The sequence below is a fragment of the Mauremys reevesii genome, linkage group 13, assembly GCF_016161935.1.
Source record: "Mauremys reevesii isolate NIE-2019 linkage group 13, ASM1616193v1, whole genome shotgun sequence".
In the NCBI taxonomy this organism is placed as follows: Eukaryota; Metazoa; Chordata; order Testudines; family Geoemydidae; genus Mauremys; species Mauremys reevesii.
In genome coordinates, this window is record NC_052635.1 from 30,089,587 (window position 1) to 30,160,306 (window position 70,720).

Here is a 70,720-nt window from a genome sequence, read left to right on the forward strand (position 1 = left end):
TAAGTAGCTATCTTTAAAAATGGGAACAAATTGGACCTGGGGAATTACAGACCAGTCAGCCTAGCTTCCAAACCTGGAACAAATTATTAAGTGATCAATTTGTAAGCACCTAGATGATAATAGGATTTTAAGGACTAGTCAGCATGGATTTGTCAAGAACAAATTATATCAAACCAACTTAACTTCCTTCTTTGACAGGGTCACTGGCCGTGTGTGTGTGTGTGTGCGTGCGCGTGTGTAGAGAGAGAATGAAAGCAGCAGATGTTGGTATATATTGATTTTAGTAAGGCTTTTGACACAATCCAACATGACATTCTCATAAGCAAACTAGGGAAATATGGTCTAGATGAAATGACTACAGGGTGGGTACATAACAAGTTGAAAGACCGTATTCAAAGAGTAGTTTTCAATGATTAATCAAACTGGTAGGAAGTATTTAGTGGGGTCCTGCAGGGATCAATCTGGGGTCCAATACTATTCAATATTTTCGTTAATGACTTGGATAATGGAGTGGAGAGTATGTTTGTTTATAAATGTTGCAGATGACACCAAGCCGGGAGCGGTTGGTAGCACTTTGGAGGACAGGATTGAAATTCATACCAACCCTGACAAATTAGAGAATTGGTCTGAAATCAACAAGATGAAATTCAGTAACGACAAGTGCAAAGTACTACAGTTGGGAAAGAAAAATCAAATGCACAACTAAAAAATGGGGAATAACTGGCTACACGGTGCTACTGATGAAAAGGATCTGGGGGTTAGAGTGGATCACAAATTGAATGAGTCAACAATGTGACGCAGTTGCGAAAAAGGCTAATATCAATCTGGGATGTGTTAACAGGAGTGTCATATGTAAGACACGGGAGGTAATTGTCAGGCTCTACTTGGCCCTGATGAGGCCTCAGCTGGAGCACTGTGTCCAACTCTGGGCACCACATTTTAGGTAAGATGTGGACAAACTGGACAGAGGGTTCAGAGGAGAGCAACAAAAATTATAACAGGTTTAGAAAACCTGACCTATGAGGAAAGGTTGAAAAAAACTGGGCATGTTTACTCTTGAGAAAAGAAGACCGAGGGTACGTCCAGACTACCCACCAGATCGGCGGGTAGTGATCGATTTATCGGGGATTGATATATCGCGTCTCATCTAGACGCGATATATCGATCCCCGAACGTGCTCCCTGTCGACTCCGGAACTCCACCAGCGCGAGTGGCAGTATCGGAGTCGATGGGGGAGCCGCAGCAGGTAAGTCGAAATAAGATATGTCGACTTCAACTACGGTATTCCCGTAGCTGAAGTTTCGTATCTTACATGAACCCCCTTCCCCCAGTGTAGACCAGGCCTAAGGGGATGGGAACCTGACAAAAGTCTTCAAATATGTTAAGAGCTGTTATAAAGAGGATGGTGATCAATTGTTCTCCACGTCCACAGAAGATAGGACAAGAAGTAAGGGGCTTAATCTGAAGCACAGGAGATTTAGGTTAGATATTAGGAAAACCTTTCTAACTATAAGTGTAGTTAAGCTCTGGAATAGGCTTGCAAAGGAAGTTGTGGAATCCCCGTCACTGGGGGTTTTTAAGAACAGGGTGGACCAACACCTGTCAGGGATCTTCTAGGTTTACTTGGTCCTTCCTCAGTGCAGGGGGCTGGACTTGCCCCCTGAAGGTCCCTCCCAGCCCTACATTACTACAATTCCATGACTCACTCCATTTTAACAGTGGAGGCCCAGAGAGGTTGCAACTTGTCCATGCAGTGAGCTGTGAATAGAACCCAGCTAGCCCTGCCTCTCAACCCTTGCTCTGATCTCCAGGCAACACTAGTACTGAAGTCCCTCAGGGACAGTTTTTTAAAGGAATTTAGGCACCTAAAGACGCAGGTAGGCACCTAGTAGGATTTTCAAGAGCACTGAAGAACCTAACTCCAATTGATTTCAATGGGACTCCCACTAGGTGCCTACCTGCCTCTTTAGGCACCTAAATGGATTTAAAAAGCTGGCCCTAATTGATTCTTGCTGCTGCTGACCCAACCTCTCCCCTGCTTGTTGTCTCATCAGAGCCATTTCTAGGCATAGGTGAATGAGATGTACTGGTGATAGTGATGGAGATGGGACAAAGAGTGTCCTTCCTCCCTCTTCCCCAGCAGGCTAGTTTGAGCCAGTTCCAGCAGAGGGGTGCAGAGCAGCTGGATCTGGGGTTCTATCAACCCATGGCACACTGCCTGGATGCCACGATCACAGATTTGCCCAGAGGTGGGGCAAAAACAATGCCAGGCCAAGCAAGTCTTTCAGTGATTATGACTATAGCGTATATCAACAGGGCAAAGGTCTCCAGTGTGTTTGCTGCATGGTGTCGGGATGAGCTCTGCTGCACGAGGCGAGGATGGGCTACAGAACCAAAGCATGGAGCAGGGGCTCCTGTGGAGTTAGCAGGGGTTGTGCAGGTCTGGACAAGAGCAGGATTTGGTCCAGCATCTTGGAGAAAAAAAAAAAAGAGCTGCCCTTAGACAGGCCTGGAACTTGGACCTTGAGAAACATGAAAATCCATCTCCCAAACCACTGGAAATAAAGTAACCTGTGTAGCATAATCCAAAACACGCCAGCCACAAGACTGCACGTGCCCGCAAAACACAGGCGTAAACGGGAGGATCCTCCAGCAGCAGCGCCGCAATTAGACGAGCAAAAGAAAGAGCCATCTGTTGCAAAGCCCGCCCAGGATTCTGTAGCTCACGAGACAGCAGCATGCTTCTTCCAGGCCTCCTGGTAAACCTTCCAGAGTTCAGTGTAGGTTAAAAGCCAGTGAGGCTTTGGCAATTAAGTCACTTCTAAATCAGCCTCAACTGCCAAAACAGCGTGTTTCAAAATATACCATAGGCCTTTTGATGCCGTGGTGATCTGAAGACTCTAAATAGAGCTTCAAAGCCCACTTGTGTGTAGCACTGAGCTCCAGTTCTGTGAAACATGGATTCTCCTTAAGGCAACTTTAACTCAGCAACTTGCTACTGAGGCATAGATTGAAGTGTGCATGAGATGACAGGGCTAGTAAGGGCACCTCAGACTGTGCTACTTTTAAAGAAATAACCCCAGTAGGGGCTGCAAATAAAAGCACGTTTGGGCTCAGCTTCTCAGCTGCCATAAATCAATATCGCTCCACTGAAATCAATGGCCTCAGTGCAGGAATTACTGGGTGCAAAGCTCTTGGAGGTCAGACTAGGTGATCACAATAGACCTTCCTGGCCTTAAGATCTATGAAGCCATGAAATCAATGGCACCACTTTACACCAGCTAAAGAGCCAAACCGTGACATCTGCAAAATGTCTAGTAAAAAGATCATTTGAACCAGTTAAACACTCCTTGAGGCATGGATGTATTGTTCATTTTGTTAGTAAATTTCACAGGGTGATGCTTCCTTCTGAAACAATTCTCAACAAATCTAAAAAGAATAGACGGGGTATTTTATGCACAGTAGAGCACTTGGGAGGGGGCTAACCCCAGATCCTACAGACCACAGGGATGTTTGTACCCATCTCTCAGTGTTAATGTCAGTTTCAGGGATGCTGACAGACCTTGTTCCAAGCCCTGTTTCTATGAAGATCCTCCACCATTCCAGGCTTGCTAGCTCTGCATGAAGAGGTGAAAATTGGTCCTAGTGAATTCCTGATGGATGCTGTTGAGTAAGGTATCGGAGTCCTGTGTCAGCTCTGGAAGGACCTGCAGGGCAGGGAGGAAGCTCTGCTCTGGGGTATACGTAAATGTGAACGAGCTGGAGTAGATCAGCCCATCGTTCCTTATGAGTGAGAGTGGGACGGTGATGGGGTATCTCAGCCATCGCCAGTCGCTGCCAAATGCCGAGACGTCAGGGACAACACACACTAAGGACTTGGGGGTCCTGGGAACAGTGCACAAAAAAAAAAAAGAAAGAAAGAAAAGAAACCATATATATTACTGTAGCCTTTCCAGAGAGGAGACTCCGCCCTGTCCTACTCACAACCCTAATGCAGCCTGTCTCCCACAGTGCCTTTGAATAAAGTATATTCTATTTTGCTACCTGGTGGCAGTCATTTAGTCTTGGGATTAATGGCGGCTCCTGATCTGTCCAGTCTCCTTCCTTCTCTCTTTTGTCTCTTTCTCCCTTTCCCCTCTGTTTTGGTGGGGTTCCCGTTCCAAGGTGTGGTCCTTTGGGCCCAGACTCTCACTCTGTTTTATTTTTGCCTCATGCCCATGCTGCAGATGGAGCTGCCACGTCCCTCCTGAAGTGGCCTCACGGAGGACCCATTCTCCCAGCCTGAGACCCCTTGCTGTAAATGCTGGCGTACTAGTCAATGTCCCTCAAGCGCAATCCTGAGCTGGTGCGGGCATGAATCAGATGTCCCAGGAAGCCTTTTGCATCTCTAATTACAAAGTTTGTGTACGTGAGAGTTATTTCCAGACTCGTCCTGCTTTGTCTTGTGGGATACCCTGCACAAAACTCCCACCTAAAGCAAAGCTCCCAGTCCTTGGGACCACAATAATGACCAAAAAGGCCTGCCAGATGTAGCCTTTAGGGTCGGTGCCATTTATGCCACCCACCACCACCTCCATCTCCACCTGTGTCTAAACACCAGCTCATCAGACTGGTTCGCTGCTTTACCTGTACATAGTCTCAGCTTCCACATCTCCAAACCAGACTTTCAGATCTGCATGGAAATACTCGCCCTGCACCTCCAGCATCGCCACGTCCCCTCCGCCAGTCAGCTGTCACAACCAGAGCACACAGGAGGGGGTTATACACCTTGCACCATGACGTGCTGCTGCCCCAACATGGTCCTGCGGGCAGCGACGTTCCCAGCTGGAGGGCTTGCTGTCCTCCCTGCAGAAGAGTGGGCAGTCCACAGTGCCCTACCCCAGGGGAGGAGAGCAGGGCCCTGAGCTGGGGGTGGGCACAAGGAGAGGGAATTGAGGAGACATTAGGACCATTATTGAGCAGAGGGGAAAAGAGCAAAACTTACTGATTCCTCAAATCATCTGTGAAAAATCTGCCCTGTCATGTACACAGAGGGCAGCGTGTGGCAAGAGGCCGGGGGTTGGGGAGGGCGGAAGGTGATTCAGAGGCACATGCAGAGCTAGGAGAAGGGATTTGCAGCCTCTTGTGCTTCAATAAGCTAGGTCGGGGTGGCCAACCTGAGCCTGAGAAGGAGCCAGAATGTACCAATGTACATTGCCAAAGAGCCACAGTAATATGTCTGCAGCCTCGCCGATCAGCACCTCCCCCTGCCTCCCTGCACCTCCTGATCAGCAGTTTCGTGGCGTGCAGAAAGCTCTGGGGGGGAAGGGGAGGAGTGAGGGCATGGCAGGCTCAGGAAGGGGTGGGAAGGAGTGGAGTGGGGGCAGGGCCTGTGGCAGAGCCAGGGGTTGAGCAGGGAGCACCCCCTGGCCCATTGGAAAGTTGGCACCTGTAGCTCCAGCCCCAGAGTCGGTGCCTATACAAGGAGCAGCATATTAACTTCTGAAGAGCCGCATGTGGCTCCAGAGCACAGCTTGGCCACCCCTGAGCTAGGTTAACAAAAGCCGCGCACAGAACAACAAGATGGAAAGCCCTCCGTACCTCCAGCATGGTTATAAGTGGGACTGGGCTCACGGGATCCTGAATACAGGCCAGGCTGTCACTGAACGTGTACTCCACAGTCTCCGTTCCAATTATCGTCCAGCAGGAGCCATCGTTCAGCAGCTCACGGTTTGCTTCCTTTGGGCACGGAGTCGCCTGCATGGAATTTTAGTGTCATGGAGGCCACATGCCATAGTGGTGCAAGCCGGGGACTGATAGCCAGGACTCCTGGGTTCTATTCCTGACTCTGCCATGGTCTGCTTGGCTTTTGGCAAGTCACTCCAGCTCTCTGAGCCGCTGTCTCACCGTCAGAGGGGGATAATAATATCTCTCGACCTTTGTAAAAGGATCTGAGAGCCCTGAATGGAAGGTGATGGACCAGCACATTGCTATAATTATTAGCCAGCTGCTGCAGCTCCATGTTCAGGGACAGGGATATGTCTATGCTGGCCTGAAGGAGCGGTCAGGATCAGTGACTTCATCCTCAAATGAATCTGGCTTAACAAAATCACATGGGAGCTTGGCTATATGATGCTGTGGGAGGCGGCCAGAGGGGCAGGGCCAAGTGGGGAGCGAGAGAGAGGTCTGTGTTGCTGTGGGGTGACAGGAAAAATTAGAGCAAGGCCCAGCATGGGTAGGTGAGGTTGGCGTGGGGATGTGTGTCTCCATGCACGGGTTCTCTCCCTATTCCCACATCACAGAAAGGACTGAATTTCATTTGGGGATTGTGGGGGGCTTGAAGGTAAAGACCACTCAAGTGATGGACTCAGCAGCAAGTAACAGGAGGGAGGAGCTGGAGGGAGTTTGCTCTCGCTAGCATCTGGACAGCTTCCCAGTTCGTGCTGCGCTACCTGGAACTGGATCACTTTCTCGGTCGAGAGACACAGGTACATCCCGTCACTGCCCTGGAACTGGAAAGCGCACTTGTGGAGCTGGGAGATGGGCTCATCCACATCCAGCATGGCGTACTGCTTGGTGACTTTCCGAATGATCTGTGGGGAAGGACACACAGGCGGGCTGACCGGCTGTGGAGGGGAGCAGCTCAGTGGCTGGAGGGAACTGTCAGCTCCAGAAAGTTCAGCATTTTTATCCTTCAAAGATTCTCAGCCCAAAACCTCCTCTGGAACTGGTTGTGGGAATTCCCTGCACCCTCCCCTATTGTCTGACATGGAACAAAATCAGCCCACATCATTCTAGCCTGTCTCCTGCCACTGCCCTCCCATTCGCTACACCCGCACGGCTTGCAGAGCTGGATCATTTCCCAGCAGCCAGTGCTCCATCCTCCTGACCTGAGTCACCAGGTCACATTGCAAGCTGGGATCTGTTGTCTCTACAGGCCACACTTCGTTAATAAAGGTCAGGATGGCTGCAACCTGCTCCATGTTATGCCACTGCTGCCAGCTGCTGGCTGAGCAAAGTTGGGGCATGGAGCTAGGGCTGCCAAGTTGCTAACTGCAGAAAACCAAACACCCTTGCCCCGCCCCTTCTCTGAGGCCCCGCCCCCTGTTCACTTCATCCCCTCTCCCTCTGTCGCTTGCTCTCCCTCACCCTCGCTCACTTGCTCATTTTCACCGGGGCAGGAGAGTGGGGTGCGGGAGGAGGTGTGGGCTCCAGCTGGGGGTGCAGGCTCTGGGGTGGGGCCAGGGATAAGGGGTTTGGGGTGCAGGAGGGGGCTCAGGACTGGGGAAGGGGGTTGGGGTATGGGAGGGGCTGTGGGGTATGGACTCCGGGAGGAAGTTTGCGTGCGGGAGGGGGTTCTGAGCTGGAACAGAGGGTTGGGGCACAGGCTTCAGGCGGTACTGACCTCAGGTGGCTCCCGGGAAGCAGCGACATGTCCCTTCAGCTCCTAGGTGGGGGGAAGGGGGCAGCCAGAGGGCTCTGTGTGCTTCAGGCACTGCCTCCAGGCACCGCCCCTGCAGCTCCCATTGGCTCCAATAGGAGCTGTGGAGCCAGCCTAGGAGCCGGAGGGACATACTGGCTGCTTCCCGGGAGCTGCGTGGAGCCAGGCATGGAGCCTGCCTGCCCTGCGGCCAACTGGACTTTTAGTGGCTGGGTCAGCTGTGCTGACCAGAGCTGCCAGGGTCCCTGTTCGACTAAGTGAAAACCAGACGGCTGGCAACCCTACATGGAGCTGAAGCTGGAAGCATTCCCCATCCTATCCGGTGTCTGAGTTTCCCGGGAGCCTTACCAGGGGCGGCAGGGTAACGCCGGTGGCTGTGCAGATGAGCTGGACTACGGAGCCGTAGCGAATGTACCCTTCCCGCAGTGGGAACTCACCCCGGGTGCAGTGCTCATCCGCTTCCCATGGAGAGGAAAAGAGATGGAGAGTTACCAACCTGGAGTATGAAGGAGGGAACAGCTCCCTCTGGCTCTAGCTGAAGGACCAGGGTAGAGGAGAACTCTCTCTCATCATGGAGCCTGGCAGCACGGTAGATAAGGGGCTCCCTGGACACTCTCCGGGCAACTGGTCCCTTTCTTAGGCTGAAGCTCGCTCCAATTTGTGCATCTTCAAGATGCAGGGTAAATGCAGCCTGCAGAGGGCAGTGCTCCCCGCAGGCAGTTCTCCACTGCGATTGGAGCAGGCAGGCCGGCACCCGGGGATCTGTAAGCTCTTCAGGTGACACCTCCAGATTCACAATGGGGAGGGAGGCAGCTGAGATCTCTTACATTTCATACAAAGCGCGCCTGGCCACCAGGCCAGGCATGCTAACGTGGCCCTGGGACTGGCACAGCCTGAGCCGCCCTTGCTCAAGACCAGCAGGCTTTTAGGGCCTGATCCAAAACCTACTGCAGTCAATGGACGTCTTTCCACTGATTTCAAAGGGCACTGGATCAGGCTCTCAGTGAGGAAAGGGTGTTGGGAATCAGGGATGAATTTAGACTGCTCCCAGCCCTTTCCCCTGCTGTCTCCTTCCCGGAGAACGACACCAGCGCAGGAGAAGGGAATCGGATTGTTACTGAGTCTGGGCAACAGCCTGGGACTCCAGGAGGCAAACGTGGTGGCAAAGGGAAGTTAAGGTAGGTAGGAGACCAAAGGACTCCGGAGAGCAAAGGGGGTGAGGCGGAGTGGGGGGAGGACGGGAGGATAATTTCACACTGCCTGGGGGTGCTGGGAGCAGGTATCAAAGAAAGCAGTGTGGTCAAAATAGGTACCATCTCCTATCTATTCCTGCGACCTATATGGCCCCATCCTTGTAGTATCAGAACGCCTGCTGGTCTTTAATGTAGTTATTCTCACAACACCCCTGGGAGGCAGGGCAGGGCAAGTACTGATCGGGGCTGAGGCCCAGATCCTCAATGTACGTAGGCTTCTAACTTCCATTGACATCTGAGCATCTGGGCCTAAGTGACTTACTGAAGGTCACGTAGGAAGCCAGCACTGGAGTAGAGAATTGAATCCAGGTATCTGAAATCCCAGATTAGCTGCCTAATCAATGGACCATCCTTCCTCCCGCCTCAGAGCTCTGTCTGCAGGCAGGGAGGAGCAGTGTGCTGCAAAGAGACACAGGCCTCCTGCTGGAAGCTGGCCTCAGGGGTTCCTGACATTTTTTAGAAAGATACTTCTGTTGACCTGTGATTATGACTCGTTAAAATCAGTAAGCACCATTGTTCAGATTGGATTTGACCGCCCTGTTTGTCTTTCACTATTGGTATGCTTGGGTGGCCAAACCTACCCCTGCCGTTAATGGGCACAGCTCCACTGACTTCCCCAGAGGGGTACCAGCGGTGAATTTGGCCCTGTGTGGACTGCTGGAGTTTGCTGAACATGTAAGGTCCTCACCCAGGTGCAATGTGAATGCTGCCCATTGCCTTGCGCTAGCGATGAAGGTGCCACCCTCTACGGACAGATAACGGGTGCTGACCGTCTGGGAGCGGAGGCGGTTAAAGAGGGAAACCTTGGACCCAGATGAGATGCACACTGCAAAAGACAAACAGATGCCGGCATTAGCACTGATGGAAACTCACTGTTATCAGTATCAGCTTGCCTGAATACCGGAGCATGGCTGAGTGATTTGATAGCCGCAGAGGCCAGTTATTGCTTTGCATAGAGTTAGGATAAAGAATGCAGTGAGCCATCATGTTACAAAATCTTGTTCTTCTGAGTCTTTATAATGATCTATAGGGAGATATGCCTATCTCCTAGAACTGGAAGGGACCTTGAAAGGTCATTAAGTCAAGTCCAGTCCAGTCCCCTGCCTTTACTAGCAAGACCAAGTTGCTGACATTGTTTGTTTATTTTTGTCCCAGTTCCCTAAATGGTCCCCTCAAGGATTGAGCTCACAATGCTGGGTTTAGCAGGCCAATGCTCAAACCACTGAGCTATCCCTCCCCCCAGCTTGGAGCCCCTGGGTAGTGTGCATACACTCACAGGTGTGTGAGTGGGCTCCAAGCAGACAAAACCCCTCAAAGAACCTCTGACTGTGAGGTGAGTAACGATTCTTCTGCGCTGCCAACACTTCATAATATTTTCAAAATCTGTGACTGAAAAGACCTATTAAGTCGTATCTTGTGCAGTCCGGGGTTGCTTTCCACTGCTTTGCAGGTCATTAGCTAATGCTCCATGTGTTCTCGTTTCCATATCAGCGTGTGGTTTGAAAGCACTGCTCTGCCCTTCTCAGGCTCCCCAGGGCGAGGCTGGTGTAATGAACAGCAGAATGAACACTAGCCCTCTCTGGCTGGCTTTCCCTTTAGCGGAGTACCAGCTGAGATGGCCTTTTATGAAGGGTGGGTGCTGCCTTTGTCTGTATGTGGAAATCTTTGAACAGAAATCCTGACAAAGGCTCTGCATTAGATCTTAACACAGCTTGGTAGGATACATTTTCGAGAAAGTGGACATAAATATGCCCTGATCCATTCTTCCTTCGGGCTTTGGATCAGGCAGCCTATAGCGCATAAACCTGTCATGTCTAAGGACTTGGCAGATATTCAATCTGTCATCTGTGATAGTTTCTTGTTTGCTTTATATCAGTGCTCCATTCTGATAAAACATCTGAGTAACCTATTCAGGTATTAGCTACTCAGACAGCTGAAATGGTGCATGCTACTGAAGCAACAGAGAACAGAGTATCGCAGAGATTGCTGTTAAAAACCCTGCAGCGCTCGGCTCCCATTGACGAGGCTGGCTCCCCTGCTACTTACAGTCTGTGTTCTTCAGGGACTGCTTCTTCTGTGAGGGTTTGGAAATCACTTTGATCAGCTTGCTGTAGAAAGTGCCGATCTCCTGCCCATTGCTGAAGAAGAGCTTCAGAACCAGCCGAAAATGCTTCCTCTTCTCCGTGTCTGAGATGTAGAGTGCTTTGGCACAGCTGAACTCCTGTAAGTAACAAGGGGCTATTGTCATAGGCTGGAGATTGTGTCTGGAGTCTTTGGGTGCATCTTCACTGAAGATACTCCAGTGAGGGGGGACACAGATATCTGCCTACCTAGATACGTAGAGAGATACCTGCTCACTTCTTCATTTCCTTTGCAGCTGGGGGGCTTTATCTGCTGTGAGAGTGAGAGGCTGGCCAGCAGCATTGGTTAATGATCGCTGAGTGCAGGCAAGGTCCCCTGATAAACTCACCTCTGCTCATACTCTGTTGTCCCTAGGCAGGAGACTTGACTGAGCAGAGAGTGATAAGCATAGCAGGGTTTGGTTAAAGGGACAAATGGCCATGGAGAGTGGGGAACTCCTAACTATCACAATGATGGGGCACTACTGTTGCCAGTGTTTATTATTTGTATTGTGGGAGGACCTAGGAGCCCCAATCAGGGACCAGGACCCCCTTGTGCACCAACTCTGTACAAAGACAGACCAAAAAGACAGCCCCTGCCCCCAGATGCTTACAGTCGGTGTAAAGATGCTCATGGTGCTTTCCAGACACCAAACAAAAGACACAGGTCAAAGGAGCTTGCCTTTTAGTTTAGATTGCATGAAAGAGTAAATAACAGGAAGCCAGGAGCCCTTAGAGGCTGGGACCATGGCCCCACCAGCCCTTCTACCATATCAAGTTTTGCCTAATTAGTTGGTCAGGTATTTTAGGCAAAAGAACTTTTAAACTAGTGTATGTGTGAAAAAGGGGGGAAATCACTGCTGAATTTTGGATGAAAATTTTCACTCTTTTGTTACAAACTAATTTTGTTTCCTGGAATTTTTTGCTTTTCCTTGAAATGTTGATGATGTGACATTTTGGGTCCACAAAATGTCATAGGAAAACCTGGAAATCAACGTCCTCGTGAAACTTCCACTGAAGCGGGAGTGCTGGAAAGTGGAAGTGGCTATTTTTGAAACTCTTCCTGCGTGGGAAGAGAGAGACTGAGAGCTGACAGACACTTTTCCATGCGTGTCTGTTTCTATCTACCCACCTATTGGAGATGGTTAGCATAGGCCTTGATCCTGAAAACGCTTACTCACATGCTGAACTCTACACACGATTGGTCCCGCTTGACTCAGTGTAAATGAGCATGGCCAGGTTAGTAGGATGGGACCTTAGACTGGAAGCTCTTTGGGCCAAGAACTATATCTTCATATGTGTTTGCAACGTACCCAGTCCAAGGAGGCCCTGATCCTGGCTGAACCCTCAGAGTACTATCATAAGGAGTCCTGCAGAAAGGGATCTGGGGGTCATAGTGAACCACAAGCTAAATATGAGTCAACAGGGTAACACTGTTGCAAAAAAGCGAACATCATTCTGGGAAGTATTAGCAGGAGTGTTGTAAGCAAGACAGGAGAAGTCATTCTTCCGCATTACTCTGCGCTGATTAGGTCTCAGCTGCAGTATTGTGTCCAATTCTGGATGCCACATGTCAGGAAAGATGTGGGCAAATTGGAAAATGTCCAGAGAAAAGCAACAAAAATGATTAAAGGACTAGAAAACATGACCTAAGAGGGAAGATTGAAAAAACTGGGTTTGTTTAGTCTGGAGAAGGAAGACTGAGAGGGGACATAACAGTTTTCAAGTACATAAAAGGTTGTTACAAGGAGGAGGGAGAAAAATTGTTCTTCTTAACCTCTGAGGACAGGACAAGAAGCAATGGCTTTAAATTGCAGCAAGGGAGGTTTAGGTTGGACATTGGGAAAAACTTTCTAGCTGTCAGGGTGGTTAAGCACTGGAATAAATTGCCTAGGGAGGCTGTGGAATCTCCATCATTGGGGATTTTTAAGAGCAGGTTAGACAAACACCTGTCAGGGATGGTCTAGATCCCTGGGTGCAGGGGACTGGACTAGATGACCTCGCAAGGCCCCTTCCAGTTCTATGATTCCATGATAAACAGTAATACAGAGAGGGAGAGAGCAACAACAAGGCTCCCTTTCACTTGTGAAACTAGGCAAGGGTGTAAGACAATCAATTAACCCAGCAACTCAACCTGTGCTGGATTCCTGCCCAACCTGAGCACGATGACATGTGCAGAAGTGAATCACTGCACCATCAGTGCACAGCATGGTGCTACCAACTGGCTCCTGTTAGTCATATGGCTGAACATACAGCTCTCCAAACCACGATGCCGGGGCCTCCCCTAGAAGGGGTATCTTCAACAATCTTCACTCTAAATAGTTTCAGTGTCCACCTTATAACAACAAAGACTTCAGTGAAAAGATGCCCTTCATGCTGGTGTGGGGATGGGAGACCTGCAAGGGGGCTGCAGGAGCCAGATGGCTGTTCTCTGTCCTTCCTTATGTGCTTTGGGTTTTCAGAAGGGAAACTGCCCACCTTGCACTGTGCTGTGTGGATTAATGATGATTCTTAAGCACCACCCCGTGAAGGGCCCAGAAGACAAGACCCACTCCCCCTTCACCAGAGCCACCATCACTTCGCTCAGTACACCCAAGAAAATGCACTGCAGGACAAAGCAGCTCCCACTAGGACACGGTGGGGTCCATTCAGAGGAGCTATAGGTTCATTTAAAGGGGGAAATGATTAGAGATGTTATTTCAGGTGGAGTGAGGAGCTGAGGAATGGCAGAGGCTTTATTTACACTGGGGCTAGAGAATTCCAAATGGAAATTAATGTTCACATGTGATTTACCCAACATAACACAAGAAATCTCCCTAGTTTACAGTTTCCCAGTCACCTTGGCACTTCAGCCGCACTGATATGCTGTAAGGGAAGCACTGCAGACACAAAGGTCCTTTTTGTTATATTTCTGGCCAACCCCAGACCCCACATTCTTCAGAGCCCCAAGATAATACTTGATAGATTTCTTTCCCTATAGGAAGATGCCAAGTTATAGCTCCAGCCCACAACCTTTGTGACAGGTCGGTGTTTTTGCTAGCAGTTTATCTGTAAATGAAAGACTGCACTCTCATTTTGTGATGAGTGGCATTGCCATTTGTCAGGAGAATACGATGCGTTGGGGAAACTGTGTAATCCCTGGCCATCCTCCAGCCACAAGGGCCAGGAAGTTGAAAAGATGGTGACAAAGAAAGCTCGGTTTCCTGGCAAACTGTGAGTGAGGAGCACTAGGAATGCTGCAGGGAGATGCCTGGCCATATGTGACTAGGGGGCAGGAGAGCCTAGAGAGGTGTTGTGTGAGTGCGTGTCAGGGGAATCATTTTACTCAGCTTACCTTGGAGTCCGGCTGCTCCTCAAAGTTGAGTTTCTGGGTCTCCATGTGGCTGCTGCCCATGCTATCCAGCCCCATGTACCCGCACACCCTGAAACCAGCCTCTCCCAGATCCCTCGCTGGAAAAGAGAAGGAGAAACATTTCCCAGACACAGAAACCTGGACACCAGCTGAAATCAATGGAGCTGGGATCATGGAGCCTGAAGTGAGAGCTGCCCAGACTGCTGGTGGCAATGGAGAGAGAGGAGGGGCTGAGCTATTGTCACCCCTCAAGCCTTCACTAGAGAGAGGAAGAGGGGACTGGGTAGCTACTGCCCCCGCCCCCCGAGAGGGCACAGGCAGGTGAACCTCCCAGTAGCATCTTTGGGACACTTGGAAACTTCTGGTCTCCAGCCGCACTGATGTGAGATGCTGCTTTCCTGCATCTCACCCTCTCTATCCTGCACCCGTAGACACCTTCGACAACAGGCTCGGCAGCTTCTCCCGACTGCCCTGCTTCACCAGCCCCTCTCCCCCGATCCCTGTCTCCATCCCCCTTCTGTTCCTCCTGGCTCAGATTTTCCTGCTTCCTTTCTCCCACATCCCTGTCTCTCCACCCCTCCAACCTTTTACCTTCCCGAATCCTCCCCTACCTGGGCTGCATGCTCCCCTCCCCAGTGCTGTGAAGCCACCATTATATGAGCATACCCATTGCTAACAGGTATATCTACACTGCAAATAAAAACCTGCAGCAGCGAGTCTCGTTCAGCTCAGTTGAGCTCAGTTCAATTGACTTGGGCTCAGGCAGTGGGGCTAAAAGTAGCAGTGTAGACATTCCCATTCAGGTGAGTGGAAATGTCTACACTGCTATTTTTAGCTCCTCATCCGGAGCCCAATTCAGTTGACCTGGGCTCTGAGACGTGGGTTTTTCATTGCAGTGTAGACATACCCTAAATGGTCTCATGGTCAAGACTTTTCCTCCAAAAGCTAGTCTCACTCTCTCTTTTCTATCTTCAGTCCTTGCTCCTGGTTGGAGCTGGTCAGGAAATGGTTCCCCTCCCCCCATCCACACACAAATTTTTTTCATGTGACTGAACATTTTTCATTTTCATCAAAAGTTTTCCTTTGAATTTTTCAAGTTTTTGCTGAAAACTGAAAAATGTCAAGTTTTTGGTTGTGGAAAACAAAATAAATAATTTGTTTAAAATGCAGTTTTTGAACTTTTTGTTATTGTGGCTGAAAACCTGTACATTTTGAGGAAAATGGAATTTTTTTCATGAAAATTTCCATTTTATAGAAAAGCCGTTTTTCACTGATTTTCATGAAAAATTTTAGACCAGCTCATGGTCCCAATCCTCTTTGCCTCCCTGCATAATCCCCTCCCCTCAGGTCCTGATCCCCAGGTCTTGTCCCCATTTTCCTCAGCAGATCACATGTGGTGCCTTCAGACTCTCCTTAGAGGAAGTCCCCTCTGAGCTTTGGCATTTTTAATGGCCTCTTTTTAGATTCTATCCAATGTATCAGTCCTGCAGATGGAACATGCGCTGCTTCTTCTCGTCAGCTCAAGCCTAGTTCCATTGCCTCCTTCGTTGCTTTTCATCACCCCCACTCTGCCCTTTCCTGTGAACTTGCTAATAGAGCTGAACAAATATATAATTGGATTAATTTAACCTTGCAATCTGTTTGAGTACATGAACTATGCATTCATTTGTCATGGGTATTCGCTCTGTTAAAGCTCAAGAACTCGAACACTAACAGGTCAAATATACACTCAAACCGAAAGTCACTTTCATGTCTGAATGAATACTTGCAGACAGCTTTTCCCATTGTGCTCAGTTCTGCTTATCAGGAGTGGCTGAGTAGCAGGACTTCTGCTCTCCAGGCATACGTGGCTTTCTTCTGCTCTTACCTTTTATCTGTTCCTGCTTCAGTTTCCAACCTGGTCCAGTCAGATAAACACAAGGTGGGGGGCAGAAAAACCTAACAAAGCAAAACAGCATCTTTGTTAAGTGAACACTAGGGTAAGGGACTTCACCAAGAAGGGTTGTTTCTTTGTAAGATTGTGAATCCAGAGTCTTCTTCGTTGCTTAACCAAGTGAGAGATGCTTAGACATGACCTGCTTTGGGGTCACTAATGCCAGCATACACTTGGCTTGCCACCCCAGACATGCACTTGGAGCGCTGGTGCCTGGAGCCGCCACTGGTTTTCACAGGAGATGCACCCACAAAACTGTGGATGCCTGCACCACACCCGTATTTGCATGTGCCGAGTGCACAGTCATGCCATCTGCATGACCAATGGTGGGTCTTTGCAGGCACAGAATCATAAAAATGTAGGGCTGGAAGGTGCCTCAAGAGGTCCCCTGTCCATTTCCCAGCACCAAAGCAGGATGACATATACCTAGACCATCCTGGACAAGTGTTGAGGCCACGATGGGAGGGAGCTCAGTGCACTCGTTGTTCCCGTCTCTCTTTGGCCTAAACAGTCTGCTATGTTGTGAACCTCTCCCCATCTGTTCTTGTGTGAGCCTCCCCTGGGTTCCTCCAGCAGGGGATGGATGTGGTTGCACAATTTAACCTGTTTCTGGCTTTAAGACTCTGGTGACATGCAGACCTATCAGGCTGTAATGGCTTTACATGTCTCTGTGTGTGACGACCCAGAGCATGTCCCTAACTTGAAGCACCTGAGGAGGATGCAAAGGCAGCAGCTGTTCAACCATGTAGACTGCCATTAGCAAGGGGTCAGCATGAGTAGGTCATGCTGAGGCAGCTCTTTTACCTTCTCCCCCTTGCATGACAAACCAACCACATCCAGTGCCCTCTGCAGCACTGGAGAGATGAGACTGCCTCTTGCCGCAATGTCCATCCCCCTACCCCAGATGCCCGCGTGCGCAGCCACATCTATCAGGTGCTCTGTTAGTGGAACATGCCAGCCCTACCCAAGGGCAGATGGCTGAGAGGGCGTATAGGGAAAGCTTACTTCAGATCTTCCCTCCTTGAGTCAAGGGAGAATTTGTCACAGAGACTTTTTCAGCTTGGAATGTGGAAGTTTCAGCAGGTTGAGAACACAGTTTGTATTCACAGCCAGCTCCTGAGACCAGTGCAAACAAATCTATAGCCAAAGTTTTGGAAACACATTTTCCTGTGTTTTATTTGGGTTTCCACTGTCTTTGCATTCATGTGAATGGTGCGGATTCATCCCATATTGATACTGTGTAAAATGTTAGCAGTGAAAACACCAGTCTGGGCTGGTTCCATATTTTTGGGTCCTAATCTCCTTCTATATGTGTTTATTTAAACAAGTTAGCAAGGACCCTGAATCCCCATATCCAGGAAAAATAGCACTAGCTTATTTAAACTTTAACCTAGAAGCGCTGTGCCAGCTCGTAATCACTTTTTAGATTTCACTTCTGTTTTTCTTGCCAAACCCACAAAATCTGCTTCCCAGCATCCTTTGCACCACGCCTCAACCAGGGTGCGCCAGGGCTATGTCTTTGGTCAGCCCCAGTGACGCAGCAGCTCCACTCGCTGGCTCAGCACCCCAAGAGGAGAACAATCTCAGGGCTGTTTGAAATGGGCCTGAACCAAAATCCTAGATCCAAACACTGGTAAACTCTAGCGAAGGCTGGATTTGGATCTGCATTTTGCAGCTGGCCGCAGTCTCTACAGTGGATCAAACTCAGAGCTCACAGCCGTCCTCTGGGGAAGGTTGGATCTCAACTCTACAGCCAGGGCCCAACTCTGTGAAAAGTATCTTCCATTGATCCAGTGAAGGCATAGGGAGTAAAAAACCCAAACCCCACCCTCAGTACAATAGGGCCTCTCTCAACCTCCAATGGAGAAAGAGATGACTAGAAGGAGAGAAAAGCATGAGAGAGAAGAGCAGAGGAAAGGAGAGAATGGCAAAGGGGGAAGAAGGAAGGAATCTAAGGACAATGACTGTTAAACAGAGTGAGGACGGGCTGCAGCAAAGACTGATTGCCGAGGGCACTCCAGCTATCTGCGTGGGGGAGGTGAAATGGCCAGTGGTGACCCACAGTGGTCAGTGTTCAGCCCTTCCCACCATTTCATTAATCCAGGATAGAGTGTTTGGGGCAGGGACTGCCTTTTGGTTATTTGTTTGGGCAGTGCCTAGCACAGGGGGCCCTGATCGGGACACTTCATCACGAATGACACTTCATCATGTGTGAAGGCTGAAAGGTGAATACAATTTGGTTATGTTAGCTCATCTGCTTCATCAGACTAGATAACGAAACCCTGGGGAGTTTGAAAGGGAGTTGTAAGAGTCTGGTTTTTGGAAGGTGATATCTAAAGGCAGAGCTGTATAAGAAGCCAGGCAAATCTCCTACCTTTTTTCACTGCCGTATGATTTCTGTGCGACTTTTGCATGCAGTATAAGCACAGTCTGGTCAGCTGGGAGCTGCAGATATCTACGCACTCCATCCCGGAGATGGTCAAGTTGATCTGGATTGGATCTAAAAGAGAGTCCTGAGTAGTACCCTAGCAAAGGGGACACAACGCTTGGCTTCCTACCATCCCCCTACCGCTTGATACTGCCCTGGAGCCACCCTGAGGGATATTTAACATGGAGATAGCCAGCACAGGCACCTTACCTGTAGGTGATATCCTTCTGTCCCTCATTCCCCTGCACTCTAATGTGCCTGCTATGCACTAGACCTTGACAATAGAACTAATTATAGCCAGGTGCTGCAAACCCCACTCTGCTCAGTGCACTGGTATGATATTGCATATAACAACACCGGGAACAGTCATCGTTTTGAGATACTCCTCTTCCCTGCATCAGTATCTGCAATCGAGGCATCTGGTGTCTCTCTCCGTAAGAGCTACTGTTTTAATAATACTTCCCAGCAAGGGGCCCAGTTTAATGATGCAAACTAGGACAAGAGGAATCCTGTTGGAACGCATTGGGAATGGGAACGTTTCAAAGCTGCTGTAAGACAAGTGCTACCATTAAAATTGTTTGGTTAGTTTACCCGCTACTTTCTCCAGCCTTCGGTAAAAGACAGGTAGGGAAAGCTTAGCTTGGAAACGTTCCCATTGCTTCCTAATGGGAAAGCGCGTCCTTCCACTCCTCCGCTCAGACCCAGGTTATGAAGATAGTGACATTCGGATTGTTCATGATGTTCTTTTCTAGTATACATGGCCCTTAAAAACACCTGGGCCAGCTTCTCAGGTGCCCTGCATCTTATGCAGCCACATGCTACCAAATTGGAGTGGTGGCATTTTACACCCAGTCTTCATTCTCCGTGCACTGGTGTGAATGAATGCACATGATGCCGGAAAATGGGAAATCAGGTAATGTTATCATTACTGAGCCCCTCCTCCTTGTAACTGACGATAATAATTACAGTCTCATTTATACTGTACTGGAGTTTTCCACCATCTAATGGGATAGCTTTACATGTGTTCTGTTTAACATGGATTCATTTTTATATCTCCCCTTGGTACATTATGAATGTTTATGGAAGGTAATAATGAGTGTGGCTGGGGAGCTATTATTCTTGGGATCGGGAGCTGCTATTTTGTTACTGCCGGTGATTGTTCCGTGGAAATGTCCCCATTTTGCTTCACTGCGAACTAAAAAAACAAGGGCCAGATTCTGAGCTGGTGGAAATTGGCATAGCTCCATTGACTTCAGTGGAATTACCCAAGCTGAGGATCTGGCCCTTAGACTTTGTTAATGTGGTAGGTTATTTTTCCACTGATTGTAGGCAGATAAGCCCAGTCTAAATCACACAGGGCCTTTGCTGTGTTGTGCTGGAACCTGAACACAAGATGCTTGTTTTAAAGAGAAGTCGGGCATAGAGAAGCTGGAATGGTGGAGATGTACTGTACTGCTGTCTCACCTTTGCAGGAAGTGAAATTCACCCTGTGCAGAGCACTAGCACAGCGCCTGCAAAACGTTCCACAAAACCATCAAAGTGTGGTGTATGTGGATGCATGGGCCTTGTGCTTCAATAGGGCAATGTGCTACTTCCTTAATGGAAGGAAACCTGAGAGGGAGGAAGTAGGAGCTGTTTGGACAGGCCTCTGCTCATTCCCACACTTAGGGAAGACACTTCCTTGGTGTAGGGCAGTTCAGGGAAGCCAATGAAAAATGTACTCATCAGCTTAGGGCCACACTAGCCAAATACGGCAAGGACTTCACTTAAACCGAGCTCACTTGTTTCTTGGTTCCATGTCCAGTGACACACACACATGGAGGGTGTTAATACACACAGGGCCAGGTACAATCTGGACATCTTTGGTTTGCTCATGATTGATAAACCCATATGAAAACTGGATGGAAATTGGTTTCCAGCCTCTGGCATGGGGCTCCCCCCTTCACTGCTGGGGTCATGCATGATGTTAGTTCCCTCAGAGAAATGGTGGCCTCATGATGGAGGCTCAGAACTACCAGCTGTGATTAAAAACATTGGTTTCAGATACGTATCCCCAGTGGCCTCCTAGCGCAAAGAGCTTCTTCTCACTGCTCAAACTTTCAAGCCGCACAGCTGTGAAAAATGGGGAAGTTTGCATTTAAAAACCCAAAAGAACCTTAGATGTAAAAAGGATGAGTGGAAGCTAGAAGTCCCAAATCGCAGCTGCATACACAGTGCTGTACCACTGGTAAGCCAATGCCAGGACATGGGCAGCCCTTGGTGATTGCTCAAAGGACAAGCTGGCTATTGGAGACAGGGCTGCATCTGCTACAGCACAGGGAGAATCCTGCAACACAGGCCTGGTTTACACTGCGGCGAGTGTGTGGGGGGGGGAATCGATCTAAGACACGCAACTTCAGCTACGAGAATAGCGTAGCTGAAGTCGATGCATCTTAGATCGACTTAGAATCATTTACTTTGCATCTTCATGGTGCTGGATCGACGGCCGTGGCTCTCCCATCGACTTTGCTTCCGCCTCTCGCACTGCTAGAATTCAGCAGTCGACAGGAGAGCGATCGGGGATCGATTTATCGCGTCTAAACTACATGCCATAAATAGATCCTGGATAGATGGATCGCTACCCGCCGATCCAGCGGGTAGTATAGACCTACCCATAGACTCAACTGAGTTTTAATTGAAAAAATAATCATCCCAGCTTTCAAATACACATCACACTAGCCAGAAACTACAAGTAGCAAAGAACATAAAATACCAAAGGTTTGAGAGCAACTACAAATCTGATACCGTCCCAGGATTCCCAGCCAGCTTATACTGATCTCCTGATGGACTCAAAATAACGTGGCACCTGGACTTCTTAGAAAAGCTGAAAGAGAAACAGCAGCAAATAATCTTTACCTCAGTTACAACCTGAAGAACCCTTTAAGATGTTTCACTGGCTAACGCTTCACTTTCCAGTACAATGAAAACCTGCTGGAAAAGAGTAGCATCCTTTACAGCTTCTAGTAACAATCCTACGCGACAGCTCCTCAAGCTTGGGGCCCCTCATACAAAGATTAATTGTCTGGTACTACGTTGCTGATGGCTCCGTCTTCAGAGTATCCTGGAGACCAGAACAGGCAACGGCGTTGACATAGCAGACGTGTCCAGCACAAGAACGTAACAATCTGGAATCTTCTTTATCTGCAGCTGTCCTCCCAAAATCTCTGGCTGCATTTTCACTGCACAATCTTTTCCACCACTGTTTTCCCTGGTTTTGAGATGGATGCTCTTGATCCCCTGCTCTCCTTGTTTCCAGTGTCTTCCGTACAGACACTAAGCTCTCCAATGTGTGACTCACATCCTCAGCTGGTGTAAATTGGCACAGCTCCATTGAAGTCAATATGGCGATGCTGATTTATAGAGCTGATGATCTGGCCTTGGGTCACCTGATAACATTAGCTGCTGCTTTGTATCTGAGAAGTGAGGGGTTTATGTCTGCTGAGTTTATTCATAACTGCCGAGCACGAACTGTAACTGATATTCACTGGCAACCAGATGTGTTGTTTTTACTGATGAGACCGATACATGGGCTGCAGTTGTTAGCGCAGAGGCTTTATTTTGTAATCACAGTGACAGTTCTCTGCAGACAACTTCACTTCATTATTTACTGTCAGTTGCCTATTAGCTTTTTTGCCAGAGCCCAGTGCCAATACTACTCATCAGATGTTCTTCAAAACTTTTACAGATGTTTGCTTCTGATCCAGTTGTAGAACTTTGTCCACAACTTTGTCCCTGGCTACCAATCAACACACTCCATTACACTAATATTAGTTATTTAATCCTGGCACATGACTTAATTCAATCTTCTATATCTATTTAATGGTTTATACCAAGGCCTGGCCAAAGCTAACTAATATGGAAGTGAGCTAGCGATTGACATAACATTGGCATCCATTCCATGTCATCATATGCCTCATATGTAATGCTGAAAAACCATACTGCAATGTGCAGTTTGAGCTTCAATTTGCCTTTGCAAGTTTTGTCCTCATTTAACCCTGCACCGGGGGCAGGCCTATCTTTGCCCTGGGAGAGAACTGCACCCAGTTATGGATAGGAAACATCTTGAAATGTCCTGCACGCCGAGAGTCTGTATCATAGGGCAGTGTCTCGCCACCTTTCCGGACTACTGTACCCTTTCAGGAGTCTGATTTCTCTGGCATACCCCCAAGTTTCACCTCACTTAAAAACTACTCGTTTACAGAATCAGACATAAAAATACAAAAGTGTCACAGCACACTATTGCTGAAAAATTGCTGACTTTCACATATATAATAAAATAAATCATAAAATCATAAATTATAAAATAAATCAATTGGAATACAAATATTGTACTTACATTTCATGTATAGTATATAGAGCGGTATAAAGATGTCATTGTCTGTATGAAAGTTTAGTTTGCACTGACTGCTCTAGTGCTTTTTATGTAAAACTAGGCAAATATCTAGATGAGTTGATGTACCCCTTGGAAGACCTCTGCGTACCTCCAGGGGTACGTGTATCCCTAGCTCAGAACCACTGTCATAGGGCATGACCACCCTGTAGTACCTCCTGCTGGCCAAACATGGTGCTGACAGCACTTCCTGACTGTTTCTTTTCTCAAGGTGGGTCTCCTCAGCTCTCCATACACTGTGCTGGAGATGCATCTTAGCTCTCTGGCTAAGTTGAAAACAAAACTTCTACCCTCCTTGAGTGGCACAAACACAAACTAAAAAGGTTCTTCTACTTTTCATGGGCTTCTCTCTGGCCCACCCTGTGGGCCCTGTTCCCACCCCTTTTTTGGCTACCTTTCAGAATCTTTCTGGCTCTGGGATAAGCACTTGGCTCCCAGGCTGGTTCCCCTGGAGCCCCCAGTCTCCTACAAACCCTGGCTCAGGGCCTTCCAGAGGAGTCTGACCATTCTCTGCAATTCCATTCAGACTGATCTCTCACTGACTTTCTATAAGGTACAGGCGTCCATGAAGCTATCACCTGGTCCTTCTTAGTTCCACCACCTCAGGCTGGGAAGCACCTAATTAATTATGGTACAAGCATGACTGATTCCCCATTGCCCTGCACCTTGTATATTCATTTAGGCCAGTGCAAATAAGTGAAATCATTGCTATTTCCATTTGAGAGCATTATATGCTCACTTTACACTGGTGCAAATAAAAACACAAGGAGAATTAGGCCCGAAGGCTCTGATCTTTTTTTTTTTTTAGAGTCTCAGCCTGGCCTTCAGTACTGTAGGTGCAAAATTGTGAATCCCAGTTCAACTCTCAGCTGTGACTGACAACGTGCATGGTTCATTCACAGACAGTCTAGCCCCAGATGAAGGACTCTGCTGATGGGTTCAGCCAGCTCTAGTGTTGGGCCACCAGCATTGAAGCTCTTCAAGTTTTCTAGCCACGTGGTTCTGTGTCTGCCTAATAAGCTTTGATCAGAGACCAACTTCAGAGATACACATTCCTCCTTGTTGAAGGTAAAAAGGATTATCTGGACATGGAGTCAAATGCTGAAGAAACAACAACAAAGAGGAGTATTATTCTCTGGAGCTATCTTGATTTAAGAGGAAGGAGCTGCTTCAGAGACAAAGGCTAGATTTGTGCAGCATAAATCAGTGGGGAAAAACATGATGCTCTGATTTCTGCTTAGCCCTTTTTACTCTTCTGTCTCAAAACACTTAAGCAGCAGAAGAGGCAAAGCTCCCATCAGCCACCCCTCCCCTCCAGAGCTGCTGGATTCTATTTTCATACAGTTCTCATTCACCTACATGGGGATCAGATAGCTCCAGATTTGAGAGATTCCCCAGCACTGTGAAACTGGATCATTGCCAGAGCTTGTTGGGAGGTAAGGAACTGGGGTGATGTCTGTAAACCCTCTGTAAAGGTGGATTCTGCTTTGGGAGAGTTCCAGAAATGCCAATGGCAGGTGGAGGCAGAAAGGAAGTCTGTGACCAAGGCCAACTGCTAACTGTGAAAATAACCAAGGCAATTACAGAACAGGGAACAGCTACAAGATGAGTAGGAGGCAGCAGCAGGGAGTACTGTTTAGGTGGAATTAACCACAAGGTTTGCAGTTAGACATGTTGAGCGGATCATCATTGAATGACTCCTGCTGCACAGGTTTTCATGTGAGGATATTTTTGCATAGGGATATTAATGTGCATTCAGAGGGCTATTGAACGTGATGTTATTTAACATTTTGCAAATAGGACCACGGGTATGTGGGTGATTGCACAGGGCTTATTGAAGTGCATAGTGGGATAACTGTCCATGTGTGGTTATTTACTGCGCAGGACTGGCAAAGCAGTTACATCCCAGATACAGACGAGCAGACTTTTTCCAACTGTGCAGATGTGATATCTGACAATGGAGTCTCAGAATCAGCTACAATGAGCACTTGGGAAATTGAGGTGCTGTCCCCCTGCCCTTTCTCTGCAGCCATTGCTGTCTAAATATTTGAACTAAATTGTTCAGTGATGCACTTTTAAATAGTGTTCACCATTCTGAATGGTGAGGCAACCACCCACAGTTCATCATCTGGTTTAAATTTACCTCGTGAAAGCCAAAGGGCCTTTGCTAGAGGAGCTTAACTGACCTGCTCTGCAGTTTTCTGGCACCTACTAACTGTTATGGGTTATAGGGAATTATTCACACTGTATGACATGTATTATATGGACTTCTTAAAATGCCTTGGTTACAGTATTGTGTTATTACAGCATCATATTTGCAGTGCTGCAAGAACTGGGTTCTTGGAGCTCTTTCTAAAAACCCCTTTTCGGTGCCTGAATTTCTAGCTGGGAATCAAATGTCTTTGCACAGAGTGAAGTATTGTTTGGAAGCAAAATAATGTTGAGGATTTCTCTCCCAAAGACCTTTTTCTGGTTGGCTGATTTTTGTAACCCCCTCCTCCCAAATATAGCATGTACTGTACTCAGGCTAGCTCTGCTTGCCTCTTGAAATAGATACCATCTTTTTCAAAATGACTCAGGAAAGGGTTAAATTATAGTTTATTATCAGATGTGGTTTGAGCTGTGACAAGGAACTAGAGTTGTCAACACTGTATTTCAAAAATAAGGGTCTGTTTTCTTAGTATCCCTGCCTTAGCCCATCTCTTGATATCATTATTAATAATAATTAATAATACACAGCACTCACCTACATTCACTAGAGGTATTTCTTGCTGCTTTTTGCAGCACTCAGCAACTCCTGATCTTCTTGTACAGAGATGAAAAATAAGGGACGGTTGGCAACCCTACTAGGAACTGAAGTTTATAGGTAGCAATAAACTATCGGGTAACTAACGATCTGCTCCATGAGACTGTATCATCATTCAATACTTTATATTCGTTCCACAGTTCAAATGGGCTTTTCTTCCTTTCCTTCTCCCACCTCTCCCCACTAGATAAGGTGACACACCATATGTTTGCCATGCACATGCTGCCTTGAAGCTCACCTTCCATTTTATTCTTACACGCAAGCGGATTCTTGTGCTGGCTGCTCCTATCACAGACATGACTCCTAGGTTTATATTGTGCAAATAAAGGTGGCTGTTTTTTTAATTAAACAAAACAAAGGTGCACATTCAGCTCAGATGTCACTCCTGGTGCCAAGCCTTCCCTGCCATTGAATCACATGCTCCCTAGTGATTCAGCAAGAATTGCAATTTATTGTTTAATAAGCATTCCCGTCAGGAATGCGTTTCAGCTGTACCCCAGCCTACCCTTCCATTTGTGGGGGCAAATCAGGTATCTGTCCTACAACTTATATTTGTGCCCACAATTGATGGCAGGTGCAGAAAAATATGGGTGCAGTTTTACAGGCACAAATTGTACTTTCTGGGTCTTAGAAATTGCTATTCTATGTCTGTAACCATAGCAGTAATGTTTATATGTGCTGTCTATGCACATTAGCAGATTTAACATTCACTCATTTCTGCAAAGGTAATGATCCAGCTATTCTGGTCTCTCTGTAACTAAAGTAGAAGTCTATGAAGATCAAAAAATGTTCCACACGTTTAGGGCATGATCCTTCAAATCTTTAGTCATGTAATACTTTACTCATGTGAATACACCTCTCATGAACAAGAACTACTTGTGAGAAAGATTTGCAGGACTGGGTCCTTAGATTATATTTTCACTTTCTCCCAGTTGAAGGAATTGATTGTTTTGCCTCTCTGCCTTCTGAATCCAGCTGTATTGCAGCTTGCCTGGGAGTCACTGTTACAGTGAGTTATTATAGTTTCATACAGTTATGGAAACTGAACGACTCAGTAAAAAGAAACCCATTTTACATGGCTGTGTTATGCCTTTTACTGAGTGTTTGCAATAGCTGCTGACTGCATTGCTCCTTTGTATGGCATCAATGCTATATTTTGTGTGAACGGAAAAGTTATTAGAAATCACGTCGATGGGAAGCCTACAGTAACTGGGAGCCCTAACTTTTCAATACCTCTTTTAATCCAGAAGAACCAGACCTTGATGTGTTTTGTGTGCATGTGTATTTATAAATGATATATTTTGGTTGCTTCACCCACAAATAAAATTACAGCCTTTTCTGAGGTTGAGGAATGTGCTGCCCAGGTACAGCAGCACCAACATTACACAACAGTTAAGAATAGGGAGTGAAAAAAATGTGGCCGCTTGAAATTCACCAGGGAACTTAGGTCACCCAGGAGGTTAATTATCCAACACAGAATGTAGCCAGTTACTTAAGTCATATATCACCTGCCCAGTGCTGAGGGGCTCATGAAAATCTACTGTAATACATTATTAACCTGTTTCCCTGAGCAGTGGAGGGAGGAACTGATCTAGTGAATTAGGCCAGATTCTCCTCCGTCCTGCACCTCAGGCAGTTATTTATAGCAGTTCAAAGTGTGTATAAAATGCAGCTAAATCAGAATGGTAATGGTTCACACCCCCTTTGCACTGGTGTAAATAACTGCAGCGCAATGGAGAATCTGGCCCAATCTGTCTTACTGGTCAATGCCTAATTTCTCCATAGCCAGATGTCACAATATTGTATGTGAATTGACCTGGGCTGTGTTATGCAGAAGGTCAGGCCAGATGTTTGTAATGATCAATTCTGTCCTTAAAATCTATGAATCTATGACCTCCAAAACACTCTCTAATCCACAAACATTGCCTACAGGGATCTCCAAACCGCCACATCAATGCAATTTGTATATTTGGACAGGCACACTCACTCATTCTCCTTTGGGACCTTCACAGTTACAAGGTTTTCCAAACACATGCCAATGATGGAATAGGGAAGAAAAACAAAACCACTCCCACACTGTTTAAGCTGAGTCCAGATAAAAGCTGAACAGGTGTGAATAATTTTTCAATTATATAAAGTTTGAATATGATGGACATTTTTTATGATTGAAATTTCCACTAGCACACACCTTTGCTTGCCATCCTATTCTGTACATGCATGAACATGAAAAACTCAAGACAAATCAAATGGATATATGATTATGACCTGTCAAGGAAATTCCATACAATTAACCACATCACTACATAAAGTAGTGAAACTCTATAGCTATTAAAGTCCAGTTCACGTACCGGGCAACAAAGTACTCTCAGAACCTTACACTTTAACTTGTGCCAAGTTTATTCCTGTTTAGATTTGTAGAAATCATTTGTACTTCAACATGCTCCGGGCCTGAATCCCGTCTTGTTTATACTCATGTAACGTCATTAACTTCAGTGGAGTCACTCCTGGTTTACCTCAGCATGCGTAAGAAGGAAGTCAGACTCAAATCTGGGCCCCATCCTGTGACAGTCTAAATTCATTCAATGTAGCTATGCTGTTGTAAATCAGGAGTAACACTTTAAACCAATGGAGTTATAGCCATTTACAGTTGGTGGGACAGATTTGGACCTGATTCTCCTCTCATCCATGCTAGTGTAGATGAGGAGTAATGCCATTCAGTTACTGTATAACTGGTGTAAATGAGAGTGGGGGCCAGCGGGCCTGTTGATATGGACCTGAATGCTGCAAATTTAAACAGGCACAAAAAACTCAGCACATTAGAGTTGTGGTATTTATACCGGCTGAGGCTTGATGTCTATTTACAAATACAGAGAATATAAATATGTGTCACACTACTGGATGGTTAATTGTATGCAATATATTTTATCTTTGAAATTACAACTACAATTAAAATCCAAAGAAATCTTATTAATATTCTGTACATTTCCCACAGAAATAAATCAGTGCTCCGAAGACAAGAAATAATTCTAAATCTGAACTATCCATGGACTAATAATACATAACAGTAGGTGCTCCACATGTGAGTGCAAGCAGAGATGTGCATTGCTGTCTCTGGGTTTAGACCTGCACGTGCGCTGGGTGTGTGTTAGCTCCAAATCCCGGCGTGTGGCAGAGTTAGACGCTGCACTCTGTAGCGTTGTGTAGGAGACCAGGGGAAGCAACCCCCGTTTGTCTAGGCAGCAGAGGTGAGAGTGTTTTCAGTGAGTGCTCGATGGGCACCCAGGGCAGTTCCCGCTTCTCTGCAGCCTCTGACGCTCTCGTTCATGTGGACTCTGGCAGGTGCGCGGGCGGATCTGGGCATCTCTTTCGAGTCACGCTCTGTCTCAGACAGCGCCCGGCCCCCTGGAAAGCCGCTGAGGAGCCCGATGCCCGTGGGGGTGTGAGCTGCCCCCCGCCCTGCGCCGGCCCCTGGGGGTGGGTGGGGCGCCGCCCGGCCCCTCTCCCCGCCGCAGCCCCGCTCGCTGCAGTGTCAAAGGGGGAGGGGTCGGCTCCTTCCCGCGGGCCCCGCGCCCGCGATGCCGGGTTAAATGCAGCGGCCGCTGCCCCAGCCCCACTCAGTCCAGGACAGGCCAGCGGCTGGAGCGGGGTCCCCGGGCGCAGCACCCACCTGTACCAGCAGCACGGGGGTGTCCTCCGCCCGCCTTCCGCTCGGCTCCGCAGCCGCCCCTCCGCGCTCTCCAGCCGGCCGAGGTGAGTGAGGGGCTCCGGGGGCAGCAGGGCACCTGCAGGGCAATACGCAGCGGTGGGCGCAGGGGCGCGGGGCTGCCCCTCGCCGGACCCGCGAACCCCATCCCCGCGGGGCGGTGACACCCCCGGTAACCGACCGGAGGGGCACCCCCGTGTCGTTTGCTCTGTGCCCCAGCGGAGAGTGGGGGGCGATCCCCGGTTCCCCCTGGGGGCTCCCCACCCCAGTGCCCCCCGCCAGCCAGAGGGGAGCGAACCCCCTGGGGGCTCCCCATCCCAGTGCCCCCCGCCAGCCAGAGGGGAGCGAACCCCCTGGGGGCTCCCCACCCCAGTGCCCCCCGCCAGCCAGAGGGGAGCCCCTGGGGCTCCCACCCCAGTGCCCCCGCCTGTCAGACCCACCCCAGTGCCCCCGCCAGCCAGACCTGGGGGCTCCCACCCCAGTGCCCCCCGCCTTCCAGAGGGGAGCGAACTCCCTGGGGGCTCCCCACCCCAGTGCCCCCCGCCAGCCAGAGGGGAGCAAACCCCCTGGGGGCTCCCCACCCCAGTGCCCCCCGCCAGTCAGAGGGGAGCAAACCCCTGGGGGTTCCCATCCCAGTGCCCCGTACCAGACAGGGGAATGATGCCCCAACCCCTGCATCTCTCCAACACAGTGTCCCCTGAATGATCCTGAACCCCTAGGAGCTCCCCACCCCAATGCCCCTTGCCAGCCAGAGGGGAGCAATCCTGCTAGGGGCTCCCTGCGCCCAAAGGTCCCCACGCCTTTGGCCCCTTCCAGTGCAAAATCCTTCTTGCCCCCTAGGAGCTGCCCACTCCAAGTGGCCCTGCCTCCTGCTGCAGCCAGAAGGGAACAACTAGACTGTGAGTTCTTTGGGGCAGCAACTGTCTTTTTGTTCTGTGTTGGTACAGCACCTAGCACAAGGGGGTCCTGTTCCATGTCAGGGACTCATAGGCGCTACCATCCAGCATGTTCCCTACTACCCCACTTCCCAGCTCCCTGCTTGTCAGGGTACAGGAGCTGTCCATGTCTTTGTCTTGTTGGTAGGTGTTGGATATAATGAACTGGGCTAAGAATCAGGCCGGACACAGAGAGGATGGTGTGATGATGAGTTGTTTGTATAGCACCAGCAGCATAGCGGGCACTTGTGCATAGTGTTCATGGTGTCAGGGGAATGGTGTGGGGGAGGTGATAGAGGTGTATGTCTTAAGAAGAAAATTCCCTTTTAGCTCAGTCCTCTCCATTCCCCCACGTGCCTGCAAAATGTAGGAGCTGCTGTCTGCCTGATCAGAGAACCTAGCCATTGCAACCTCTCTGCTCAGTCTGACACCCAGGAAAGCTGGGAAGTTTATAAAGAGTTAGTCCAACTTAATTCTCAGGGGAGCTGAGCCCCAGAATGATGCTTGGAGGAGCAGACGCTCTCAGGAGCTAAGACGTGGAATGGTGCTCGCAGACAGCTGAGACTGGGCATGGTGCTCAGAGAGAGTGGGAGCTCACAGGGGCTGAGACCTGGCATGTCACTTGGAGGGTGCAGGAGCCCCTGGGAGCCAAGCTCAAGGAGAGGCTCATAGGAAGCTGGTGCAAAGCCAGGAGCAAAGACCTGACATGGTGTTCAGAGGTAGCAGGAGCTCATGGGATCTGAGATCTAACACCATGGTCAAAGGGAGCAAGAGCTCCCAAGGGCCAGGTCTGGAGGCATCACTGAGAAGAGGTGAGAGGTGAGTTCCCAGGAGCAAAGTCCTGGCCCCAGAGCTCAGAAGGAGCAGAGTCTCAGCATCTCTCCTGCATTAAAAACTGCCTGAGTGAGAAGAAAGAAAGGATGCAAAGATCTGAAGAATGAAGTACCTGGTCAGTGGGAATACAGTGTGAAGGAAAACCAGAGAGAAGGAAGGAAGGGACATGCCCTGCACAGCTTTTGCCCGTTTCCCCTGAGACCTTGGTATGCCAAGAATCAACTTTCTTCTCTGCCTTCCCACCCTATGCTATCCACCCAGGTTCAGATCTAAACTGCAGCAATCCAGGGCTCCCCACTCTTTCCTTCCCATGTGGAGTGCTCTTCGCTGGCGATGTGGTGCTGGGAATAACTGAGCATGCTCAAAAATCTGTATGTTGCAATTTAGGAATAATGCGGGGGACCTACTCTGTCTCTGGAATACTTTTCAGCTCTCTTTATATTCACATTGGAGATTATGCTTCAGTAAGATGTTCCCAATTGTGTGGGTAACTGATTTAACACTGCATGTTCACCATCTGCCTGTATTAGGAAGGTTCCTGCAGATACTATCCAGAATCTGATTTGACAATGAGGTATACAAACTCATATACATGTTGTGATGTAGCATAGCAAGTATTAGAATGTCTGGATTGTCTAACAAGATATGCACATAACTGTGCTCTTAATTTGTTTGCACTGTTACTGCACTCATACATGCAAACTGGATAATTGCATAGGCAGATGGTAATTATATATATTTGCATAAGCATGGAATCATGATAATTATGCAGAAGAATTAGGTATTCAGTTATGTGTACATTTCACAAGAGCAATTATGCAGCTAATTCGTTTGGAAAATTAGACTGTTATACATTCGTAGTATCTGTGCTAATATGCAATAATCTGAACTAAACCAAATTAAGCAGACGTAGAACATGAAGTTATTTGCTTTTTCCCATTGTGCAGCATGGAGCCAGGGCAGCATTTGTGATGGTGCAGAGAATCATTGGGGAGTCATCAGGAGGCTAGCGTGCAAAGGAACACTGTAATTTGAAAGGAGCCTACCACATATATAAAGTGACATGGGGGACGAGCTCCTGGGACTAATACAGGTTTACTTGGACCACAGCTGCCAGGAAATGTATCAGTTTAAGATTGAGAATGTAGGATCTATTCACGCACTAAGAAAGCCAGTGGGACTTCTGCCTCATTTGAGCCCCAATTGCATGTGGGCTAAAGTTGTTACATTAAAGTTCCCTGCATAGGTGACCAGACAGCAAATGTGAAAAATCGGGACAGGGGATGGGAGGGGGGGTAATAGGAACCTATATAAGAAAAAGACCCAAAAATCGGGACTGTCCCTATAAATTCAGGACATCTGGTCACCCTATCCCTGCAGAAGCTTCTCCTTACCTTATAGAGGAGCCTTTGATAATGAACAGCAGATTTTGTAATAATAATAAGAATTAATAATAGGCACTGAACATGTAGTTCAGAACTACCATTACAAATTGAGTTTCAGAAGCAGGTCCATTCTGGGATGTCATTAGATTTGCCTTTTGATTTGTGCAAAAACCCAGAGCAAAATCCTGCTCTCAGATCTACCTGGTAACTCTCAACTTTGATTTTCTTCTCTCAGAGCATGGCTCAGTGAAGTGAATGGATCTTCTGTATCTGGAAGGCATGCAGAAGAGTTTGGTAATTTTGGTAAAATGACACTTTGTGTCTAAGCAGACAGGCCATTACTGCATTCAGCTGGAAACGTTATTCAAACACTTTCATAAATTCCACGAAAAGGAAGAATTAAAAAACATTTAATTAGATTAGACAGGCTGGAGCTTGGGAGTTGCCTTTAAAGATGCTTTCGTTGGTGCTAACTAGGCTACACTTGCAGGCAGTTTGTGGTCCTTGAGGGGCCTAGTGCTGTGATTGCTCTTAATACAGTATTTCCCTGGAGGTTTCCAGCAGGGGTTGAAGGTTTTCAAGGGAAATCTTTGCTTAAATCGTTTAAAAGTTTCCAATAGGGGCCCCTTTGTTAGATTTCTGAACAATGCCTCTCCCTTGTTAAAACCCGGAAAAATCATAAAATGAAATTTACAAATGTTTGAATGAACAGGACTGAAGCATATGAAGGATGGAGTGCAATGTAGTGCGTGTGTGAGTGAATGATGGCCAGATGCTAGTCTGAGTAATTAAGAGGGGAAAAATGTTTGTGAAAATAATTCAGTTGTGTTTTTAGAGAAACTTGGAAATCTGCTGTTTCCAAAGAAACTGACTAACCTCTTTATACCAAAAGTCAAACACAAGCATCACCTGGGAATGGTACAGGGCTGAGCTGCCCATTTGACTTGTTGGCAGTAATAATTATCTAATGTAATAACTTTATCTCCACCTCTGGCCATATGGTAGCAGCTGGAACATCTGGGTTCAATCCACTTAATGTGAACTCGCCCAGATTTTAATCAGAGCTGGCATAAGGATTTCATTCAGAGGTCAGTCACTGAAACCCAGCATGCACACTTTGTTACCTGCTGCTGGGGCTGGAAGAATTGGTCCTCTGTAGATATTTGCAACACAGACATAGCTTTCAGTGTCATGTAACGTTTTTAGCGGTTAGAAGGGTTCTTTTCCCTTTCCAGTCTTGGCAAGATAAGGTTCTAAAAATAGCCCAGTTAAAACAGGGAATGGTATAGAAATGTGCATAGAATATGCTACACAGGCTACATGTTCAGGATTTTTGTAGGTTTTTTGGTCAGGATAAAATTGTAGAGCGTCTTGTTTCAGTTTGAACTTCAATAAGCTCACAGTAAAATGACAAAATATTGTATTGCATCTCTAAATGCAATATTGTAGGAGCAGGCAAAAAGCATGCTTCTGTTCTTGGGTTTCTATTTCGCTGGGGTCTGGTGAGCCTCTTCTGTCAAGCAGAGGTGTGTGTGTGATGGGAGAAAATTGCTAAAATGCCCCTATATGTAGATACTTATATGGACCACTCTTTCCACAATAAATTTAAGCAGCTTATAATCTTGAATGCTTTTAACCTTGTAATACCTCTCGCAAGATGGAGAAGTGCTATTACGCCAATTTACAGATGGTAAACTGAGGCATGGAGATGCTAAGTCACTTGCCCAAGCTCACATGGGAAGTCTGTGACAGAGCAGGGAATTGAATGCTGGTCTTCCAAGACTCAGGCTACTACTGGACTATCACTGGACTACCATAGGACTATCTTTCCCCTCTTCAGTGGTGGGATTTTGGTGTGCTTGATGAATTGTTTAAATCCATTAGTGCAGTATGTTGGGCTTTCTTCCCCATGCAGAATAAATGTGTAGAATCTATCTATCATATCGTAAGGCGCCTAAAATCTTAATATCTAAGCTTCTTTCTCTTTTTTTGACCATAGTGACCTATCTTTTCAAGAGTATAGTCTCTTAAACACTGTACATGGTCAGTATAAAACATCCAAGTGCGTATATACTTCAAATTCACTATTTAAAAGCATGAGGCCATTTTTCATGTTTTTGCATTTAGAAATAAGAACTTGGAGGAGAAGACTAGTTTGTACCTTCAGGAGACTGAAGGCAGGGTGAGGTGTAAGTGGTTGACTGGTGACACAGGAGCTACAGTTCATGGAAGGGTTGCTGTTCCTAAAGGTGGGATGTGGTGGAGCTCCAAGATTGTCCCATTGAGTTGCAGAGAAACTGGTGTCTCAGGTGGGAGGTAACTGCATCTTTCAGACCCAAACTTCACATACTTCCCTAGATGCTCATGTGAACTGTTTTGTTCAGTTCTGCTGGGTCTCACACCTGGACATGTTAGGAACCTTGGTCATTTTCCAATGAGCTCTTTAGCACAAGTCAAGATGCCATTTTGTATGGCAGAAGCATTTCACATAGATTTGCAAGTCCTGTTATTTGGAAAGGCTTTGGCTCAAGAGAACCCTTTTCCCAATTGTACGGTAAGAGGAGAGGTTCAAGTTTGCACAAACCAGATAGAGGACGTGTGGCTATATTGGAATTACTATGTGATTTTTCCTGGAGAACCTAGTTTTGTGTCAAAACTCTCTGGAGAACATGAGGAGCAGCCTCAGAATATTCCTGGATCCCCAGATGCAGCAGAAAAGTTTGCATGCAGCTCTGATGAGAACTTTGTGAACACAAGCCGAGTTAGGACAAATTACAGCTGGTTTACACATGCAGATCAGAGTCAAACCAGGGCTGATTTCAGATTCGTCTGAGGTTCAAGTCAAATGCTTCTCAGCAGGGATCTAAATCCTGCTTTGTGGAATTGTAGAGACATCTGCTGAGTGTTTCCATTATGTGCTTCTGTGGGCACATCTACCCTACAGCTGGGAGTATGCTTCACAGCTTGAGTAGACAAACACGTTCTAGTTAGATGGAGCAGTAATGCAGGCTACAGGAGTGTGGTTTCTAAAGTGCACTAAGGTGTTGCACATAAATTGGTCCATATAGGTCCTGCTGGTGTGCACTAAAGGCTCCCAAGTGCGTTGTTTGAAAGAGTACTACATTAAAGTGCTCTAGGGAGCATTGCAAAGAGATTATGCATTACGTTATATACTACCATACTGAGTAATGTATGTTATATACATTATTCATTACAGTATTTACAAAGAGAGCCTTGAAATTCCCAATTTTTGGATATCTACATAAAATGCAAAAATTGCTACAAAATAAACCCAAAAAATGGAAATTAATAACCCGGCAAAACAGAAGCAGATTATTTGAATGTTAATATGATATATTACATTTAACATTATATTTAATATTATATTACACTATTTTGACATCATCAGAATGAAATGATTTAACGTGATTGAAATGAAACATTTTGATGTTTCCAGACTGATACGTTTCAGAATTTCAGTTCTGTGCTAAATTCAGAATTTTGCCATTTTGTTCCTAATTCGGAATGAAAACAGCTTTTGAAATGTTGGAATTTCCTGCAGGACAGAAATTCCCTTCTCCAGCCAGCTCTAGTGTTCAGTTTCTTCCTTGTCTGAAGGTACCAGGGGAAGCTGCGAATGTTGCACTGCAGGGCAGGCGCTTCTGTGTGTACAAACAGGAAGCGTCCAACCCTCTGGTGGCTGGTCGTCCTCTTTACATGCCAGTAGAATGTCAGGAAGTACCTGGAATGTCTGGCAACAGGGCAAATGCATCTCTATAGCTATACCTGGAATGCCTGGCAGCACTTCTTACTATAAAGAGTCCTTTGCAGAGACTTGTCTGGTTTGGGATGGGGTGTCCAGCCAGAGGATATGGAAGAATAATCACCGACCTAATGAGAACCATTTGCTGATCTCATCTTTGCTCCTCTCTGTTGTGCTGTGGGTATCTGAGAGCAGACACCTGCTGTAGCTACTATTCTGTCTTTTTCTTTCTCTTGGTTTACATAAGTCTCCAGTTGTGTGAACTAAGCACAGCTGGTGGGGAAGGCAACGTTAAACCCCAGCCTCTTTTACCATGCTACTGAAAAGGAGTCCTGCAAAGCTGTGTGTTACTGTTACACATAAGATGTGTGTGTGTGTGTGTAGAATTTGGGTCTTGGAGGATAAAAATGACTCCCAAAACATTAGAAAGAACTGGGATTTGCTTCTCCACTAGTGAAAAGAACTGGAATTTAATGCAACATAGAAAAGCATCACCCCTCCATTAAACCAGGACTGGCCCATTATTATTGTATTATGGTAGCATCTAGCGGCCCGAGTCACAGACCAGGGTCCCATTATGCTAGGTGCTGTACAAACACAGAACAAAAAAGTCACTGCCCCGAGGAGTCTACAATCCCAGCGCATTTGTGGGGAGTTAGCATTGCCAAAGGCACAGTACAATGGTGCTGTGCTCATCCTGCCCAGCAGCTCTACCCATTGCGTAACTGATCTCTTGTCATGAGACTTTTCACCTCTCAGCCAGCTGCTTAAATTGCCTCTCCCCTGCCTTCTCCCAGGATCCTCAGATACGGAGGAGCTGCCTCTTTTTAGTTTCGCACATGGCACGTATTTGTGTATAGGGTTATTAGGCCAGAGTGGGAAGGAAATAGCTGAATAATAGTGTGTGTTTTGGGGGCCAGAGCCCTAATTTCCAGTAAGAGAGGGATTAACCCTTTGCTCACACTCACGCAGGGGCTCGGGGAAGTGATGAAGTAGGGCTGGGGAGAAATGGCTCCATCAGACTTGGGGGTAGAGGGGGAGAGGCAGGGAACTCTATAAGAACAGCTTCTTGCAAAGCAGAAGGAGAAACTGCTTGAGAAAGGCCAGGTGCCTGCACCAAGGGAGTACAGGGTTTTCCATGTGGGAAAGGTGCTGTGTGACTGTTTGGTTTTCCATTTCCTTTGTGCAATGAGCACACCTGAGAGCCACTGGAGAATGAAGATGCTTGTGACTTGTTTTGGTTGGTCCCTACGCCAGCTTCCGTGCTCAGTGTGCTGTTAGTGTTGCTAAGTGTGGACATAATGTAGCCAACCAGGGAGGAGTATGGATACAAAGCCCAGCCTGGCATGAGTCAAAAATCAGCCGAGTAGTCTGCCCACCCTGGCTCTGCAGCCTGACTGATCTAATGATGGCTCAGCTAGAGGTTGCTTTGTGGGAACCAGGAGACCTGGCTTCCAGGCTTTGCCGAGGACCTGCTGTGTGACCTTGGCAAATCACCTCTGTGGTGTAGCTTCCCTCTCTGTGCAATGGGGGGAATGATACCGACCCACCCTGCTTTCAGATCTGTGGATACACTGCTTTGTAAAAGATCACAGTATTATTATGTCTACTAGAGCTGAGTGCAGACAGGCAGGATTTAGATAGGCCACAAGTTGGTTTTGTTCTGATTAGGAACGAAAGCCAAATATTTCAAAATTCTTCACGAAGGGAATGGAGTCCCAGCTCTGGGGCAGTCCACTTGGTGGATTGCTATGGACCCCAGGAGACCCTCCCCAGTAAACAGTCTGGGACAGTCCACAAAGCTGGCTGCCCCAGAGCTGCGGCCCTTAGAAGCTTGAGCTCTCCAGCAAAACCTGCCTTCAAAACCTGCCTGGCAGCCAGGCCTCCATTGGAACCCTGTCTGGGTTCCATCAGAACTTCGGCAAACTCCGACTGTCTCTGCAGCACATTTCTGTTTCTCCAAATGGGCAAATTCTGACAAAACAGTGTTTAGTTGGAATTTTTCCAGTCAGCTCTAATTATTATTCTTGTCCCCTGTGTACATACCAGGTGGTCCTGGAGCAGCTCATGAAACTTTCTGGCTATTGTCCTTGCTTGTCCTCCACCAACTTTCCCAAAAGTCTTTCTCATGTGTACTTTAAGAGTGACTGGCACCCAATCACAGACCCTTGGGGAAATGCCCCATTCTCCTCTGGTCCTTGATCTCAATCTGGCCATTTTTGCTATTGCAATTTTAGCAGGTGGAACATGCCGTTCTGAGTCTGAGACTTGTTTGCTCCTGGGGTTGTTGAGTAAAGCAGCAGAAATCCCAGAAATGCAGACAAACTGTGAGTCACAGGAACACCATGGCAAGTCCAAGGGAAATGGCTGTGATTTCTGGGGTCTAATCCAGAATCCATTTCTCTGCCTAAAACACTGGGGTCAGAGATTTTTCTGTCTGCGAAAGTGCTTCAGCCCCCTGCGACTTTCATCCCCTCTCTCATCCACCCACTCACTCTCACATAGAATCCAATAGGCAAAACCCTCCCAGCCTATGATAGCAACTGGAATACAGAGCTGATCTGCATCCCCAGGGCTTTCAGATCCCTAACCTGTGATTATGGGTCAGAAGTGGAATATTCCAAACGTTTCTATTAACCTGTAGCTAGGAAACAAATCGCCAAGGAGCCACACTTGAAATCTGAAGCTGCTGTTTTCCCTGAGAGTCAGGATTTGGCAGATAATCCAGACAGACAGACAGAGGCAATCTGAGCAGAGAGCAATGCAAGAGAGTTGGCACTGTGCTCGGATGTGCCAGCGTGTGTGGAAGCAGCAGCATGCACAGGGTGTTGAGCTGACATACCTGTTTGCCCTGGGGGATCCATCGTGAAGTGGGGGAGGCCTCCCAGCCAGTGATCGCTCTGTGAGTTGAGAGGAGTCTGGAGCCACCATCTACCCTTCTGTTGCGTACTTTTCCTGTGCTGACCTCTTTTGCTCACGTATCAACCACCAGGTTTAGGCATCCTTCTGCCCAGTGCAAAGCAGGTGATTATTTATGTCCTTGTGCAGCTCTGAAAGTCAAAGAACTTCTATCTTGGCACCCCTCTTGTTTTGGAAACGTTTTTGTCTCCTTAGCCTGAGCCGAGGTCCCTATCACCCAGTGGTGCTGGAACAGCTCCCAGCAGCCTTTACCTTGAGCAATCGCACCCTGACTGTATCTCTTTCACTTTATAGCTGGGTCGTTATCTCCAAGGTCTCCTGATTATTTCCTAATTTTTCAGTCCTGCCCAGTATTTGCTCTTCCTTTCAGCACCTGTTTCCCAGCTGTGTGCTTCCCACACGTCTCCCGCCTCTGCCAGGCAAACAGCAGTGGTGGCAGAGGGAGACGGGGCAAAGCAGAGAAGGGAGAGAGAGTCAAACAGGCATAGCCCAGCGGGCAAATCCCACCTCTCCCATGGGAGGGAGGAATGAAGAAATGACTGGGGTCACCCTGTGGGCTGTCATGGGTGCAGCATGGCATGGCATGGCATGTCAACAGCTGGGACAGAGCTGAGCTGACGCTGCTATCCTAATCATGGCATCAGGCAGTATAAGCTGTGCTGCAGGGCCAGTATGCGGTAATGCCTGATGTCATGACTGGGATGCGGCATGCATTATTATTACACAGACCCACCCCAGGTAGACATTAACCTCTTCCAGCCCACTGGAACTTGAAGAATGATTAAAGAATTAAGAGGATATAAAAAAAATCCCCAGCTGTTTTTTTCTTGTTTGTTTCTCTCCCTTACAGTTCATTCTTCTGTCTGTGCTGGCTTTGAAGTTACCTGGATACCAACAAACCTAGGCTCCATGCCAGCCTGCCACTGGAGTAAGGCGTGGACTCTAGAAACCTACAGAAATGTTATGCATGGCACAGCTGCCTAGAAATGTTTTCTGGTTAGCAACTGCTTTTTCCCAGAAAAATACCTCTGGGAAAAAAAATCTGTTAAAAAGGAGTGAAATGAAACAGATTTCGTTGGGGACCAAGTGTTTCCTGCAGACTATTTCACTTGAAGATGTTTAGCTGTATCAGAGCAAGTGCCACTAAACTGTGTCTGCCTGTGTCAAAGAAGGCGGGTGACTAGCATAATGTGATAATTTAATACCTTCATACTGCACATTTCAGGAATATGCATTCCAAGCTGCAAGCAAACTTGCATTGCTCAGAAAGATTCATCACATCATAGATTTTAAGGGCAGGAGGGAACGTTATGATCTTCTAATCTTCTGTCTTGCATAACGCAAGCCAGAGAACCTCACCAAGTAACTCCTCCACCAAGCCCATAACGTCTGGTTGATCTATAGCATCTCTTTTAGAAAGGATCTAATCTTGATTTAGAGACTTCAAGTGGTGGAGAATCCGCTACATCCCTAGGTATGTTGTTTGAGTGCTTAATTATGCTCACTGCTAAAAACTTGGGCCTTGTTTCTAGTCTGAATTTGTCTAGCTTCAGCTTCCAACCATTGGATCTCATTGTGACCTTTTGGCTAGATTAAAGTGCCTGCTATATTTTCCAGATCTCAAATCATTCTTGTAGCTCTTTTCTGACTTTCAGTCCTTTCCAGTTTTTCAACATCCTTTCTGAAGTGTGGACACCAGCATTGGAGACAGTGTTAAGGATACAGCTTGAAACCTACTAACTGGACCTGCTTCCTTACAAAAGATTGATTCAGGGCTTGTATATTTCTAGTTGGCGGTTAAATGAACATTCAAGTGATTAGTTATGACTGCAACCGTAGAGCACTAAATAAATATTTACAGATGATTATTCTTAAAATGACTTACTGAAAAAATTGCTTTTTTATAATCTTGACTCCGTAAATGGTGCTGCCTCTCTCACAGGGAGATAGCTTATTAACGATATTTTCCAGCTTGGGGCCATAAATCTAACTTGCCCCACAACAATTTGAAGAGACTGATTTCCAAGCTGTAGGAGAATAGGAGCTGCCCTACAGAATGAAATCAATGGACCATCTATTCTGATACCCTGTTTCCAACAGAGGCCAGAGCCAGATGATTCAGAGGAATGTATAAAACAGTAAAAAGGTGTCCTCGTAAACAAGAATTATGAAGTAACATAAGTAGGAAGAATCTTCTTAGCTGCAGGAAGTTTGTGGTGGTTTTTTGTCCTGGAGGTATGGACTGGTATAGGAACCATGAGGGCTCTAAAGGGAAAGAGATCTCTCTCAGTCCTACTCTTCACAGGTTGACTCTAAGAATATTTGCATGGCCAGTTATTGCAACTGCAATTATGATCCAGGTAAATGTCTGCAGAAATTAGGCATGCAAATACACACCTGTTTTGCATACTTGAAAGTGTGCCGGCATTCCTGAAAATCTAGGCCCTAAATATTTTTGTAGTGATTTTGTTTTCTTGGTAATTAGATGAAGAGAATAGAATCTCATCCACACCGTAATGAAGTTTTCCTTTAATCATAAGGCAGGGAGATCATCTTCCAGATAACAGCTTCATTGCCTGATTTACAGATTGACCCAGACCAACACCACCTTTGGCATGGTCCATGGCTTTGGGAACCTGTCATTTCTGAAGTGCCCTAGTTCAATATCATTTTGTAGTTCAACATTCTGTGACTCCAGATGACTCCAGTCTTGGAGTGTTCTCCTCTGGTGCCCTGGCTGTAGCTCCAGGCAATGCCAGTGACATATCTGCCTCTGCTGGCAACGAATTACAGGTCTAAATGATCTTTAAAACTTATTCTGACCGACCTTGCTCTCTCTAAAGCAATCGCATAATAAGGATTTATCCCAAATCTGAGCAAAAGACAGAGAGACCACTCGTTCAACTTCAGGGGCTGAAGTGACTTACACAATCAATTTGTTTGTATTCCAAAGAGATGGTGCCTTAAAACCTCTATTTTATCTCCTTAAGGTGATATTTCCGGAGACGTGCCTGTTATTTCCTTTCCCTGGCTCCGAATCAGATAACATGCAAACAAACCGCACCAGACCTGGCACTGTCCAGACCCTTTGCTGTGGTACCTCTCCCTCCCGTTGCTTTTCTCTGGCTACATTCCTTGCTTTGGGTAGTGCTACAATTTGCATTTTAATGGCCATTTGCAGCACTCCTGTGGACACGTCTGGGATATGAGCTGCTCTCCCATATTGACCTGTGTCTTTGGGAATGTGGGGTCTCCTCGCCTCCTCTTGGATGGAATGTCCTGCCCGCAGAGACCTCAGCACAAAGAGCTCCATTGTGCATTTAAAGATTCAGGGCTAGAGCAGAGTTTGAGTTTCACTGTGCAAATGCATAAAGGGGGAGGGGGAGAATCAAGTTATTCTGAGGATATCTATATAATTGCTCCCTATTTAGCTTTCACCCAGCATAAAGCTCTATTGTTTGGCGGCGGCCATTAGTAGTATTCATTTATTTTACTCATACTGCACCATGATTGGTGCCTAATCATTGGTTGGTGCATTAATAAAAGCAAACAAATAAATAAGTATCCCCAAAAGGAGACAGGCAAATGCAGTGAAGAACTCATAACCGGGGAGGGGAGAAGTGGAGGTGGACGTGACATCCTGAGGTTTTGAAAAAACAAACTAAATGTCTTTCCCCTTAAGAGCCCAAACACGCAGCTGTCTGCATCAGACAAATAAAATAAATATTGGAGCACAGAGGATGCAACCAAGGAATTATCCCGGGAAGAAACAGCTGCAAAACACTGGAGGTTCAATAAGGTAACATCTCTCTGCAGACAGGTCGCTGGATTCTGTGGGGAAGGAGTGCAGGCACAAACTAATGGCCGTTGCTCTTCAAGGCAGGGAGTGTGATTTACTCTGTGTTTGTACAGCACCTAGCACATGGGGCCCTGTCCTGGCTGGGCTGGCATTTCATTCATGAGTACCCAGTACACAGCCAGTGTCCCTCAGTCCAGTCTGATGATGTATGGCAAGAGAAGGTGACTGGATAACTACTGTCTGACTTTCCCCGATACAGACAACCTGCTCCTCTGTGGGCTAAAGGGGGCTGTGATGTATCCAGTTATGAGAGTGTTTGGCTATAAATCAGATCTGCCCTGTTTATACAATAAGGCTTGTCTGACTGCCAGCTCGGCCCACTGTTTGCAAATCAAACTGAGCTCTTTCTGTTTGATGCGTCATCACCAACTGTAATGAAATTTAACTGCAATGAAAAATCTCATCTTTGGAAATCTCATCCTTAACTTTTCTTGTTGGTCTTTGGCTGGCTCTCCATTCCCTACTCCTGTCACTGGCTTGAATTCCCACCTTCTTTCATAATTACCATTCAGAGATCTTTTTGAAATGCTGGTGCATCTATTTAGACTTCTGTGGGTTAGTATTTTGGATCATTCACCCTGGACCAGGACAGTGACTATTGCTGACTTTTTGGTTCCCGGGATATGTTCATATTTGCCTTATAAACATCCCAGAATAGCATTGTGATTTCCTGTCTTCTCCTTGCAGTGAACCTTCTAACCTCCAGAGGCTGCATTCTCTTGGAGCTGAATGATGAAGCTGCTACTTGCCGTTCCTCTCCTCCCGCTCATCTTAACGGCCTTAGAAGCCAGACCAAAGCCTGCAGGTGAGCAGCTGGCCAAAGCTGTGCAGATTATAAGCAAGGAGCCAAAGCCCTGGCTGATGTGCAAGTGTGTAAGTCAGAGTAATAGATACCCCCTACAGTGAGCTAGAGTCTACGGTTACCATAAATCATTCGCTTTTGCTTCCAAACCCATCAGCCAACAGAATCTGATTCTATAAATGAGCTGAGCACTAGGAGAAAAACCATGAAGAACTCTTTGATTCCTCAAGTATCAGAGGGGTAGCCGTGTTAGTCTGGATCTGTGTGAATACCCACTTCTTGCATCTGAAGAAGTGGGTATTCACTCTTTGATTCCTCAGTCTTTGACACCACATTTCCTACTAGAGTAGCAGTTTTTAAAGGAGATAAGCAAACTCCAAGAGCAAGGCATAGGCGAGCGCTGAACTCCTTGCCAGTCCCACTGCAGCATGTGCCCGAGGTGCGAAAACTCCATCCTGAGCTCTCAGTAGGCCGAGGTTGCTAAATTAGTTCCAGTGTTAGGAGTAGCAGAGACTCCAAATGGAGAGAACAGATGGGCACATATCAAAGATGTCCAGGCACTTAAAGATTGCGCTGTTGATTCTGGGCAGCAGACATGGGGACTTCATGTGTTTGTTTAATATTTAGGGTCACATTCTCCAAGGCTCATGTAACAGGCAAATCAAACAACACACATTCACAGCCGTTGTATGTGCAAAACACCCTGCTCCTGTTTGCATGCACAGATTAGGTGCAGAAGGGGACTTGGAACCATTTGACATGGCTCCTCCGTTGTGGGCTTCTTCTTAAGAAGTCTGTCTCATTTTATACCTGAAAAACAGGAGCCTGCAAAACATGATAAAAATCCAGGCAGTGTTGGACTTAGAGGGGAATAAAAGAATTATCCACAGTGGTATTATTTAATGCTATTATTTAATGTTTGCTCTAGAAGGAACCATGAAGCCTGCTTGTGGAGCCTTTTATGTATGTAAACTGCAGCTGCAAAAGGGCAAGGCCATATTATACACGCACATGAACTGCTCAGAGGCGGCACCCTTGTAGAGGGCTGTGATGCCTCATCCGTTGCGAAAGCACAGATAGACAAGTGTCGTAATATACTTTTATATACCATGATTCCAGGAGCTGGTGCAGAGATCTCAGGGCCTCTCCCTAACATGACCTTTCACAGCAGGGAGTCAGGAAAGACTGGATTGGTTTGATTTCCCCCCCAAAATATTATAAAATGCTTTGGCACAAGCAGATAGATAGATAGACAGGAGAGTCTGAAGCCAAATTATAGCCTCCTTGGAACAGAATAGGGTTAATGACTGATAACCCTTTGCTCACTGCCCCAGCTGTCAGGCTACCTTCTACTTGAAGTTGACAGGGAGGAAGGGCTCTTGCTTGGAATGCTTACTGGTGAGTTTGGAGAGGAAAGGCCCAATCCTGAGCCTTGCTCTGACCCCCTGTGTCACTCTGGTGGCACCAAGGGGCTGTCTAGCTGGTTAAACTGTCAGGTAGGGAATCCCCAGTGGTGGGGGAATCCCTGGGTGGCATAAAGCCCAGGGTAGCCTGCCCTGTGACACCTCCCTCTCCTCACAGCCACAGGCACTGGGAGCTGAGGGCAGGAAGGGGTGTGTCTGGATCCCTCTGTGCTCCAGCAAAGCCCAGCTGGTGGAAGGTCTCTGGAGGCTGTACCAGCCAGGCGTAGGTTCGAGCAACCCGGGTGCACCGGAGGGTTGAGCTTAAAGTGTGTGAGCGGCAGAATGGGGATTGGAGGAGTTCTGGTGGAATTCAGCTGCCAGGACCAAGAAGGCCACTTTCATGTAGTCGGAATCACCATCACCAAAGCTGCTGTGCGGCTCTGCCTGCCTGAGGCTCCCCCGGCGCAGCTCCAGTGCCGCCTGAGAGATCTGTCAGGCATGTTGTTAAAGCTGATTTGCTGAGGAGCATTAACAGGGCTTGAATCAGCCAAACATTCCCCCATTGGCATTTGCCCAGGGATAATAAAAAAACAGAGACTGTTAATCCTCACTGCGTGGCTGTTCTGGCAGCACCGCCCTAAAGGTGAAAGCAGCAGGCCCAGAGGACTCAGCTGGGGGGAGGAGGAGGCGAGTTCTGTGCGACACACAGGGACCCTAGTGGCTGCAGATTGGTCTCCCTGTTTCTGGCTATCTCTGGAATAGGCAGGTCTTGGGTTTAGGAGAGGGCCTGTGAGCATCTTCTGTACGTGTGAGTCCCATGGGTGCCAGTCCATCTGGGCTGCCCAGGCCTGCGCCCTTGTGTTGGCTCTGCCAGGCCTGTCTCATTTACATCTCTCCGCTAGCCCAAATCACAGCCCTCAGGCTGTTGGCTGCAAATGCTGGGAGGAGAGTTTGGGGCCTCAGACGAAAGGACGGAAACTTCTCTGCAAGCTCAGCCAGGAAAACCTAGAGCGTCCTTCAGAAATGAGGGTCTGTCTCAGAGGGCTGCACTGGGAGACCCCCAGGCATCAGGAGAAAGTGAAACACTGAGCGGAAGGATTTCAGGTGTCTCTGAAGCATGAGCCAATATTGTGGTCCCCGCCCACCCGCCATGCTGTCATGAGCTGTTAACACCTGAATGTCCATTCTGTTCAGAATGCAGCAAGAAAGCCGCTGCTGGGAATCCGTCATTCCCTGAGCTCATTCAGGGCCCCCCATGGCATTGGGCCAGTCGAGGACTCTGTGTCATTCCTGGGCTGGGGGGCTCAGGGAGCCAAAGGCAAGTTTTAACCTTCCCAGGGCCACAGATAATGGGACTGACGGCATGTCTTGCCCTCTTTTTTTCTCCCAGTCTGGCACATCCATCTCCAGCCTCTGCCAAGGTTCCCTCTCACCCAGCTCTGTGGTAATGGAGCTCAGAGGAGCTCCAGACTCGGTCTGTATTTTGATCCAGGTCTTCTGTGACTCCTGCTATCTCCATGGAACCGTTACCCCCACCCAGAAATAAGAGGGGCTGCACCAGGCCTGATCTTTCACCCCCTCCCCTCATCACATCTGCTGGGGCTCTTGCTATGCAGCTTGGCCCAGTTGGGGGGACCGTAAAGTTGCCTGAAGGAGAAAGGTGGGGGGAAGAGGATTTTTTCTATCTCCCGCTCCCCCAAACACAGAAAGGCAGGGAAATTCAACCAGCTCTTTGCTTTCTCCTCCTCCAGCGGTGAAATGTAAGACTGGCCCCCTGGACATTGTGTTTGTGATCGACAGCTCGCGCAGCGTGCGCCCCTTCGAGTTCGAGACCATGCGGCGCTTCCTGATCGACATCATCCAGAACCTGGAGGTGGGGCCCAACGCCACACGGGTGGGGGTGATCCAGTACTCCAGCCAGGTGCAGAACATCTTCTCCCTCAAGACCTTCTTCAAGCGGGCTGACATGGAGAAGGCCATCAACAGCATTGTGCCACTGGCCCAGGGCACCATGACGGGGCTAGCCATCCAGTATGCCATGAACCTGGCTTTCACCGTCCAGGAGGGAGCACGCCCACTGCACAAGAAGATCCCCCGTGTGGCCGTCATCGTGACGGATGGGCGGCCGCAGGACCGTGTGACGGAGGTGGCAGCACAGGCACGGAGTGCTGGCATTGAGATCTACGCCGTGGGCGTCCAGCGGGCAGACATGAACTCCTTGCGGGCCATGGCCTCCCACCCCCTGGAGGAGCACATCTTCCTGGTGGAGTCTTTCGATCTCATCCAGCAGTTCGGCAAACAGTTCCAGGACAAGCTGTGTGGTGAGTCAAGGGGACAGAACCCTAGCCACAGCCTGCTGTGGGACCAGACAGGCTCCGGGTTTAGCCACCCAGATGTGGAGGGACAGAATGAAACATGAGCTGGGTGGTGGTTGGGAGTGGCAGCTGCTCCTGCCTTTTGCTTCTGGAGCCTTGCTGAGATCATGGAAGCAGTGGGCCTGGGGTGTCTCCCTCCTCCCCCACAAAATGACGGCACAATTCAGAGCAGCTGTTATTCTGTGCTCAGGAGAAATCCACTTCTGGAGGAGCAGAGAGAACTCTAAGGGTGGGGTTAAAGAACTGAGTGTTGGTGCCTAGGATTGCGATAGCTGGAGGCGCTGCAGTGTCAGGACAAAGGTGCATTGGCCATGCAGTTGAGGGGAACAGGACAGAAAGAGCAAGCACTGATGCAGGGTCAGGACTGAGGTGCATTGGCTGATCTGTGAGCAGGAAGCTCACAGCGCATCTGCACGATACCTGTTCATAAAAAGGCTTGAGTGAAGACATGTGTCTTTCAGGTGTGAATATGTGCACAGAGCTGGACCCTGGCTGCTAGCACACCTATGTCAGCATCCCGGGCTCCTTCTGTTGGTTTCAGTGACCTTCAAACCATGCCCTAAGAGAACAAAACCAGCCCATTGCTAAGTCAGCTTCTGCTGTATAAGAACTGAGCTGTCGGGGAGCAACATTTGCCAAGGGTAGTGCAGAAAGGGAAATGTTATGATGCTGACGCTCCTGAGAAGCTGCTACAGAGAATGAGGAGATAACACTCATGCCAGACTCCTTGACAGTGACCCTTTAAGGGGAGCCTCCCTTTTTCTCGCCCTTTCCCCTAATTGTTTCCAAACAATTCATAAGCCAGAACATTTGCTTACCTAGATCTGCCCTATGTAGTATTTCTGAGCTGCATTTGCTGAGGCTGGGGGGAAGTGGCACAAGTGACAGTATGGATGTGAGATCACAGAAACATGGAGCTGGCTTCCCCCAAATTGAAGGGATGGGCGGGGTCATAGAACTCAGAAATGTGAGAGGCCTTTGGCAAGGTTTGGAATCTCGTTTGCCTCATGTTGTTCTGGATGGGCAGGTTTCCTGTCCAGCTACCCGGTGTGCACGTGCAGTGCAGTAACTGTGAGCATTTGCCATATGCCACTGTCTGTGCATCTGTATTTAATAAAGCCTGGCCTGGTATCACTTCTTTGCAATCACCTTGTTGGCCTTGGCCTAAAGAGGGGAGGCCTGTTTCCACCACAAGCTGCTTTGCGCTGTGGCAACTCAGTAATTGTAAAGGCTGGTGCCTGGTTGCCCCTCCTGTGCCAATAGACAATACTGAGTCTTGGGGACTTTGCCCCGGACCTTGTGTTGCAGCCAGTTGCTGTGACCTTGGTTGCATCTTCTAAGGTGACTGTTCAGTGAAAGGACAAAAGGACACAGTCCGCTTTTCTTTGTGGGAAACTTGAAGCCTCTGTGAACTAGTGTCTGGCGCTCACAGCTTACTGTCTCATCCGTGGCCAAATCTGAAGCCTTGTCTATGCACAACCATGCACTGGTTAAGTTAAACCAGGACAAATGCTCATGTCGACACTTATTTTGAATGAAGAGTGGCATATTGCAGTTAGCTGAAGCCATTATCTACTCAGCTTAAACCGCTACTGCTAATAATACCCAGCTCTTACACAGCCCTACCAGCAGCGCATCTCAAAGCACTTGACAAAGAAAGTGACTTGCCCATGGTCATCTAGCAGGCCAGTGGCAGAGTCAGGAATAAAAGCCAGTCTTCTGAGTCACTGGTGCTTTATCTGCTAGGCCATACTGCCTCCCTAAACCAAAGTAAGCCTGGTTTAAGGAAGTGCTTCTTGACACAAGGCACAGTCAACCAGTGGAACTCATTGCCAGGGGATGTTGTGAAGGCCAAAACTATTACTGGATTCAAAAAAGAATTAGATATGTTCATGGCAGATAGGTCCATTGATGACTATTAGGCAAGATAGTCAGGGATGCAACCCCAGCTCTGGGTGTCCCCAGGCCTCTGACTGCCAGATGCTGCGATTGACAGGATGACAAGGGATGGATCACTTGATGATTGCCCTGTTTTGTTCATTCCCTTTGAAGCATCTGGCATTGGCTATTGTTGGGAGGCAAGATACTGGGCTAGATGGACCATTGGTCTGACTCAGTATGGCTGTTCTTATGTTCTTAAACCGAAATTAAAGCATTCACCCAGACTTTACACTGATATAGTTAAACCAGTGCAAAAGTCACACTGTTAGTTAAGCTGAATTTTACTAGGTCTGTGAATTTCCCTGAATTATACTAGGTCTGTGGGTTTTCCCAGCTCCAGGATGGAAACTGAGATTAGAACATTTCTTAGATCCTTTGTCGCAAGATCCAGAGACCCAAGACCGTGTTTAGCTGAAGAAGTCCTAAACAACTAGCACTGTGCAGCATCAGTAACCTGGAGAACTCTGGCAAGAAATAATCACTAACTTGTGGGGCTATTAAGGACCCAGAGGTGTGTCAGCAGTGTGCTGGTAGCAGCAGCTATCATGTTCCCCCTGGGTGGGCGAGTGGTCTCTGTGTGTACATAGTTGGAAGTCAATCTGAGATGCTTTGGGGGATGAAAACATTGGAGAATGTAAGTTATAACAACCGATAGCAGTGACCTGAACACCATCAGCAGACACTGCAGTGATGGAGGCAATATAAGAACTTAGATAGATCACCTGACACATGCTCTGAGTCAATGAATCCCCAACATGGCCAACTGTGTTTTTCAGGTGTGGATATGTGCACAGAGATGGACCATGGCTGCCAGCACACCTGTGTCAGTGTCCCAGGCTCCTTCTATTGTGAATGTAACCCTGGATACAAGCTCAACACAGATGGAAAGACATGTTCCCGTAAGCATATTTTATTTGATCTATGTTTATATCTTAGGCCTGGTCCACACTAAAAAGGGGGTTCGAATTAGGGTACGCAAATTCAGCCACGGGAATAGCGTAGCTGAATTCGAAGTACCCTAATTCGAACTACTCACCCGTCCAGACGCGGCGGGGTCGAACTCCGCGGCTCCCCCGTCGACTCCACCACCGCCGTTTGCAGTGGTGGAGTACCGGAGTTGACCGTGGTGCTTCCAGAGTTCGAACTATCGCGTCTAGATCAGAGGCGATAGTTTGAACTCCGTGAAGTCGAACTCACTGCATCGACCTGCGCGGTGAGTATGGACCTGCCCTTAGATCTCAAAGCGCTTTAGAAAGGAGACTAGTATCGTTATCCCTGCTTTACAAATGGGGAATCTGAGGCACGGGGTTAGAGAGACTTGCCTAAGCTCACCATTGCAGACCAGGGGCAGAGCAGGGAATAGGATCCAGGTCTCCTGAGTCCCAGTCTAATGTTCTACCCACTAGGCCACACTGCCTCCCATTTTGACTAACTTGCTGGTGTTGTGCTGGGCATAGGTACTAGTGCTAATTAGTTATTAGTACTTTTTGACCATAGGCCTAGGTCTGCGTTAAGAACCCTTGCAGAGAGCAATAGGAACGGCCGGCAGGCCGGACTTCGTTCTATTGCGAAGTGATAATTATGTTGCTGAGATGGGAATGACTCCTCTGAAACATAACCACCCACAGCTGCAGCATCTTTTCATTTGGGGTCCATGCAGAGCACGAGTAAATGGGGACACAGACCCTTGTCAGAAATACCCTTGAACTCTGTATGTGGTTCCTTCACAGTGTCACCAGACTGAGCGCTGGCAGGGGGATGTGCCTTCAAATGAGCAAAAGACAAAATACCTAGGCTCTGTGCTTTGGAAATGGGCTGTAATTGCATGAGCCCGCAATGGCCGTCAAGTCCCCTCTTTCTGCCCCTATGTCAGTGTGTTTGTGCGACACGCCTCCCCGCCCTCATTTCAGACACGTCCGGTCTGTGCTGCGTCTTCTTTCTGAGGCCAGGAGGGCAGAGGGTGGCCCCGCTCTGGGGGCACCGAGGAGCGAGGTGGTGAAGGAATGGGTGAGAAAGTGGTTCCTTTTTCTCTGCAGCCATTGATGCCTGCGCTGATGGGAAGCATGGCTGTGAGCACCAGTGTGTCAGCTCTCGTGGGTCCTACACCTGCCGCTGCCGGACGGGTTACGATCTCAACCAGGACAAAAAGACCTGTACCAGTACGTGACTGTCTCCTCTGTGCCGCCTCCTCTTGTTTCTCATTCTCTGTCCTTTGCCCCCCATCGCCCCAGACATTCCCCTCCTTCTCACCATGCCCTCTGTCTGTGTCCCCCTGCCCTCGGCTCTTGTGGAGAGCCCAGCCATCAGTCTCTCCAGCATCTGCGATCTCTTACTTCTCCCAGACCCACGGGACTCTGTTCCCTTAGGCGCCTTCATGACAGGAGATGGGCAGGAGAGAGTCTGGAACCTGGAACAGGCCTCTAGTCCCAACATTGCCCACCTGCTCCTAGCAGCCACCGTCCACGAGGAGAGATTTAGCTCAGAGTGGTGGCCCACATATGCTTTATCCAGATTGAAAGGCCAGCAGATGCCCCGTTAGTGATGAGCAGGGAGCTCCATGGCCCCTGTGTGCTATCAGTAGACCCCCTGTCCTGTCCCAACTGTGCTCTGAGCTAATTCACCATCCTGAGGCAGGGCCTTGGCATCGAACCATCTGTGGGAGCCTCGTATTTGCAGAGCCATGTAGGGCCTGAGGACAAGTGGCAGCAAAGAGCTGATAAAAGCCCACCTCGGAAACAGGCCCAGCTGGCCAATTAGCCCTCGAGCTCTTGGCGAGGGTCATGGGTGAGCTGTGAATGGCTGATGTCCCTCACGCCTGTGTGTCTCCTTCTCTTTCCAGTGATTAATTACTGCAGCTTTGGAAACCACAGCTGCCAGCACAAGTGCGTGAGCATCCCGAACGGATACTATTGCCGCTGTAACGACGGCTTCACTCTGCAGGCCGACGGCAAGGCGTGCCAGGGTGAGTGCTGCGTCAGCGTCTCTGCTGCAGAGGGCGCCATCACTCCAGAGAGCACAGGCAGGCCACAGCCTCCGGGTTTGGCTGCTGGCCTTAGAATCCAAGCAAGTCTCACCATAATGATGTCCTTTCAGCTGATGTGCTCATTTGCATGTCAGGACCCAGCACATTACAGAGTGCACTGGGAAAATTGGGGAGAGTTTACCAGGGTGTGCCCTGAGGTCACACCAGGAGGTATAGACGTGTTGCTAGTGGCACTTTTGATTCCTTTACAGCCCTGAGCGGGATTATTCCTGCAAACTTGGGTCCCACTTCAGAACACCCCAAGGTGTGGGGTGCACAAACCCGAGTTCCACTGGGATGAACAAGTGCTGTCAGTGCAGACCATTCAGCTGAACAGCCCAGGATCTGCAGAGGGACAGACCTCACGGCAAGTTAGTGATTGCTCGTGCATCTCCCATTGGTGCATGGGGGTATATCAGCTTCATCTCTACAGCTCCACTGAGTTCCCATCTGAGAAAGAGATGTTCTGTGCAAGGCACTTCCTTGGTAATCACAAAGGAAATGCCATGTCCTGTAACATGGTGTGTTTGTCCCTTTGGTTTGTGTTTTAGCCAGTGACATTTGCAATGGGATAGATCACGGCTGTGAGTTTAAATGTGTCAGCACCCCTGGCTCTTACCACTGCGTTTGCCCAGAGGGACAGCAGCTCCATGCGGATGGAAAGACATGCAATAGTGAGTATCTGGGGCAAGGCCTAGGGATAGTGCCCTTAATTTATGGACTTTGGTCTGTAGTAACTGGCACCTAGATTCAAGGTGCTCCCAGTGAGAGCTGGGCAGCTTGAGATGTGAAATTAAGTCTGGATCTAGGTGGGAATTTCAAACCACCCTAAGGTTCAGGAGTGCTTGATCTTGGGATTTTGCTCCAGATCCATCTCGGCTACGGACACATCCAAAACCCAAACAGAGACAGGAATTCCAGGGGGTTCTCTGGTTAGAAAATACAGTAGGAGAATCACCACTAAGTAAACTGCTGTGTAACAACACAGCCCTGTGGCTGGCAGGATTGGTCATGGACCAGGAGAGGACTGGGGGATGTGAGGCACAAGAGGGTGAATGTGCTGGGGAAGCTAACGTGGACTCCTGGAGGGAGAGAAGGCAGTCCTGCTGCACTCGGTAGAATGGAAGTGTTAAGGTACCATCTGGTCCTCCTTGGCCAGAGGGATGGAAGCAACAGTGCAAGGTGTGTGTGTGAGAGACTGGCAAGGGATGTGAGAGGGAAGCACAGGGTCCCCACAGGGAGTTCTTGGGGGTGGGAATTTGGCGGGGCTTTGAGAAGGATGCCCAAGAATCTCTGGGGTCAGGGCAGAGGGTCGGAGTGGAATTCTCTGGGCTGTGTGCAGTGTTGCTGTAGCTGTCGCAGGATATTAGAGAGACAAGGGGGGGGGGGGGGCAAGGCGATATCTTTTACTGGGCCAACTTCTGTTGGTTAGAGAGTCAAACTTTCCAGCTAACACAGACCTGAAGAGAGCTCTCTCTAAGCTCGGAAGCTTGCCTCTCTCACCAACAGAAGCTGGTCCAATAAAAGATATCACCTCCCTCACGTGGTTTCTTGGGGCTGTGACATTTTAGCCACATTTTTTCCAGTTGTACTGTGTCCTGTTTTCCTGCATCAGCTACAGCCAGCATATGTAGCTCAGCAGTGAATCCAGGGGGAAGAATCCCTATTGAGTCCCAGAGCCCATTGACTCTGCTCCTCCCGCCCCTGGCATCTGCTCGCTCTAAGCTCTCCCTTTGTGCCCTCGGGAGCAGGGCCAGCTCCAGCTTTTTTGCCACTCCAAGCGGCGAAGTGAAAAAAACCCAAACAAGATAAAGCTGATCGGCAGCACTTTGACGGCAGCTCAATTGTGCCGCAGTTGAGGGACCCGCCGCCGAATTGCCGCCGAAGACCCGGACGTGCCGCCCTTTTCCATTGGCCACCCCAAGCACCTGCTTCCTTCCCTGGTGCCTGGAGCCGGCTCTGCGCGGGAGGCAGGGTTGGTGCCGTCTAACCTTTCACCTCTTCCTTTGGTGCAGGGTGCAAGAGCGGCCATGTTGACCTGGTGCTGGTGATTGACGGCTCCAAGAGTGTCCGGCCTCAGAACTTTGAGCTGGTGAAGCAGTTTGTGAACCAGATTGTGGATTTCCTGGATGTGTCGCCCCACGGCACACGGGTGGGGCTGGTCCAGTACTCCAGCCGTGTGCGTACCGAGTTCCCACTCAACCAGTACAAGACGGCAGAAGACATCAAGAAGGCGGTGTTGAAGGTGGAGTATATGGAGAAGGGCACCATGACCGGCCTGGCCCTCAAGCACATGCTAGAGCACAGCTTCTCAGAGGCCGAAGGTGCCAGGCCCCTCTCCCAGAACATTCCCAGAATTGGGCTGGTCTTCACCGATGGGCGCTCGCAGGACGATATCTCTGAATGGGCCAGGAAAGCAAAGGAATCAGGTGAGGGTGCAATGGGAAAGGGGTGACGAACCCCAGCGGCTTCACAGCTCATTGGGCTCTGTGTGGGTGGGACTCGGGATGCTCTTCATGCACCCAGAATTCCAGGCAAATTTTCCACGCTTTCCCCTCGCTGCACACAGCTGGTGGTCCCTGGGTGCCTGCAGCATGGAGACGCTCATGGCCTCTCGGTGTCTGGCACACTGACCCTCCCAGTTCCTGGTACGTGTAGCCTGCTGACTCAACAGGATAATACACATTTTAGCTTATAACTGAGGCAGAGAAAGGGGCTGGCCATCCTGACCAAGCCCTTGCATTTAGCCCCAGCTACCTGGCCCATCCATGTGGCTGCCATATTCAAAGGATGCTCCCAGAAGCACCCAGGGCACTACGGTCACTAGCAATGTGGCAGCATTGGCCCAGCTGATGTCATTCTAGGAGGGTCCCGCCTTGTGGGCATGTTCTGGGGCAGTCGAGTCCAGGATGCCCGTCGAGCATGTTCAGCTTGTACAGAACCACCCTTCACTCCATTGTGCAGGGATCACCATGTTCGCGGTTGGGGTTGGAAAAGCTGTTGAAGAGGAGCTGAGAGAAATTGCCTCTGAGCCGGTGGAACAGCATTTCTCATACTCCGCGGACTTTAGCACCATGACTCATATAGTCGACAACCTCAAAGTTAACATCTGCCCAGGTAGGTGCTGGCAGAGCCTGTGTAGTGGTTGCCACCTTTCTAATGACTGGTAACAGGAACCCGAGGCCTCGCCCCTTCTCCACTTCTTCCCTCGAGACCCAGCCCCGGCCCCTGTTCTGCCTCTTCAGCTGCAGGTCAAAAAACTGGACATCAGGACTTGTCAAATGACGCCTGGAAACACAAGCTGAAACCTGGATTGTCTGGGTGAAAACCAGACAGGTGGCAACTCTAGGTGGGCAAAGCCCTTCAGGCTTGATTTCCTGTGTGATCTTGATTATTACTTAATATTTATATTGCAGAAGAGCTCAGACACTCCTCCTCTGCCACGGCTAGTCGGGATAAAGAGAAACAACGAAGTTTATTCTGTACAGACCTTTCTGTAGCCAAGCAACAAAATATGTGGATGATTGAGTTAGGGAGGCTGCATGAAGGTGCCTGTAGCATGTGGTGTCCTCCTTATTGCAAAGCACTTACAGGCAGGAATTCAGAGGCAGAACGATGGCGTCTGTGACATTCAGGATCCAAGTCTTCCCTAGTTAGCAACAGAGCAATGTGCCCCGGCCAGTGCGTTTTTATGTTAATCTGCGGTGGATGCTCTGCCCGGAAGCTTGCTTGGCAAATATGGGGAATCTGAAAATAGGAGTGTGTTGTCCAGGACTGTTTGACGTTACATGTTCCCCATGATAAGCCTGTTGGGTTTTTATTAGATAAGCAGAGATACAGTGTTAGGAGAATAATCTGGGACTTAGAAATGCCTGGCTCCAGAGCTTACTGAAGAGAGTGACCTGATAAAATCACATGGCAAAAGGGCAGTGAGGGGCTCTGCTGGTCATTTTAAAAGAAGAGTGAACTGTGATGTCAAAACCAAAGGGATCTATTCCCTCATCACCGCACGTGCGTAGCCATTGTTAACATGCCCTGTTCCCTTCCCTGAGCCAGAGTAGCCCCCATCAATGTGTATGGGAGGTGTGCATGGGGATCTGCGAGAATAACACCCCCACAGGGGTTAGTGTTTTCTCCCGATATGGACTATTCCATCCAAACTGATTGGTCTGAGGCTGGCTTAGTGGGTAAAGCATACGGCTGAGAGTCAGGACTCCTGGGTTCTGCTACATTTTCTCTCCTATTCCTGGCCCTGTTGCTGAGCGCCTGCATATCTTTGGGCAAGTCACTCCCAAACTCCCCGATCTATAACACGGGGAGAGTAGCTGCCTGCCTCCCGGAAGAGCTGGGGGCAATGCTCATCAAAGACTTTCAGAAGGTGCCATAGAAAGATAGAGGGTTCCTGATGCTGTTTAAACTCTTGTTTTTCAGAGGAGGGCAAAGGGGAGATTGAGATCCGGAGCCCGTGTGAGTGTGAGGCCCTTGTGCAGTTCCAGTCAAACACCGTGGGCATCCTGGAAAACCTGACAGAGAAACATATCCTTTTGGGTCACCAGCAGGGGCCTGCATTGAGCGACAGTCGGTGCAGGATCCAAATGGAGCTGGGTTTGTTCCAGCTCCTCTAAGGACAATGTCTGCCTTGATTTTTCCTCTGTGTAATTCAGCCAGTGGGGTTTCGTGGGCTGCACCGCCTGCCATGGAAGAGTTGACTCATGGTGTTTATGATGTTGACCAGACAGTGACGGCTAGCAGAGCTGAGTTCCAGTTCATTTATGCTCCCTGGTAACCTTTTGGAAGAGCAAGGGGCTCCCAAGTGCCTTAGCAATTGAATAGTAACGAGTGCAAAATGCTTGCCCTAAATGGCAGTTGTGTGTGTCAATGGGATTACCAGAGCTGTATCCAGCTTTCTCCTGCTGGAGGGACAGGTTACTGCAACATAGGATGAGCGGAAGAGTAAAGGGGATCTTTGGGTCTGTTTGGTGCCTACAGGAAGGGGGAAAAGAGTGCCAAGTGGGGGCAGGCTCATGTCTGTGGATGTCCAAAAGCCGTTCTGGGGAAGACTATCACAGCTCTCTGTGTTGGCCTGCAGGCCTCCCAAGAAAGCGGTGTCTCCAGCAGACCCAAAGGGGACTCTCCTCATTTAGTGTGGGTGAAATGTTCGTGCATTTAGTTATTAGCCGTATGTTGTTGGGCTGATGCCCTCTTAACCTGATGTTAAGCCCCCCAGTCCTCTTCTCACCAGCAGGCCACCCTGTCTCGTTTCTGCGTCCGCTTCCTTAACACAACCACTCGCTCAGATGACGGCCCGACTCGAAGACTTGGAAAACCAGATCGCCAACAAGAAATGATCCCTGCAGATGGCCAGGTGGCACTTGGACTCGGGGGGTGGAAACGTACCGTAGCTACACGTCATTGTTATTCCTAGAGTATTGTAAAGGGTCGTTGTTTGTTCTTATATTGCAAAATTCAGACGGGGACTCAGAGGGTAAAAAAAGCCCTGTTCCGAAAATGAGTGGAGTCAGCCTTCGAGGCTGTTCCATTCCTCTGGACTAACGGGGTCGTGCCGAGGTGTGACGAATGGGGTCAGTTTGGACCTTCAGAAAGGAGATAGGCATTGGGACAATCAGCATCTTCTAACCCACCTGCCATTAATTGACAGTAGCTGGCCACTGGTTTCTCCAATGAGGCCCATGTGCACAGCTGAGAGCTTCCATTAGGCAGCAAGATGCTTTGCGGAGCAGGTGAGTCCATCCTGAATGCTACAAGTAGCTCAGCTCTTGCTCAGCTGTAACTAGACTCTGTGTAGGTGGGGGAAGGAACTATGGCAACTTCCAATATACTTTCTACCCCGGACCCCATGTGAGAAACTCCCTCGGCTGCCCTGCTAATCCTGACTGTGAAATGAGAGCACCTGCAGCAACCTCTTTGTCTCTGAAGTTTTTTGCTTTAATTGCACAAGAATTTAAATGTAATATTTGATTTCACGTAGAGGGGGAGGGGAAAAAAGGCCAGAACAAATCATCAGACAGAAAAGAGGATCAAACACAACTGGGACATTCCTCATCAAACCCCCTTTCACCCTGATTTTGGCAGAATTGTTGCAGAATTTGTCATAATGTTTTTTTTACCAAATAGGAAAAAAATCTATAAATATATGTGTATATATCTTTAATTCTGAAAGCAGGATAGTACTATTTTTAAACACCTTTATACATATATATCCTGACAATAAACACGCTGAAGATTTTTATGACATTTCTCTCTCCTCTTCACTGGGAACCTTGGAAAATGAAGTCTACACAGGCATCTCTGCATCAAGTCACATTCAGTTCATGTGACTCCAGCTTTCACAAAGCCAGGACAACCGGCTCCTAGCCAACCAGTCATTGGGCCATTATTACTCCTGTCCCAGGAGAAAGACCTGGCAGGTGTAAAATCTCTGCTTTAAAGGTTACACGTGATGTGTTGCAGAAAGTACCTCAAATGATGGCAGCTCTATTTGATGGGAAATCACTATGGGATTGTGACAGTGCCATTATCCCTGACTCCTTTCTTTTTGCTGCCTGTCCCCTCCTTGAAATGGACTCCTCCGTCCGTTAATATTGCATAATGGATCCAGGCCCTCAAGGACAGCTCATCACCCGTATTATATGTCACTGGAGTTAGCTAGTATAAATCAGCCAAGTCAATGGAGCTATGCCAGTTGATCCCCCCACTCAAACCTTGGCCATGGGCTCTTAACTCTGGGCCCAATGAATAATAATTGGGGTGCAGCCTTGCAAGCTGACCCAGTGGAAAAGTGCCGCTGCAAAGTGTGTGCAGGAATGCACCACAGATGTAACAGCATTAAAGGTTTTCTTCCTTATTAGATTGTCCTGTAGTGGCTCCTTATGATGAGATGGGTGATCTAGTAGGTCTTTTCCATCTCCAACTGCCGGGACAGCTGGGGATTGTTGTGCTTGAAGTGTGGTATAATGAAGGCTGAATTTTATATGGGGGTCAGAGAGGAGAATCTCCATTGTGATGCAATGAAAGCCACATTTATGTGTGACGAGGGGTGTGACCCTGATCTCCCAAATCCTAGCCCTATCACACACTTTCAGCACAGCAGCACTGCTGGGGGGTGGGTATTTCCCTATAATCTGGGGAGTGTGCTCTGCCAGTCGAACAGTGGGGTATTGTCAGTGGAGTGCCGTGTATGAAAATGGGCCTGAGCCCTCCCATTCCCGTTTGAGCCTTTTTTAAATGACCGCCACATACCAAGGCACTTATGGTCCCAGAGCACCTGTGCTGTCATCTGTTCTGTAGAGTGAGTGCAAAGTTGTGCATCAAAGCCTCCTCTTCCTCGGGGAATCTGAATCTGTTACGGAGGCTACTGTTACCTGGCATTGAATCCCATCAATAAAGAGACATTTTCCAGACACCATCTGGCTTTGAATGTTGTCTTAGTCTCATGATCCTTTTATTACAAGTGTCGGCCCCATGATCTGACACTAAATGCACAGGTGGAGCAACACAGGGTGCAAATCTCAGCACAAAGCGTGACACCAACCTTCAGCCGCTTTCTCCCCAGATGGCAGACTTTGTCCTGATGTGTACTCAGCTCCAGACACGGTGCGTGTGAGAGAGCATTCCGCTGTGCTAGCAGCATCCCTCAGTGCTGCTAACTCACTAGGGCAGAGGTGGGCAAACTACAGCGCAGGACCCTCCTTGCTGGCCCCTGAGCTCCTGCCCCGTGAGGCTCCCCCTTGTCCCCTCTCCTGCTGTCCCCCCTCCCCCGCAGCCTTAGCTCACCCCGCCTCCGGTGCAATGCTCTGGGCGGTGGGGTTGCGAGCTCCTGGGGCAGCGCAGCTGCAGAGCCCGGCCTGACCCGGTGCTCTGTGCTGCGCGGTGGCGTGGCTGGCTCCAGCTGGACGTTGCGGCTGCCTGTCCTGCTGCTCTGGGCAGTGAAGCTGTAGTGCTGCCAGCCACCGGAGCTCCAGGCAGTGCGGTAAGGGGCAGGGAGTGGGGCGGGTTGGATAGAGGGCAGGGTTGTTCAGGGTGGTGGTCAAGGGGCAGGGGTGTGGATAGGGGTTGGGGTGGAGAGAGGGTGGGGAACGGGGGTTAAATGGGGGCAGTCAGGAAGGAGAGAAGGGGTTGGATTGGGTGGCGAGGGGGGTCTGAGGGCTGTCAGGGGATAGGGAACAGGGGAGGTTGGAAGGGGCAGGAGTCTCAGGGGTGCCATCAGGGGGCAAGAAGTGTGTGGGGGGTCAGATAGGAGTGGGGGGCCGGGCCACACCTGGCTGTTTAGGGAGGCACAGCCTCCCCTAACTGCCCCTCCATACAATTTTGGAAACCAGCTGTGGCCCTCAGGCCAAAAAGTTTGCCTGCCCCTGCAGTGGCTTGGGAAGAGGGTGTGCATGACACAGCAGTATATGCACTTCCAGGGGACTGGAGTTCATGTGCCGAACAGGCAGGGAGTTTCCCTACAGAAGGGTACAGCCCTGGCAGTGATGGGGTGAGCTGCCCACATGCTGCCCTGCCTCCCAGCCAGTCCTGCAGGGACCCCCCAGCTGGACTGAGCGGACACAAGAATCAAAGCTGGGTCCCTAGTGTGGACGATAGCCAGTCATCAGAAGGAAGGTTGTAGCTGTGCAAAGTCGCCTTACTTAGTATTAAAATAATAACCAGTGCTCTGCACTCATGGGGGATGTTTCTGCTGCACCCAGCACTGTGCTAGTGACTTTATGGAACAAGTTAAAGGAAACAGACCCTGCCCTGAAGATCTTACCTAGGCCAAGCCCAGTGGAGTAACAAACAACAGGGAGGGAGAACTCGACTCAGCAATGCCAGTGACTCCGGTTAAGCACACGTGTACATGGCAGGGGTCCTCTCCCCCAGCAATAAGAACGCTGCTGATCGACTCACCTCCGTGGGCACAGGGGAAGACGGAGCTTTCCTTGGCCATAAATGCTACTTGCAGCAGTTTGAGCTCCTCAGGAGAAATAAATGGTGAGTGTCACTGCTGCCCTGACTCAGACTGAGCTAGTGGCTCCTTACTGCAGCGAGATCAAAGGGACAATTTGTGGAGTAAGTCTGAGTGAGCAAGACTGGTAGCATCTAGCCCCCGCTCATCAGCAGTGATGGCCTGTAACTGGTAAAGGGCCCGATTCGGATATGCTGACGCTGAGCAGTACCTTACTCCAGAAGCAGTGTAAGCTACACCGCCATCCGAGGGGTGATTGCAGCATGGGCAGGCAGACCCGCGCTAGCGTTCATCTAGTGAGTGTGGTTAAAAAGCGCAGTGAAGACATGGCAGCCCGGGCTTCGGCACAGGCCTCACAAACCCGCTTAGGACCCTTAGTGTGGCCTTATATTGCTAGCCTATGCTGACATCTATGCCACTGTGTCTTCCCTGCTCTTTTTAGCCATGCTACTAGATTAAAGCTGTAGTAGAGAGGGAGCCTGGAGCACTGGGCCTGGTGCAAGGCCTGAGGTCTGAACCAAAGTCAGCAAGAGCCATGCTATGAACCAAAGGCAGGCCCTGTCATAAAGCAGATGCTTGCTTACAAGTTCACTGACTGGTACAGGAACTTGGCAAAAAACACCGCTAGCATTGGTAAACCACAGGCACTCCTAAGTCCTAGGTACTGGCTGTTCGTGTAAACATATTTCTGGGAGATGGTACAGGAACACACCGACCCCGAATCAGGACAAGGATGGAAGGACAGGGAGATGTTTTGTTCGAACCAGCAGGTACAAGGGGTAGGGTCGGTCACTAACCAAAGCAGAAGTATCCTATGTAACTTGTTTATATCAATGTATAAAAGACAAAGCATAGGAGGGGCAGCTTTGTCCAGCCAAGGGGGCAGCAGAGAGTCCCGTGGCTGACTGAGCTGAGTCCATTGTAATGAGCATACATGTGTTAGTGTACCAGTAGACATGGATCCATCCTTCACTGACAACAAACCTGGCCGAGTGCCTTCGCCCTGAACCGAGGCTGTAGTCTTTCTGGGTAGTTCTATCCAGGTCTGCTGGGCCAGCTACCTGCACAGAGCTGATACAGCACATGCAGAGAACACACACCGACACCGCCAACTGGCAACAAAAGCTAGCACAGGTATGCCTCCCCAAGCTGCAATCACACCTCCCACTGCAGTGCAGACAACATACCCTTAGAGAGAAAGGGTGGCCAAATCTGGCCCAAAACAAGGGGTGGGGGCAATTATTTTTTGCTCAGCCAAGATCTAGAGGAGGAGGCAGAGCTCCAAACATTGTTACTGGGCTGCAGTTTAGATTTTTTTTTCCAGGCGGAGACTTCTCCAATTTGAGATGAATTGAAAAGTTTTCAAATCTTGATTTTGCCAAAAATGGGAACGTGCTGCCTAGGCTCTCAAAGCACTTTGCAGTCATTATTGAATCTGTTCTCACAAGCCCACTGTCTAGGTGGTCAGTATCATTACCCCATTTTACAGATGAGGAAACTGAGGCACAGAGAGCGGAAACGACTTCTCAATGTCATGCAGTGGGTCACTGGAGGTGTCAAGAATAGAACAAGGATCTGCTTTACCCACTAGACTGTGCTCCAACTCAGAATCCAGCCAAATGCATATTGCACTTTCTCCTTGCACCTCCCCTAGCTCCTGTGTCATCTGTGGGAAGCACGAACTCCTGCAGCTGGCTCTTGTCACCGTAAGTAAGAGTTTCTGAGTTCAGGAGACACATCCATTCTGTTCCCTGCTTAAACCCCCACAGGGCTTTGGTTTTCAGAAGAAAACCACGGATATTCTATCAGCCAAACCAAAGACGCCTTGCAGGCGACAAAGCGAAATATTACAAAATATGCATACTCTGAAGCAAATGCTACCAAACGGATTTCTCCAGAGCTCTGCTTAGCTGTCAGGGAGGGAAGAGGCTCCGTCTGTCCCTCTCCTCCACTGAGGCTGGCAGGCAGCTCCCGGATACTGCCTCCTGGGTCTTAGTGCCCGTCACCATCATCTTCTATGTGTGCTGGGTCCCATTTCTGGACAACTGGTGAGTGCCTAGTGGGGGCAGGGCAAGAGGATAGTGGGGGGAAGAGGCAGTACCAGAGCAGTAGGGTTGGAAGCTTGCACAGAACCTGCACACACGCGATCCAGCTCCAGCCAGAACGACTGCCCCTCCCGTGTATAAGGAACGAATTCCCACACATTTTTAGGAAAAACAAAACAAAACATCCCATTCTGGTTACCAGTACTTGAACTTTTACAGAACCTTCCATTGAGGGGCTTCAGATGTATGATGCACTGTGTTCAATACTGTATTGAACTCTACTAAAAATAAAAAAAATCCATTTTTTTCTTTGATGTATTTTTCTGTACTGGGATGCACAGGCCACCAAGTTCTTTCCTTATACTCAGCCCAGTTCCAAAGGCCAACACATCTCTGTGCTTTTAAGGGGGTTGCAAAAGCATTGGCGGAAGCTCAATACACAATGTTGTAGGTTTCTCCCTCAAGGATTTTAAATCCACTTCTTAGCAGGCTGTGATAGAAAGACTGGCTGAATAGGCTAAAGGCAGGTTCTGTCCATTTGCTGGTTCTCTAGCCGTTCAATCCATCAGAAAAGTACCTCACATTTGATTTCTTTTGAGTTTCATTCCAAAAACTTGGAGCTAAATAAACCTGAAGTTAGTCCTCATTTTTCTGCCCCAACACAAACTAACTTCTTTCCCAAGCGGAAAATATTGGACAAGCCTGGAATGAGTGTGATTTGAGAAGGGAATGAGAACACTGGCCAGTTCCTGCTGACAGTTACACCTGTGTCGCCTTATTGACTTCAGGGAGAACAGATTTTTTGCGCAAGAATAGATTTTGGTCCCTTCTGCTTTTTCACACCTCGGTAAAAGCAGAATCTCATTCACTTTCCTCCCCTAAACCCAGAGCACTTTAAGGGAAAAAAATAAGCAAGGTCTGTTTGATTTGCACATGCAAATGAAACAGGAAGCTCTCCCTTCTTTCTACACCAGCCTTAAACAAACACCAGACCTGATGTAACAAGTGTGTCATTACAGCAACCCTGGTTGGACTGATCTTTTGAAAGACCCTTAACGGTTCTTTTAAGATGCTGATTTTCAATTAAGTCTTTTGTTCAGGGGGGCAGAGAACACAACAGGGAACAGGGCCAGCTCCAGGCACCAGCTGAGCAAGCTGGTGCTTGGGGCGGCATATTCTATGGGGTGGCATTCCGCCCAATCCTAGGGCAGCACGGCTGGTTTTGGGTTTTTTTGGTTTGCCGCTCCGGCCGCCCTGTAGGGGGCGGCAGTGCGGAGGAGGGGAGCGCCCTGCAGCAAACTGGGCAGGGCAGCCCCTGTTCTTCCCTCTCCGCTGACTGGAGCGGCGCGGAGCCCTCCCGGCAGGCGGCACAGTGGTCGGGACCGCGGGACAAGCGCTCCGCTGAGGCCCTGGCCGCCCCCCTGCTCTCTCTCTCTCCCGCTCCCTCCCCTTCCTCCCCGCTAGATTGGGTGCGCACTCCACGGCACGTCTGCAGCACAGGGAGTCCCCCTGCACCCTGGCTCCGGCTGCCCGGCAGGGGTTTTTTGTTGTTTTTTTCCCCCTGCTTTGCCGCTCCGGCAGCGCCGCTTTTTGGTTTTTTTTCCCCTGCTTTGCCACTCCGGCCATGCTGCAGGTCCCTCCCCTCCACTTTGCTGCTCTAGCCGCGCCACAGGTTTTTCTTTTGTTTTGTTTTTTTTCCCCTCTTGCTTTGCTGCTCCGGCCGCGCCACAAGTTTTTTTGTTTTGTTTTCTTTGCCGCTCTGGCCACACTGCAGGTTTTTTGGTTTTGTTTTGGTTTTTTCCCCTCCTGCTTTGCCACTTTGCCCCCCCCCCTTTTTTTTTTTTGCTTGGGGCGGCAAAAAAGCCAGAGCCGGCCCTGACAGGGAATAGCTCTGGTTTGTCAACTCCTAGTCATTCAAAAGCTGAAAAGCTTTAGATTACGTTTGTTTAATGTTTGTACAGTGATTTTGAAGAGCTAACATAGTAAGAATATCATGACTGGCTGGGCAACCATCTAAAGATCTGTGTCGCTTCTAGCTGTTACCTTTTTCTTACAGAAAGCTTAAAACAAACAAATGCAAACCGTAGGGGGCTGGTACACACAGAACTCATGCTTAAAAAACCTCAGGTCAGAGCTGCTGATCACACATTCTAGAATAGATAATACTTAGTCCTGCCATGAGTGCAGGGGACCAGACTAGATGACTTCTTGAGGTCCCTTCTGGTCCTATGATTCTATTCTATTATTCTATTTGTGGAAGAACGTGGTGACAGAATGGCCTGATGTGGTGAATCACTGGAGATTAACTACACGATCTTGGTATCATCCCACAAATAATTACAGTGCAACACTGGGAGGCAGCTTTCAGAGCAAGACAATCTAAAATACAATGCCACCCAATGTAATTTCCCCACTACTACTTCCTCTACTTCAGTGAATTTTACACCTGAGTGGTTTTCTTTTACATAATAAAAGCTGGCTGCCTCCGAGACTGCAGTCAGAGTGAGATAGGGTATGTGGTGTAGAGTCCATAGCGTGGGGGAAACACCTGCAGGGCTTGGCTTTGCACTGTGCCATGTGGAGAGCTGAGGGTAGAAGGACAAGGTTGGAAGAGGTGAGCAGGATGGGGAATGTTGCAGTGTTCATCCTCATACAGATGAGCCCCCCACTACCTAGGAGGAAGGAGGCCTAAGAGAAGGACAGCATAGCATCCCTCGTGCTACCTCTTACTTACTCAGAAGTATCTATTTGAAGAATGGAGTGTCGTGAGAGTAGAATAAACGTTAATTTTACATAAATAAATGCTATGTAAATATGTATGCAGAGAAATGTTTGATGACTTCATAATTGTTTTTGCAACATGTAATTCATACTTAGGCCCTTTCCTCCCATTAGCCTTAGGCACCTCATAACCTTAATCCAGCCCAGCTAAAGAGCCAGTTTTTTAAAGTCTATGGAAGATAGGCACCTAAATATATTTAAAAATCTGGTCCAAAGTGACATATCTAAGGTCACACAGGAATTGTGTAGCAGACCAGGTCTCATAGACAGGTGTATATTCTAATCACTGGACCATCCTTTGTCTGCTTAGAATCATAAGCCTATAGTCAGGTACCTAAGTAAGTGATCTGGTTTTAAAAAATGCTGAGCACACAGCAGCTCCCGTTGTCTGCCGCTTCTGAAAATCAGACCACTGACTAAGGTGTCGAACTCTGGATTTACAGGGAGCCTAACTTTAGGGACCTATTTTTCAAAATCTTGCCCAGCACCCTGAAGACTTGATAACTAAAATAGGATAATTAAAAGACATCAGTCCAAAGATGGAACTTATTTGTGTGGTGAGACAGTGAAGGGCTTTTTCATCTGGAGCCTTGTTTGGGTTTCCCTGCTATGGTAGCAAGGGCAACAGATGACTTTCTGATTGCTCAGGGCACAAAAGAAGGATTTGTTACTGTGGAGTCTTGCACAGATTTAAGCAACTCTGGCAGGCTTTTCAGAGACAAATTTTATGTACCGGAAAAGTTTCCCTCCCTCCTTGGACTTGCCCAGGAAGGTGTTAATGACAGGAACGGATTGTGGTCTTGCCTGGTGTGGAACTCTTGGGATCATTTGTTGCGGGAGTAACCTGAATTTCAGGGTGCAGTTTTTCACATAAGACTAGAGATGGAGAAAACTAAAACAATAAAGATCCTGATGATGGATGAAGGAACCCTGCCGACACTTCCGTGCCAGCTGGGAAATCTGACACACACACAGCTCCTTGTAATTTACTCTTGAAGCGTTTAAATGTGGTTTTGCAATGCTATGATCTGCTTAGTGTCTTGAAGCACAGAAACTAGAAAGGAAGACAAATTGGGCCCATTGTGGCCCCTTGGCACCTACGGGGTGTCACAAAGGAGCTGGAAAGAGGACTGTGCAGATGACTCCCTGGCTGTCATAACAGATCTTTGGGGGTTGCTGTAGCCAGTATTCATTAGGACAGCTCTGAGGCGGCTCTCACTTGTGTCAGGGGCTGAACCAGTCCCCAGCATCCCTGGGATCAAGGAAGAGGAAGGATGGCATATAGGCACTTTTGCTTCCACGCTGAACAGAGCTCAGCTGTACCCAAGAATCAGGGCCAGTGCATCTGCCCAGCTCAAATGCTTAAAACGATTAATGCCAACAACAGCCAAGACCACCACTGAAATCAGGGAGCCAGCAGATGCTAAGCAGATAAAACGAACAGCACCGTCCAAACAGATCTGCAAGTGTGTGTTGCGCATGCAAACGCACACAGAGCTAACTCTGTGAGCAAAGCCACTCAGACAGCAACTAGAAACCAGCCACAAAATTCATCCTGCTATTTTCTCCAGGGAATTTCTAAGGGGAAAGAAAACCAGTTTTTCTTCCTTGAGTGCACAGAAGAACTAAACAATTGGGCTGTTTGACTGTGCGGATGAATGGGGGGCCTGTGAAAGGCGACAGCCCTCTGCAAGGAAGTCCAGGTATCGACCTTTTACCCACTCCTAAGAACAATCCTTGTTTTCACAGGCGAAACACTGAACAGAGCATTAAACGCAAGACTCCCATTCAGGCAGACAGTCCCTGTTAATCCATTAAGGGCCTGACTCCTACCACACACTGAGCTGCCCGCCTGGCTCAGGGCAGGGGGACACTGCTCAGCACAGCAGGAATCCACAGGCAAAGTTGTGCAGATTAGTAGCTCTGTGTATCTCTGAGCTGACACCAAATTCAAACATTAATTTTTCCTCTTTGGTGGTGCATAGAAGAGTCCAACTCCCATAGGTATCTCAATCCCAAACAGGCCATTCATTCCCCAGGTTATGACAACTGCTCCCCTGATGGGTCAGGATTAAGTCAAGGACTCCAGACCTCCCTGATTTCATCCACACACCCTCCACCCAGGCCTGTCCCCTCTATAGGCAGAATCAAAAGGTGCCCTGTTGAATACAAACAAACAAAAAAGACAGTCTGTGTTCATGTTCCTCTGAGCTGGTTAGAAAATGCTGCATCTCTGAAGTGCCGGGCAAGCGGCCTGTCCCAGAGAGAGCGGCTTTGAGAGAGGGTACAGACGGCTTGTTGAGCTGCTAAGGGGAGGTTATTCAGAGATGGAGCTAGCCACAAAGGAATGTGGGCTTGGCTTGCTGGGCGGGAGGCTCTGCCAGAGGTGTGTATGTGGTAGGGAGGATGGCAGGGGGTGAACTGAGGTACATCATTTACCTCAGCCAGGTCTGCCTGGGAATTTCCCTTTATGCAGCTGTTCAGGGGGAATTCAGAGCCATCCATGAGCCGCTGGGCTGGTACCTTGATAGTAGGGTGATGGCCACATCACCTCTATGCAGGAAGAGAAATTAGGTAAATTAAAGCCAATTTGGACCATAGCCCAGAAAAATACCAGATGAGAACAGAGAGCCTGACTCTGAGCTGTCTTAAAGAATAACACGAGGCCAGTGAGCAAGGGGCGGATGTGCCATTGCAGTGCTGGAGAGCACAGCCCTCTCTCCAAGGCATGGGCAGTGGCCTGGCAGGCTTCTCCACACTTCTCTGCCAACATGCCTTGCCCCGACCTCGAAGAGCCACCTCCAGATGCAAGAAGGGCTTAATCTCCCCAGCTCATGTAGCCCCTGGCCTCCTAGACAGACAAGCGGAGTGGAGTGTAGGCCAGAGGGAAGGATCTGGCCAGAACTAGTTTCAGGGATTGGCCTTCCCAAGATGTTTTGAAACCTTTAGGATGCTGCTAAGTGAAATGAGCCTGGAGGCAGCATTACCCAGCAGGGCTGGCACTTCAGCCAGGTCAGCCCCGCTGACGTGCAGGGAGAGCAATGGGGCAGCGGCAGCATAACAGGTGTCACGCGACAAGGATGCTAAGAAAATTTGCTGTTGGTTCAGATGAATGGGCCAACCTTGAGGCTTCTGGGCTCTTGTATTCACGCCAGGCACAAGTTGCCACGGATTCACCCCGTCTTTGATTAACAGTCTGTAGCACACACCGCACAGATTCACTCCAGCCCTGAGGGTCCCCAACCTTCCAGTTCGAAAGTGCTATTGTGAATAATCGCCCTCTCCATTCCCCAGTGAGCGCATGCTTCAGCCTGGCCGGTGGTTAAGTAAATACACAAATCAGGCAGGCTCCTGCTCCTGAGATCTGCGGGGGGTTCATGTTTCTCTGGGCTCCTGTGAATTACGCTCTCCGTGTTTGGATAAAGAGACCCCCCCCGCCACAGACCCGGCCCCTGATCATTTTAAAGAAAACAAATCGTTTCCTTGCCAGCCACACAGGCTGCCCCCGCAGAGCAGGCTGCCTGTCAGAGGTGTGCTGACAGCAGTCCCGCAGGGCTGTTATTAATGGAGTCCAGGAAGGAGGGGGAGCAGCATGAGTGTGCAGCTCGCTCTCCTCAAATCCTATCTGTTTACCATAAATGTGGCAGTGACAAGCAGCGCAGAGCACTGCAGACACTGGGACTGATCGGTCCATGACATTCTCTTTCTTGATTTCTGCAAACAAGACACAGGCATGCACCCACAGGCCCCACTGCAAGGGCAATGACAACTGGAGTTCACTGAGGGGCAGCACCCTCCCTCGTACCTGCATCACCTGCATTGCTTGGGGACTTGCCCATCCCCAGCACAACTCTGAAGGAATCAATGGATGTGACTTATAGAGCTGGACGTCTAGGGACAAATCTGGTCCAATATGTAAACAGCCTAATGAAATCCAGAGCAATAGCACATTCTCTTATGCCATCCTCTGCTCAGCCATGCTGGAGCCGGTCCTGGCCAGCCTACCCTATGCCTTAGGGTGGGGCTAGCGCTGAAGTAACTCCCAAACTCCAGCCTGTGAGACTGGCTTGTTGAATTAGCCCCTCCACAGTCTGTCGGGTAGAAAGCTGATCTCAGGCATATGACCATCTTTGCCTTGATGGTTCCTGAGACGGGGACCCTGGTGAAAGGTACCATTTGTACAAACAAGCGAAGCATCTGGGGCTTGTCTGCAGAACTAAAAATGGACTGATGTGATGTGATTTAAC

General features: G+C 48.6%; 2 protein-coding genes across 4 annotated transcripts; one reads left to right on the plus strand and one right to left on the minus strand.

The window, feature by feature from the left end:
- Window positions 1–1,999: 1,999 nt before the first annotated feature.
- Window positions 2,000–39,526, minus strand: RBPJL (recombination signal binding protein for immunoglobulin kappa J region like). The gene is made up of 12 exons (XM_039499099.1): window positions 39,204–39,526; window positions 29,409–29,523; window positions 18,453–18,578; window positions 16,013–16,083; window positions 14,128–14,243; window positions 10,720–10,894; window positions 9,362–9,499; window positions 7,769–7,878; window positions 6,432–6,572; window positions 5,581–5,736; window positions 4,627–4,730; window positions 2,000–3,885 (listed from the first exon to the last, which is right to left on the minus strand). Exons 1-12 carry the CDS (start codon window positions 39,223–39,225, stop codon window positions 3,612–3,614), a joined length of 1,548 nt encoding a protein of 515 aa, XP_039355033.1. The 5' UTR covers window positions 39,226–39,526; the 3' UTR covers window positions 2,000–3,611.
- MATN4 (matrilin 4) lies at window positions 24,353–59,547 on the plus strand. Of its 3 annotated transcripts, XM_039499097.1 has the most exons (12): window positions 29,291–29,491; window positions 30,285–30,343; window positions 43,827–43,944; window positions 47,096–47,665; window positions 50,437–50,559; window positions 51,697–51,819; window positions 52,500–52,622; window positions 53,234–53,356; window positions 54,698–55,111; window positions 55,647–55,799; window positions 57,114–57,218; window positions 57,972–59,547. In XM_039499097.1, the coding sequence occupies exons 3-12, from the start codon at window positions 43,869–43,871 to the stop codon at window positions 58,028–58,030; spliced, it is 1,869 nt and encodes a 622-aa protein (XP_039355031.1). In that variant the 5' UTR covers window positions 29,291–29,491; window positions 30,285–30,343; window positions 43,827–43,868; the 3' UTR covers window positions 58,031–59,547. The 3 variants fall into 3 exon arrangements, with proteins under 3 accessions (XP_039355032.1, XP_039355031.1, XP_039355030.1); XM_039499098.1 differs by lacking the exons at window positions 29,291–29,491; window positions 30,285–30,343 and adding an exon at window positions 24,353–24,371; XM_039499096.1 differs by lacking the exon at window positions 30,285–30,343.
- Window positions 59,548–70,720: the final 11,173 nt, after the last annotated feature.

Coding starts and splice junctions, on each gene's coding strand:
- MATN4 (XM_039499098.1), top strand. CDS start 43,869: ATGATGAAGCTGCTACTTGCCGTTCCTCTCCTCCCGCTCATCTTAACG. Junction 43,945..47,095: donor AGCCAGACCAAAGCCTGCAG/GTGAGCAGCTGG, acceptor CTCCTCCTCCAG/CGGTGAAATGTAAGACTGGC. Junction 47,666..50,436: donor GTTCCAGGACAAGCTGTGTG/GTGAGTCAAGGG, acceptor TGTGTTTTTCAG/GTGTGGATATGTGCACAGAG.
- RBPJL (XM_039499099.1), bottom strand. CDS start 39,225: ATGGATCCCCCAGGGCAAACAG. Junction 4,731..5,580: donor CACTTATAACCATGCTGGAG/GTACGGAGGGCT, acceptor TGGTTGTGACAG/CTGACTGGCGGAGGGGACGT. Junction 3,886..4,626: donor GAAGCTGAGACTATGTACAG/GTAAAGCAGCGA, acceptor CACTGTTCCCAG/GACCCCCAAGTCCTTAGTGT.